At 43.0% G+C, this 60,948-nt stretch overlaps 5 protein-coding genes across 5 annotated transcripts; all 5 read right to left on the reverse strand.

Moving 5' to 3' along the window:
• Positions 1-14,431: 14,431 nt before the first annotated feature.
• LOC147320265 (olfactory receptor 52J3-like) lies at positions 14,432-15,421 on the reverse strand. Its single transcript, XM_086307426.1, has one exon. It carries the CDS (start codon positions 15,419-15,421, stop codon positions 14,432-14,434), a length of 990 nt encoding a protein of 329 aa, XP_086163552.1.
• A 5,698-nt stretch (positions 15,422-21,119) lies between these two features.
• LOC147320266 (olfactory receptor 2A12-like) lies at positions 21,120-22,109 on the reverse strand. Its single transcript, XM_086307427.1, has one exon. It carries the CDS (start codon positions 22,107-22,109, stop codon positions 21,120-21,122), a length of 990 nt encoding a protein of 329 aa, XP_086163553.1.
• An 8,272-nt stretch (positions 22,110-30,381) lies between these two features.
• On the reverse strand, positions 30,382-45,894 carry or6at1 (odorant receptor, family 6, subfamily AT, member 1). The gene is made up of 5 exons (XM_086307621.1): positions 45,611-45,894; positions 45,359-45,558; positions 35,319-35,503; positions 34,558-35,220; positions 30,382-30,546 (listed from the first exon to the last, which is right to left on the reverse strand). The coding sequence occupies exons 1-5, from the start codon at positions 45,892-45,894 to the stop codon at positions 30,382-30,384; spliced, it is 1,497 nt and encodes a 498-aa protein (XP_086163747.1).
• Positions 45,895-47,643: 1,749 nt separating this feature from the next.
• Positions 47,644-48,588, reverse strand: LOC147320268 (olfactory receptor 8G17-like). The gene has a single exon (XM_086307428.1). The coding sequence runs from the start codon at positions 48,586-48,588 to the stop codon at positions 47,644-47,646; it is 945 nt and encodes a 314-aa protein (XP_086163554.1).
• Positions 48,589-49,374: 786 nt separating this feature from the next.
• On the reverse strand, positions 49,375-53,602 carry LOC147320269 (olfactory receptor 52N4-like). The gene is made up of 2 exons (XM_086307622.1): positions 53,524-53,602; positions 49,375-50,204 (listed from the first exon to the last, which is right to left on the reverse strand). The coding sequence occupies exons 1-2, from the start codon at positions 53,600-53,602 to the stop codon at positions 49,375-49,377; spliced, it is 909 nt and encodes a 302-aa protein (XP_086163748.1).
• Between the last annotated feature and the right edge of the window lie 7,346 nt (positions 53,603-60,948).

A 60,948-nucleotide genomic window follows, 5' to 3' on the forward strand; every position in this document is an offset into this window, starting at 1 on the left:
CATCTCTTCAGCAAGTGAAACCGCTTTTAGCCGAATGGTGACCGTCGAAACACTTCTCCCGCTCGCTCTTTGCTCGATGATCCACCGCTCGAGTCTTTCCTCCAACTCGGGCCACCTCGCCTTATGTCCGCGGAAACTCAGCTGCGTTTTCTTGACCTGCCGGAGCTTGTTTTCCAGCTTCCTCCATTTGCGAACCATCGATTCGTTTATCTTAAATTCTCTCGCCGCTGCTCGATTTCCATGTTCCTCCGCGTAGCTGATGGCCTTCAGTTTAAACTGTGCTTCGTAAGCGTGTCTCTTTGCCATTTTCAGGGTTGTTAAAACAACGATGTCCTGCATAATGCACATACCTGTTCTTTTATACAGGTATGTGCGATTGTCCCGGTATATACGATCAACGCCCACACTTCACCCTTTAACGTTCTCATGGTGTTCTCTACTACGTCCTCCTTACAACACATAGGGCGCACTGCGCTATAGGGCGTGCCGCACTTTTTGAAGAAAATCTAAGCCTTTTAAGTGCGCCTTATGGTCGTGAAAATACGGTACGTTTTTCTGCCTTTCATGTTTTTTTTATTTCTCATATCCCGATTTCCTTTGTGTATTTTACTAAATACATACATCACAGCAGTTCACCTCAGACATCTGCATTCCCCTCAATATAATGCAGGTAAGGCCTCAGTCACACCAGACACCAGTTGGTGTCTGCCTGACAACCACCAGTCGCAAGTCGTAATGACTGTTTGTTCATTTTAGTTTAGTTTTTTTGTTTTTTTTACAATAAAAACAAAGGATCTTTAGCCCACTGACAGACATCCATAGGACTGAAAGGTCTGTGTGGCGCGGGTGTGGTCTCTGGCCCGCTGCAGGGGAGGGGTGGCATGGTGAGCTCCCGGGGCGGGGGGGAGGCGGGGCTGCACAGGTGTTTGGGACGAGTGACTGATTGTTTCTTTTCTTATGTTTCAGTGACAGTCGAGGAAGCGAACGGAGCGACTACTGAGCGGGAGTGTCTGTGTCCCGTGCGTTTAAGCTGAAACCACAGTTATAATAAAAGAAGTGTGTGTCACCATAACCACGGCGTGTGTGTGCGTGTGTTGGGGTCCGACGTCACAGTCTGACATCAGTTCTAATAAGGTCCTTCAGTGTTTTCTGATTCAGCTGACCTCATCTGAATTTGGAATTATGAAAACTACAAACTTTGAGAACAAAATGAGTAAATTTGATGATACTTTCAGTATTGTTGTGACAATCTGAGTTCAATGACACAACAGGGCAGTAATAAATGAATAGATGATAATTAAATGTTAAAAACAGCTTTTGTTTACTGACAGATCACGCCTGCTTCTGGATCCTTATGATTGTATTATTGTTGATTATTCCATTATTCTCCATCCCTTCCCTTCTATGTAGAGACCACAGGAAGTTAACAGCATTCATTGCTGGAGGAAGTTCAGGGATGCAAACTATGGGATGCAAATTAAAGCAGTCAGACAAAAAAATGTTCATAATTTTTACCCCCCTCCTTTGGGGTGGGGTGGCTGACTGACCACGGTCCCAGTCAGTTGATAGAGCAGGTTACCTACTAATTATAAGTTTGGTGGTTCCACCAAAAATGCAGGGCCTGGAGTTAAGTTCAGGGATGCGATCTATGGGATGCATATCTTTCTTTGGCTCTCGGAGGAGGCGGACGCACTTTTTCTCCTCTCCCTTATCTTCCCTGCTTATGTCCTTGTCTAGTCTTGTGGGGGTTTTTTTTGTATTTTCCCTGGAATATTCTCTCACAGTGTGTTCTCTAAAACCTAAAAGAGGAATTATGGATTGGATCAACTGGTCAATGGGTGCATTGTGTGCCGGGTGGCGGCCAGGAGCAGAGGCCCTGGCAGACTGACCCCCGGCTGCCAAGACTGGCAATAGGGACATGGAATGTCACCTCTCTGGTGGGGAAGGAGCCTGAGTTAGTGCGTGAGGTTGAGAGGTACCGGCTAGATATAGTCGGGCTCACCTCTACACATGGCTTGGGCTCTGGAACCAGTCTCCTGGAGAGGGGCTGGACTCTGTCTCAGTCTGGAGTTGCCCCTGGTGAGAGGCGGCGGGCTGGGGTGGGTATCCTAATATCCCCTCGGCTTGCTGCCGGTACGTTGGGGTTTTTCCCGGTGGACGAGAGGGTTTGTTCCCTGCGCCTTAGGGTCGGGGAACGGGTCCTGACTGTCATCTGCGCTTATGCGCCGAGTGGCAGTTCAGAGTACCCAGCCTTCTTAGAGTCCCTCGGGGGGGTGCTGGAAGGTGCTCCACCTGGAGACTCTGTTGTCCTGCTGGGAGACTTCAATGCTCACGTGGGTAACGACAGCGAGACCTGGAGGGGCGTGATTGGGAGGAACGGCCTCCCTGATCTGAACCCGAGCGGTGCTCTGTTATTGGACTTCTGTGCTAATCACAGTTTGGCCATAACGAACACCCTGTTCGAACATAAGAGTGTCCATAAGTGCACGTGGCACCAGGATGCTCTAGGCCGTAGGTCGATGATCGATTTTGTAATCGTATCAGCAGACCTGCGACCATATGTTCTGGACACTCGGGTAAAGAGAGGGGCTGAGCTGTCAACTGATCACCACCTGGTGGTGAGTTGGATCAGGTGGCGGGGGAAGACGCTGGACAGACCTGGTGCACCTAAACGCGTAGTGAGGGTGTGCTGGGAACGTCTAGCAGAGGCCCCAGTCCGCGAGATCTTTTTTTTTTTTTTTTTTTTTTTTTTTTTTTTTAAGTTAACATGTTCTTTATTTCTTTTTTTTTTTTTTTTTTGGCCTGTCCCGTTTGGCTCTTTTGCCATCAGAATTGTTGTCTAAAGGCAAAGAAAGTCCGCGAGATCTTCAACGCACACCTCCGGCAGAGCTTCAACAGCATTCCGAATGGACCATGTTCAGCGTCTCCATTGCCGAAGCTGCTGCATTGAGCTGCGGCCGCAAGGTGGTTGGTGCCTGCCGTGGTGGTAATCCCCGAACCAAATGGTGGACACCAGAGGTGAAGGGAGCCACCAGGCTGAAGAAGGAGTCCTATCGGGCTTGGTTAGCCTGTGGGACTCCGGAGGCAGCCGACAGGTATCGACAGGCCAAGCGGAATGCGGCTCGCGCAGTGGCTGAAGCAAAAACTCGGGTGTGGGAGGAGTTTGGAGAGGCCATGGAAAAAGCCTTTCGGGCTGCCTCGAAGAGATTCTGGCAAACCGTCAGACGTCTCAGGAGGGGAAAGCGGTGCTCTACCTGCACTGTGTATAGTGCTGGCGGAGCACTGCTGACGTCGACTGAGAAAATTGTCAGGCGGTGGAAGGAATACTTCGAGGACCTCCTTAATCCCACTGACACGTCTTCCGAGGAGGAAGCAGAGTCTGGGGATGAGGGGAATGACCCGCCAATTTCCGGGGGCGAGGTCACTGAGGCAGTTAAACAACTCCTTGGTGGCAGAGCCCCTGGTGTTGATGAGGTCCGCCCCGAGTTCCTGAAGGCTCTGGACGTTGTAGGGCTGTCCTGGTTGACACGCCTCTGCAATGTTGCGTGGAGATCAGGGGCAGTACCTGTGGACTGGCAGACTGGGGTGGTGGTCCCCATCTTCAAGAAAGGGGACCGGAGGGTGTGTTCCAACTACAGGGGGATCACACTCCTCAGCCTCCCTGGGAAAGTCTATGCCAGGGTGCTGGAAAGGAGAGTTCGTCCGTTAGTCGAACCTCGGATACAGGAGGAACAATGCGGTTTTCGTCCTGGTCGCGGAACACTGGACCAGCTCTTTATCCTCTCCAGGATACTTGAGGGTGCATGGGAGTTTGCCCAACCAGTCTACATGTGTTTTGTGGACTTGGAGAAGGCATTCGACCGTGTCCCTCGGGGTGTCCTGTGGGAGGTGTTGCGGGAATATGGGTGTCTGGCCCATTGCTACGGGCCATTCGATCCCTATACAACCGTTGCAAGAGCTTGGTTCGCATTGCCGGCAATAAGTCGGACTCGTTCCCGGTGGGTGATGGGCTCCGCCAGGGCTGCCCTTTGTCTCCGGTTCTGTTCATAATTTTTATGGACAGGATTTCTAGGCGCAGCCAAGTGGCGGAGGGCTTTCGCTTTGGTGGCCTCAGAATCTCATCTCTGAGTTTTGCAGATGATGTGGTTCTGTTGGCTTCATCGGGTGAGGGCCTCCAGCTCGCACTGGAGCGGTTCGCAGCCGAGTGTGAAGCAGCGGGAATGAGGATCAGCACCTCTAAATCTGAGGCCATGGTTCTCAGCCGGAAAAGGGTGGAGTGCCCACTCCGGGTCGGGGATGAGTTCCTGCCCCAAGTGGAGGAGTTCAAGTATCTCGGGGTCTTGTTCGCGAGTGATGGGAGAAGGGAGCCGGAGATCGACAGACGGATTGGGGCTGCAGCTGCAGTAATGCGGACGCTGCACCGGTCCGTCGTGGTGAAGAGGGAGCTGAGTGTAAAAGCGAAGCTCTCAATTTACTGGTCGATCTACGTCCCTACCCTCACCTATGGCCACGAGCTGTGGGTAGTGACCGAAAGAACGAGATCGCGGATACAAGCGGCAGAAATGAGCTTCCTCCGAAGGGTGGCTGGCCTCTCCCTTAGAGATAGGGTGAGAAGTTCGGCCATCCGGGAGGGGCTCAGAGTAGAGCAGCTGCTGCTCCACATCGGAAGGAGCCAGCTGAGGTGGTTCGGGCATCTGACAAGGATGCCCCCTGGGCGCCTCCTGGGTGAGGTGTTCCAAGCATGTCCCACCGGGAGGAGGCCCTGGGGCAGACCCAGGACACGCTGGAGAGATTATATCTCTCGGCTGGCCTGGGAACGCCTTGGTATTCCCCCGGATAAGCTGGAGGAGGTGGCTGGGGAGAGGGAGGTCTGGGCCTCTTTGCTTAGGCTGCTGCCCCCGCGACCCGGCCCCGGACAAAGCGGATGAAAATGGATGGATGGATGGATCAACTGGTCCCTAAATGCAATTGACACCCCTTTCTCAATGAGTAGTCTGGGCTTGGGTGAGCCTGAATGCTGAAGATATCTACCTATTCAGAACCATTGTAACAGGGTTCTGGCTGATCGGAGCTGGCTTGGCCTTGACTTATCGAAGAATTAAGAAAGAGGAATCGGCGAGTTGAATAATCAGAAATGGGCCCATCTTCCTGCAGGACCACCATCCGTCTTGGAGTTCCTGGGTGGGGTGCTGTGGGTGCGCTGCCTGGGGACTCCAATGTGGTCCCTCCAATCAAGGCAAAGCGTCTCACCTATAGACACATTTTAAGAGATGGAATTAGCATGTCTCATGTCTTAAATGTGTACACAAGTGCTTGTGTGTTTTAATCAACAGGCCGTTGTTATGTATTTAAATCACATCTGACAGCTATTACACTTTATAGTTACAAAGTGTACATAACCTTTATATACTTACCATTGCCTTATTTGCCTCTTGTGATTGAAGAGCTGCCTCTGCATTGTTTAGCTCCTCAATGTTGTGCAAGGGCAAATCCAGAGGCAGTACCCCAGCATCTACCGATTCATTGCAGCCAGTATTGCGGATGGCTCTGACCTCCTCATGGAGTTCGTTAACAGCTCTCGTCAGGTCTGACAGAAAAAGATAATTTTTTTTTAAGTAAGCTAAATTTAGCTGATCCGTGCAGGTAAATGAATTTACCCTGTCTAAAGAAATCAAAAGAAACACCCCGGGCTACTCAGTCACTAATTACTGTTACTGTACTTTTATCACAAGTATTATACTGTAAAAGCAACAGGCCGCACCCTGCTGCAGCTCCTGTGCAGAGCTGAGTATTAAATATGTGCAAACAACAGCATGTTTTCAGTTTCTTGCCACATCTGTAAAGACAGTAACATTTTTTTTAAAAGCTTGTGCTTCAGTAACTCCTCATTAATCAGGAACTATGGATTAAAGTACTGTAGTGTAGTGTAATACTGAAAAAATTGTAAGAGAAGAACTTCAGATCCTGAGTGTGTGAGGACAGAAGAATCAGCTTAATTTAAATTTTGAGGGATAAAATTTACATTTGAGTTTGATGGTTCTGTTCTCTTTGTGATTACAGGAGCTGCCCTCAGATTCAGACCTCAGCACCACCCAGTGACAGCAGACAGATCATCCAACATGTTCACATGTTAACTGCAAAATGAACTGATGAAAACAGTACAAAGGTTAAAGTACCACACGTGCTGTAGTGAAAGCTGCAGCTTTATTGATAAAGTTAAAGACAAAAAAACAAAAGGATTAATCACTCATGTAACTGTGTCACTATATATCAGCATTAACAGGACCTCAGTTTGGTGTTTCAGAGAGCTGCTGATCTCAGACCTGCACAGCTTCCGTTTTAAACACTTGATGTACTCAGCTGCATGAAGAGCACGTTTGAGTTTCTCTGACACAATTAAAAAAAACCTGATGAAGGTCAAAGGTCGTCACTTGTATGTTGAACTACAAACTTGTCATCTGGAATTCTTTCACAGTTTTTTGCAGATAGTGTTATTTACCATAAAGTAATTCAGAGTTATTCATACCAGAGTAACCAGAGAGGATCATATATTTTTAAATATATAACTTTCTACAGGACTGAATGTAATATCTTTATGTAAAAGTCATCTTTATGTATAACATTACACAAACCAAAAGTCTCCATCACAGTGTTCATGAAATCCTGGGTTTATCCATCTCCTGGGGCGGGCCAACAGAGGAGTTCAGAAGATTTCGCTGTGAGGGAGCTGGTGGTGAAGATCATGAGTCCTGCTTGATCAATGCGATGAGCTTCAGTGTTCCTGTTGTTTCTTAAACGATGCCTCTCTCAGTGGGTCAACAGAACATCTGGCACAGGACAGCTGTGATGAAAGAAAAGTTTCTCCAAACCTCTGGACCCAGGTAACCCAGCTTGGTCCTGATGGTCTCCCTCACTAGTTTCTCCCCAGGGTGAATGTAGCTGTTGATAAAATATGGATTCTATTATGAAATGAAAAGAACAAATTACACTACACTACTGAAATGTTCTGCTGATGTTTTTAAAGTTTCCACGTTACCAGGCTGTAGAGGGCTCTGAAGATTTAAACAGTTTTAGATCCATCACACTCACAGTCTTATGTTAAAATCTCAAAGGACAGCATTATATTTTTGATATTAACAGCAACGCTGGGCCTCTGTAAAGTGTGCAGCTGATCTCATCGCTGTCTAAGAATGGATAAAAAAAAAAACCTAAGAAGTGCTGAATCCTTCAATAACACAGACTATTAGAGTAACAGGTGTGTAGCATCGCTAACTAGCTAGCACAAAGCCTCCAACACAGTGTGTATGCTAGCGGCTAATCTAGCGAACGAATTAACAACAGAGTGATTTTAGAACTATAAGACGATAAGCTGTGTGTGTTTTTTATAACAGTGACATGGTTGTATTTACCTTAATTAAACGAGTCGTCAGTCACGATAAACCAGCAAAAAACCTCAAGTCGCTGGGCTACGTAAAAAGTGTAGAGGGGCGGGTTTGCGGTCACGTCCAGCGGGTGTGTGGGCGGGAGCGTTACACAGTCGCTCCACCTCAAGTCACTACTGCGCAGACTCTGGCTCCAAATTTGCAAGATGGCAGCCTCCACAAGTGGGATATTTTGGCTTCATTTTTGCACAATGGGAGGAGGCGGTGTCGCGTCGTCCATCTTTTATACAGTCATTGATTTAAACACAGAGTGTTGATCTTCCTTCAGCCCGAAGATCAAAGAATTGGGGTATATAACTCTGCCCTAAGTGAAAGAGCTGAAGTATCGTGGGGTCTTGCTCACAAGTGACGAGAGAAGGGAGCAGGAGATCGACAGACGGACCCTCACCTATGATCATGAGATGTGGGTAGTGGCCAAAAGAACAAGATCACGGATACAAGTGGTGGAAATGGGCTTCCTCCAAAGGGCAGCTGACTAACTCCAGACACGAGTGTGACGTTGCCTGGATTCCAGCTAGTGATGGGATTTCCATCTCTTTTTAGAGAACCGGCTCTTTCGGCTCGGCTCACTAAAAAGAGCAGGCTCTTTCAGCTCCCAACTCTTCAGGTTGTTTTGTTGCTTTAATTAATTTATTATTAACAACACTATAAAATTCTGCACAAAAAGAATTACTGGTATCGGATAAAACCTGAACGATACCCATCCCTACCCACGGCTCCCAATAAGGAGCCGGCTCGCATCGTTCACTTCAAAGAGTCGGCTCCAAGAGTCATTTCGTTCGCGACCGACACATCACTAATTCCAGCTGCTGCAGGTGGACAGGACGAGAGAGAGCAGTAAAAGGAAAGGAGGGGGTCTTGTAGTGTTTGTGAACGACAGATGGTGTAACCCTGGGTACATCACTGTGAAAGAACAACTATGCAACAGAGACATTGAGCTGTTGGCCATTAGCATGCATACATACTACCTCGCCTTGTCCCTGTGTACAAGCCCTTAGTGCGCAGGGAGCCACCAACCACCCACACAGTGCAGAGATCATCGGAGGAGAGTGAGGAGGCTCTTAGGGACTGTTTTGAGTCTACTGTGTGGGAGGTGATCTGTGACCACCACGGAGGGGACATCAACAGCCTTGTGCCCTGCATTACAGACTGTGTGGATAACGCCATACCCATTGTTTCTCCAATAGTAAACCGTGGATTACCCTAGAAATAAAAGCTGTCCTCAAGCAGAATCAGAATCAGAATCAGAATCAGAATACTTTATTGATCCCTGGGGGAAATTATTTTTTGTTACAGTGCTCCATTTTAAACCAACATTAAGACAAGACAGACAATACGTTAACTAAGAATAGTACAATATATACATATATATACATACATACATACATACATAAGTCACTTATAAATAAATATTTGGAAAAGAAACATGTGTAGTTGTAGCAGCAAACAGTGTGTTAAGTGGATGCGTTGTACAGGGAGATGGCCACAGGCAGGAATGATTTCCTGTGTCGTTCAGTGGTGCTTTTCGGTAATCTCAGTCTCTCACTGAACGAGCTCCTGTGACTGACCAACATGTCATGGAGTGGGTGGGAGGTGTTATCCAACATTGTCTTTATCTTGGACAGCATCCGCCTCTCCGACACCACCTTGAGGGAGTCCAGCTCCATCCCCACAACATTGCTGGCCTTACGGATCAGTTTATTAAGTCTGTTGGCATCTGCGACCCTCAGCCTGCTCCCCCAGCATGCAACAGCATAGAGGATCGCACTGGCCACAACAGACTCATAGAAAATCCTCAGCATTTTCTGGCAGATGTTGAAGGACCTCAGTCGCCTCAAAAAATAGAGACGACTCTGGCCCTTCCTGTAAAGTGCTGTGGTGTTTTTAGCCCAGTCCAGTTTATTGTCAATGTGTACTCCAAGGTATTTATAGTCCTCCACAATGTCAACACTGACCCCCTGGATTGAAACAGGGGTCAAGTGTTTCCTGGTCTTCCTGAAGTCCACGATCAGTTCCTTGGTCTTTGCCACGTTGAGCTGCAGATGATTCTGCTCACACCACGTGACAAAGGAGTCGACCACAGCCCGGTACTCTGTCTCATCATCCCTGCTGATGCATCCAACCACCGCAGAGTCATCAGAAAACTTCTGAAGATGGCAGGTCTCTGTGCAGTGGCTGAAGTCTGTGGTGTAGAGGGTGAAGAGGAAGGGGGAGAGGACAGTCCCCTGTGGTGCCCCTGTGTTGCTAATCACCTTGAGGAGGGCATTCAAATCTAGAGACAAGAAGGAGTTGAAAAAGGTGCAGAGGGCTGAGAGGACTGATAAGGAATGAGAAGGACAGCTACAGGCAGAAAATGGAGAACGAGCTTCAGCAGAACAATGTTAGCGAAGTCTGGAGAGGTCTTAGAACCATCTCGTGCCACAAAGACCAGAAGTCTCTGCCCGGGGGTGATGTAAGGTGAGCAAATTAACTGAATCATTTGATTCATCCAGGATGCAGTCTCCAACATTGGCTGCAGACTCACCCACCCCGACTGCTACTGTTCCACCCCTGACACCTCAGTCACTTTACACTTCCTCTGCTCACCCTGCTCACTACTCTCCACCAACAACAACAGCCTCCAATAGAGCTTTGGAATTGACATAACGGTGCAATGTATTGTAGGAGCGCAGCGCCATATTTGCAGACCACGAATCAAAACAAACTGTGTTGGAAGGAAGATTGCAACGAACCATGCTTAAAAGCAGCACAAAAGAAAAAGGATGGTATAGAGACAGATTGCATCCGGATGCAAAGAGACAGTACTTGCAAAAAAAAGAGTGCATCGGAAATGTGGTCCCGTATGAAATATGGCCATGGAGTAGAAATCCCGAGGACCTATTGCCATTGACTTACCCTGATATACAGGGTGGGCCATTTATAAACTTGTAAATAACTCATGAAAGAATAAAGTTACGTTGAAACCAAGCACACCATTGTTGTTCTTGTGACATTACCAATAAGTTTGATGTGTCACATGGCCCTCTTCCTATTGAAAAAACAAAAGTTGTATCCAAGATGGCCGACTTCTAAATGGCCACCATGGTCACCACCCATCTTGAGGAGTTTGCCCCTCACATATACTAATGTGCCACAAACAGGACTTTAATATCACCAACCATCCCCATGTTATTACGGTGTATCCATATAAATGACCCACCCTGTATTTTCATACCTTGTCTGTGGAGTCAGCACATTCATTGCAAACCTGTTTCGCAATTATAAATCTCTGGAGGTGCACATCAAATTCACCAATGGTTGGGTACAAGATTAGGCTATTTTTAAACCTCCAAGTCGTGAGTATGTCGCCATTCAAACAAAGGTAAGTCAGCTTGAGTAAAACGCATTTGATTTCCCCCCGAACATTCAGATTCATTAGTGCAAGGATAAATTCCTTCATGAGGGGGGAATTACAGTGAGAACATGTGGACTCTGTTAGAGGGATAACATAGTGAGTTCATTGTATTAATGTGACGTTGTCCTGAGGATTTTTATTATTCTCTATGGTTAAAGAAATTGCAATGATTTATTTATATTTACTATAAATAATCCAAACTATATATCTTGCTTCCATGTTTGTGCCCTGTGTCACTAAAAACACATTCTATTTTAGTTTTATATATTGATTAATGATAACTTTTGTTGATTGTTACATTTGTGATAAATGGATTTGAAAGTAGATAAAACAAAACTGTCGATCTTGGCTTTTGCTCCTCTCCATTGTTAGTGCTTTTTTGGCCTACAAAAATGACACCTCAACCAAAAATCCTGGCCACGCCCCCTCGCGATGTCACATTCCAAAGCCCTATACACATTCAACACAAGGCTGCAACCTGTCTCTCCTAACCACCCAGGTTAGGAGATGTTTCATTGAATACCACCTCTGTTCAAAGAAAATCCAGGTAAAAATTTTAAGGCAGCAACTGTGTTCAGACATGGATTTTAAATTTTGTGTTTGATAATTGTTTAGAAAAAAGTATTTAGATTTTTTACTTACCTCAAAGCACATTGTGCGCTGTCGATCTTCGTACTGCACAATAACATGTAATATTTAGTGTCTACTGTTATCTACTGTTAGCTAGTTCATTGTGATGGTGTTGTTTTTATTATGTTGGCCTTTGCTGTTTGTTTTCTCTTCTGGTTTTTTATCTCCATACAGGTGATCCAGGTGTTTTGTTTGTTTTTCTTTTTTTTTCTCCCCCCCTTTCTGACCATCTCTTCTCCCCTTTATTTTTCTTTCTCTCCCTCTCTTTCTTTCATTCTTTCTCCCTGTCCTATCCCCCAGTCATGTCTGTCCCGTCTTTAAAAAATGAAAATAAAATAAATACATAATTATAATAAAGGCCAATCAAATGGACCAATATAGCCATGATGATCCACTTAGTAAAGGAAATCCACTTGGCATCTTTCTTGACCTTCAGACAACAATTCTGATGGCTAAAGATCCAAACGGGATAGGAAAAAAAAAAGTCAAACAAAAAGAAAATGATAGTGTGGACGCGGAGCGTTTTTAGTTTTCAGATTTATCTGGATTAGCGTAAACTAGCCTTTGATAAATAGCAATTAATAGCAAATAAATACAGAGAAAGAAGAATGTGCATATTGTGCAAAAGAAGTCAACACATCTGGGATAAGTGGAGAGTATTACAACTGCTCATCCACTTTGTCACAACCCCCTCCCTGTAGGTCACGTGGTAGAGCAGGTTACCTACTATTTACATGTTTGTTTTTCAATTCCCATCTTCACCCATCTCCATGCCAAATATCCTTGTGAAAGATACTAAACCCAAGTTAATCTGAGATTCATCCATCAGAGTATGGATGCGTGTGAATGTTAGATACAAAGCACTTGTAAATATCAACACTTCACTGAGTTCTTTTGATTCCTCAGAGACATCCGAAGACAAAACACTGCTTAGTAGAATATTTAACACCTTATTACTTCTAGAAGGGAGATGCGTCCAGCATGGCATGGATCTCAAACTGGGGCCCTAACAGTTTTATTACAGAAGCTCGCTCATTCGAGTCTAAACAACAGTGTCTCAGTAACTTTTCACTAGAGATGGTCACTTTATAACACTTATTAATAAAAAAAGCATAACATTATTGAGGCACTGCAAGTTATTTAATCCCAACAACAGAAATATCATTGAAGAAAGCACTTGAATGAGGCAACTTGTGTAAAGCACTTTGAGTGCTCAAGTAGAGTAGGCAAGTGGTATTTAAGAATCAACCCATTTACCATTTATGAGGAGAGAGAGAAAAAATAGTAAAAATCTGCTAGACCACCTGCTGAAAAAAGGCAACAAACAATACAGCAGGGAAACCTCAGCAAACCAACATGTGCATAACTAACAGTAAATGATAAATAACAAATGTTACTGACAGATTAAATGTATAGTGAGGGTGCGCTGGGAATGCATCTCGGAGGCCTGGTACATGAGATCTTCAACTCACACCTCTGCCAGAGCTTCATATTCAGGATATTTGGCATGCAGAGTGGAGCAGACTGGGATCAAACCAACAACCCTCTGGTTAGTTGGTGCCCCGCTCTACTACCTGAGCTACAGCCTCCCATCGCTGTGCAGGTTTCCATCTTTAAGAAAGGGGACCAGAGGGCATGTTCCAACTATAGGGGGAATCACACTCCTCAGCCTCCCTGGGAAAGTTTATGCCAGAGTGCTGGAAGGGAGAGTCCGTCCATTAATCGAACCTTGGATACAGGAGGAACAATGAAGTTTTTGCCCTTATCATGGAAGACTGGATAAGCTCTTTATCCTCTCGATGATACCTGAGGGCGCAGTGGAGTTTGCCCAAACAGTCTACATGTGTTTTGTGGACTTGGAGAAGGCATTTGACCATGTCACTCTGAGTTTCCTGTGGGAGGTGCTTCAGGAGTATCGGGTGTCTGGACATGTGATCCTTATACAACAATTGGAAGAGCTTGGTCCGTATAGCCACCAATGAGTTGGACTTGTTTCCGGTGGGTGATGAGCTCTGCCAGGGCTGCCCTTTGTCATAGATTCTCAATAGATGCAACAAAGTGTGTCAAATTAATGACATGTTGGCTGCCAGTTCTGCTTCACCATGAACAGTAGTACCAGCAACAACTAGTAACCAAGTCTCACAGTCACAGGAGGCTTCTGCTAGTATCTGCTTTGGGGAAGGGAGGGAGAGATAGGAGAAGGTGAAATTCAATTGGTATGAAACTAGATGGAGGGAAATAATAAGCAGTGATGTGCAATACCACTGGTTTCTTTTTCCAGTCTAATAAAGTAAAATTCAGGCTGGTATTCTGTTGTTTTTGTGGTACAACAACAACAACAAAGAAACAGCTGGCACTTAACAGTGTACACTGCATTACTCTGTTTGTGTCAGGGGACACAATCCTACATGTGTGGACCAGTTTTTGGTGAAGAATGTTTTGGGGTTTAAAAGCCACATAGACCCGTTTTTTAGAGAAAATGTATCTCACCTATTCCAATGTTGGGATTTCCTTACCTGGGTGACTGAACATACATCAAGACATTTAACTTTTATGCTGAAGGCAAGCAGTCTTTGTGTCCAGTTTTCATCACACTCTTCAAAGTTTCACAAGAAAATAGTAAGTGTTTATGGAGAAGTTAGCATTTTCAATGCAAGGTTAGGATGAGAGGGTTAATGTGCTACAGATCAAACAAATTGCACGGAGGTATCGGGCGCAACACCACAAATGTCTTCATGGCAGCATCTCCCTGCAACCACTGGTTGTCAGGCAGACACCAACTGGTGTCTGGTGTGACTGAGGCCTTACCTGCATTATATTGAGGGGAATGCAGATGTCTGAGGTGAACTGCTGTGATGTATGTATTTAGTAAAATACACAAAGGAAATCGGGATATGAGAAATAAAACAATGAAAGGCAGAAAAACGTACTGTAAATATATTTATTTATTTATTGAGAATATGAATCATTTCCCGTCAGTCACAGTCACTGTATTCCTCGTGAACATGATGAACATTTTTTGTCGGACTGCTTTGATCTGCATCCCATAGATAACAGCATTCAGTGCTGGAGGAACCACATGGAACATCATGGAGGCTAACTTCCTTTGGTCTGTCAAATGTGGGAAGCGATGGAGGAGCACCATGACAATGCCTGACAAAAACATGATGACATACATAGTCAGGTGGGTGGTGTAGGTCTGGAGCGCCCGGCTGTTCAGTGTCTTGCTCTTGCTGCTCAGACACACCATGGCGATCCTCAGGTAGGTGATAGTGACGCTGCCAATGGAGGAGCCCAGCAGAAGGACAGTGTAGCCGAGACCGTAAATGTTATTGATGAGGATGTTTTCACAGGAGAGCTTAAACAAAGAGGCATTGTCACAGAAAGGGTTAAATATGATCCACCTGCAGCGTGACAGGCGAACGCTGAGGCCCACGAGGATTGTCACCATAATGAAGATTACTGCCCAGGCCAAGACCGACAGCTTCACCACCATCCAGTTGGTCATGATGGTGGCGTACTGCAGCGGGTTGCAGATTGCCACATAGCGATCAAAAGCCATGATCATGAGTATAGTGTGAGAAGAACCTGCATAAATGTGAACACAAAAGGCCTGAATGACACAGTCTACATAGTGGATGTACCGATCTGAGCTGGGAATAAAAATATCCCTCAGCATACGTGGAATGATTGTTGTGGCTCCAAATACATCATTAATGCTCATGTTACAGAAGAGCAGATACATGGGCTGGTGGAGGCTACTATCCAGCGTGATCAGGATCACCAGGACAATGTTGGAAAACATGATGAAGATGTAAATGAGGAGGAGGAGGGTAAAGGTGGGAATGGAGGCATCTGGGCTGACCTGTAAACCTTCTAAGAGCAGGATATCTGAAGTCTGGTTTTCCATAGTGCAGAAGGTTAATTTCAACCTGGAGAGAAGACAAAAAAACATGTTTATTTTCAAACTTTAAAGGGATTTTAAAGTGTTTGGAGTCATTTTTTGACCTTCAATCCACATATTAAACAAATATGTAAGACTGCTTTCTTCCACAAATATCTATCCGGTTGTTCAGTCTGACGTCACTAGCCGTGTCTGGGCCTAAACTCCGCTGCAGGTCCATATATCAAACGATCACTATGGCATTACTGAGAGTTGAAAAACTGTCTAAAGTCTTTCATCTTTAATAAAATGAGCAGCGTTCTGCTCTACCAGGTGTAACAATTGAGTTTAACATCCAGGCATCCATGAAAACGGAATTTATGACATTTAACGGAGTTAGAAGTTAGCAGGGAGTTAGCTCGCTAGCTTCTATCTAAATCAGGGGTGCTCAATACGTCGATCGCGATCGACCAGTCGATCGCAAAGGTAGTATTGGTAGATCGCATGGCATTAAAAAAATAGATGCCAGCCTATCATCCATCCCGTCACTTGATTGATACAGGGAAGCCAGTCAGATGACAGCAGATTTTTTCTGACGCTTAGGTCGCTGCGCATGCGCAAACAGCGGCGCGAAGTGTAGTAAAACTGACAAGCTAGTCAGCGAGTTAACTCCAATTTTTAGCTCTCGGTTTTTTCTCTTAAACCTGGCCGTCAGCAGCTACTGTCCGGACTATGCATCCCTGGCTGATTCAATTCAGTGCAAGTCATCAGAGTAAACTCAGGTAATGACAAAAAATTTACATAGTTAATTGTGTTGTGAAATATTGGATATTGCGGTTATGCATGTATATACATTGTAGATATAAAGAATCCTCAATATATTTATAAATAAGTATATGTTTTGGATTTTTGTAGTGGGTAGATCATTTTGACTTGGTCATTTTATAAGTAGCTCACATGCGGAAAAAGTGTGAGCACCCCTGATCTAAATACAATATAGCATGTCCTGACTGCAGGGTTTTGGAAACAAATTAAAACGTACAGCTCTGTTATCACTTCCAGCATAAATGAAGACAGAAAACTAAACAGCAGTGACGTTTGTAGGGTTACTGAAGTTGGGATAGCTGGTATATAATGATGTGCTACGTGACCGCTAGCGACACAGCTATGTTAGCATAATATAAACAAGCTAACTTTTTTTCCACTCGATAAAAGTTAACGTGAGTGTTCTCGGTGGTCAGGAACAAACGTAATCGCATGGCAGGATGCTGTAAAAGGACCAAACTTCAGCCAGGAGAACAACTGAGATAATCCATCCACAATACGAGGTTAGTCATTCATATACTGCTGCATGGGCTGGGCTGTAGTTACATCCTAAGGTTTTAAAAACTGAGCTTAAATAAATGATTAGCGGTAATAAAAGCCGAGGGAGGTCAACAGTGATCACTGACTGTTTTAGGAGCTTTTTGAGATCAAATAGAAGAAAATACAAAACATTAAACATGTTAACAACACAAAAGCCATATTAAACGCAGACTACTTTAGGCCCGGAAGTAGGATTTGTCACGTCATCACTTAACAATCGGATTAGAAACATTGTATCTGAGAGTGATTAAAAACTAGCTCATTATTACTTCTAGGCTGGACTACTGTAATTCATTAGCGTCATGCTCCTGGGCATGGAGACACAGTGTTTTGTGTTATCATTATTTGCATTCTGTCTCTCTACTTTTAAGATTAGGCTTAAAACATTCCTGTCACGATCCTGGGTCTTATGACCCAGTGTTTTGAGTTTAGTTTATTTGGATGTTTATATGATTAAGCTCATGAGTTTTTCTAGTTCTTTGTTATTAGATTCCCCTTGTGTCTTCCAACCCCTGTTAAGTCTCCCTTGCCCTTCATGTGTTTCAAGTCTGTTATGCTGTCAAGTTCATGTAGTCATGTTTGCATTTCATTATGTTTCCTATTTTATTTTCTAAGAAGTTCTGTGTTTTGTTTTACTCTTTCCCTGTGGCGTTGTTATGTCCACGTTGTGTCTACTGTGGCTTTCTGTCCCATGTTTCAGGTCCCTATGTTCTGTCTTCTCAGTTGCTGTTAAGTTTGCATGTCTAGCGTTCAGTCAGTGTGTTTCCTGTTTTACTTTGAAGGTCCATGTCTCATGTGAGTGATTCTAGTTTTGCTTCCCTTGTCTCGTCCAGCCTGATCACTCCCAGCTGTGCCCTCTGTGTATTTAAGCCCTGTGTTTCTCTTTGTCAGTGTCGTAATCTCCCTCATGTCTGTGTTTCCCTGTGTATTAGTTATCCATGTCCCAGTTTAGTTTAGTTTAGTTTAGTTTTTCATGTCATTCTGCAATAAAGCAGCTTCTTGAGTTTAATTTTGTTGTCGTGAGTTTTGCGTTTGGGTCCTTTTCCTGCCTCCACACAGCTGAAACATGACAATTCCTTTTGATAAAAAGGAATGTAATCATTACATGGGTCTTTTTTTTTTGTCTCCCACTTCTCACTCCCAACTGGTCACAGTGCGAAATGAGCTGAATATTCTCCACCAAGATGAGCACATCTTTTTAAATAAGGCCGTCTTGAAAAATGTAGCTTTTTGCTTTTTGTATTTAACCCAAAATGAAAATGAAAATGCATCACACAACACTGCAGCTCCAGCCAAAAAGAAAGGGATGAAGAAAAATGTAATTTAAATTTTACATTTCTGTTTAGGTAATAGAAATGTGAGATTCATCAGGGAAACACAATGACATTAGATACCACTGATAAACAACAGACCCAACTATTCTCTGTGGTTTCAAGGGATCTTCCAGAAATGGTAACCTGATGTTCCCCTGATGAGTCATCATCAGGTACAAACTTGATTTCAAAACTCGGTAAAAGAAACTATATTTTATTGCCACTGTTTATGCAAGATCACGAATAAATTAAAAAGTCTAATCGAAACTTTAAACATGTGATGCTTTTCCACTTCTTTTGTTTTTTTTACAAGCACAATTTCTAAAGCTTGTTGTAGCAGTAGGAAATGAACAAATGTTCCTCTGGTGATAGAATTAGAATTCCTGAATTGAAGTTTCCTCATGTTGAGTTTTAGTTTGTTCATTGAAATTTCATTCCAAGTGTTCTCTTTTTTTTTTCAGCAGTATAAAGATTATAACGTGCACAGCAAAGGAAATTAGATTTAAAGTGCTCAAATGGAAAAATTAATCCTTTTTACATCCACCAGATCCCCATTAACCTTTCAAGGGTTAGGGTGAGGTTTTGTTTTAGTTGCTTACTAACCAGACAGACTTTCAGACATTTTAAAAATTTTGGCTATTACTACTATCAGTAGATCACACACTGCAGTGTTAACCAAAATCAACTCCTAACTAATACCTCTGGGCAGGTCAACCACCTAAAATTGTTATTAATAAAAAACAAACAAACAAAAAAACAATCAGCCTAACACTCTAGTCTTTGTTTACCTGTTGTTTACTCCTAAAACCACATTTTCCTGATAGTTCGAACCACCAGCATTAAGATTTTAATCAACACTATATAAACTACATACATATATAAATCAGAGAGCAAAGAAAGGCCATCCAACAACGAATTAGTGACATGAAGTCTTAACTCCACCAAATGCAACACAAATAAAACCCAGCAAAGGCTACAGCCATTTTAGTCTATAGTAAGATCATGTGTGTGTTTGTGTCTCATACTCACCTCAGTTGATGTGAACCTCCTGATATCACACCTGAGGCTTGGCTGACACGTTTTTTATAATGTGAACATGTTCCCTGATGCTGATGGTTTGTCGCGTGAGTAAACAGTAAGACCTCCCCGGATGGCTGAACTCCTCACCCTATCTCTAAGGGAGATGCCAGCCACCCATTTCCGCCACTTGTATCCGTGATTCCATTCTTTCGGTCACTACCCACAGCTCATGAGCATAGGTGAGGGTAGGGGATGTAGATCGACCAGTAAATTGAGAGTGCCCCCTTTTACACTCAACTCTCTCTTCACTACAACAGACCAGTGCAGCCTCCGCATCACTGCAGCCACAGCACTTAGGCCACCCAAGTGAAAGCCTTCTGCCACTTAGCTATGCCTAGAAATTCTGTTCATAAAAATTACGAAGAGAATCTATGACAAAGGGCAGCCCTGGCAGAGCTCATCACCCACCGGGAACAAGTCCAACTCATTGGTGGCTATACGGACCAAGCTCTTACAATTCAATTCAATTTCAATTCAATTTTATTTATATAGCGCCAAATCACAACAAAAGTCGCCTCAAGGCTCTTCATAGATACAGAGAAAAACCCAACAATCATATGACCCCCTATGAGCAAGCACTTTGGCGACAGTGGGAAGGAAAAACTCCCTTTTAACAGGAAGAAACCTCCGGCAGAACCAGGCTCAGGGAGGGGCGGGGCCATCTGCTGTGATTGGTTGGGGTGAAAGAAGGAAGACAGGATAAAGACATGCTGTGGAAGAGAGACAGAGATTAATAACAGATATGATTCAATGCAGAGAGGTCTGTTAATACATAGTGAGTAAAGAAAAACTCAATGCATCATGGGAATCCTCCGGCAGCCTACGTCTATTGTAGCATAACTAAGGGAGGATTCAGGGTCACCTGGTCCAGCCCTAACTATATGCTTTAGCAAAAAGGAAAGTTTGAAGCCTAATCTTAAAAGTAGGAATAGTGTCTGTCTCCCGAATCCAAACTGGAAGCTGGTTCCACAGAAGAGGGGCCTGAAAACTGAAGGCTCTGCCTCCCATTCTACTTTTAAATACTCTAGGAACAACAAGTAGGCCTGCAGTGCGAGAGCGAAGTGCTCTAATAGGGTGATATGGTACTACAAGGTCATTAAGATAAGATGGAGCCTGATTATTTAAGACCTTGTATGTGAGGAGCAGGATTTTGAATTCAATTCTGGATTTAACAGGAAGCCAAAACAGGAGAAATATGTTCTCTCTTTCTAGTCCCTGTCAGGACTCTTGCTGCAGCATTTTGGATCAGCTGAAGGCTTTTCAGGGAGTTTTTAGGACTTCCTGATAATAATGAATTACAGTCGTCCAGCCTGGAAGTAATAAATGCATGAACTAGTTTTTCAGCGTCACTCTGAGACAGGATATTTCTAACTTTAGAGATGTTGCACAAATGGAAGAAAGCAGTCTTACATATTTGTTTAATATGTGCGTTGAAGGACATGTCCTGGTCAAAAATGACTCCAAGGTTCCTCACAGTGTTACTGGAGGCCAAGGTAATGCCATCCAGAGTAAGAATCTGGTTAGATACCATATTTCTAAGATTTTCAGGGTCGAGTACAATAACCTCAGTTTGATCTGAATTAAGAAGCAGAAAGTTAGCGGCCATCCAGGTCTTTATGTCTTTAAGACATTCCTGCAGTTTAACTAATTGGTGTGTGTTATCTGGCTTCATGGACAGATAGAGCTGGGTGTCATCAGCATAGCAGTGAAAATGTATGCTATGCCTTCTAATGATATGGCACTAGGGAAAGTTATGAAGGATCTTCTTATGGTGCAATGGAGAAGCTCTTGACACACACTTCACACTTGTCAGGCAGACACCAACTGGTGTCTGGTGTGACTGAGGCCTTACCTGCATTATATTGAGGGGAATGCAGATGTCTGAGGTGAACTGCTGTGATGTATGTATTTAGTAAAATACACAAAGGAAATCGGGATATGAGAAATAAAAAAAACATGAAAGGCAGAAAAACGTACTGTAAATATATTTATTTATTTATTGAGAATATGAATCATTTCCCGTCAGTCACAGTCACTGTATTCCTCGTGAACATGATGAACATTTTTTGTCGGACTGCTTTGATCTGCATCCCATAGATAACAGCATTCAGTGCTGGAGGAACCACATGGAACATCATGGAGGCTAACTTCCTTTGGTCTGTCAAATGTGGGAAGCGATGGAGGAGCACCATGACAATGCCTGACAAAAACATGATGACATACATAGTCAGGTGGGTGGTGTAGGTCTGGAGCGCCCGGCTGTTCAGTGTCTTGCTCTTGCTGCTCAGACACACCATGGCGATCCTCAGGTAGGTGATAGTGACGCTGCCAATGGAGGAGCCCAGCAGAAGGACAGTGTAGCCGAGACCGTAAATGTTATTGATGAGGATGTTTTCACAGGAGAGCTTAAACAAAGAGGCATTGTCACAGAAAGGGTTAAATATGATCCACCTGCAGCGTGACAGGCGAACGCTGAGGCCCACGAGGATTGTCACCATAATGAAGATTACTGCCCAGGCCAAGACCGACAGCTTCACCACCATCCAGTTGGTCATGATGGTGGCGTACTGCAGCGGGTTGCAGATTGCCACATAGCGATCAAAAGCCATGATCATGAGTATAGTGTGAGAAGAACCTGCATAAATGTGAACACAAAAGGCCTGAATGACACAGTCTACATAGTGGATGTACCGATCTGAGCTGGGAATAAAAATATCCCTCAGCATACGTGGAAAGATTGTTGTGGCTCCAAATACATCATTAATGCTCATGTTACAGAAGAGCAGATACATGGGCTGGTGGAGGCTACTATCCAGCGTGATCAGGATCACCAGGACAATGTTGGAAAACATGATGAAGCTATAGATGAGGAGGAGGAGGATGAAAGCAGGAATGGAGGCATCTGGGCTGACCTGTAAACCTTCTAAGAGCAGGATATCTGAAGTCTGGTTTTCCATAGTGCAGAAGGTTAATTTCAACCTGGAGAGAAGACAAAAAAACATGTTTATTTTCAAACTTTAAAGGGATTTTAAAGTGTCTTGAAAGATACTATTCTCTTGAAAAAAAAAAAACTGTGGTAGTATTTTAGCTACCACAGGTCTTTGGTCTGTGCCATACCTTTTTGGATTTAGACTGTTTTATTTAGTAATTCTTGATCTCTTTAAAATTCTATTGGTTTCACAACATTCTCTTGGTAGTTTTGATTGACCAACCCTCATTAGTTTCCCCTGAGCTTAATCTGCCACACATCCCAAATCATATGATCAGTTTCCTCAGTTTGTTTAAACCTCTCACTGGCTTTATTCGGATCTTTTCAATTGTTGTGCTGGCTTTTTTTCTTCCACATTTGCATTTTCCCATCTGTTTTGTCGGTGGAGAGTGTAGAAATTGCCACTTTGTGACATTTTTTCAGTGCGTTTGTGAGGCCTGCTTGAATTAAAGATTTGGGATAGGGATTTTATTTCTGTTCCTTGGTGATGCATTATACAGTGGGGCAAAAAAGTATTTAGTCAGCCACCGATTGTGCAAGTTCCCCCACCTAAAATGATGACAGAGGTCAGTAATTTGCACCAGAGGTACACTTCAACTGTGAGAGACAGAATGTGAAGAAAAAAAAATCCATGAATCCACATGGTAGGATTTGTAAAGAATTTATTCGTAAATCAGGGTGGAAAATAAGTATTTGGTCAATAACAAAAATACAACTCAATACTTTGTAACATAACCTTTGTTGGCAATAACAGAGGTCAAACGTTTACTATAGGTCTTTACCAGGTTTGCACACACAGTAGCTGGTATTTTGGCCCATTCCTCCATGCAGATCTTCTCGAGAGCAGTGATGTTTTGGGGCTGTCGCCGAGCAACACGGACTTTCAACTCCCGCCACAGATTTTCTATGGGGTTGAGGTCTGGAGACTGGCTAGGCCACTCCAGGACTTTCAAATGCTTCTTACGGAGCCACTCCTTTGTTGCCCGGGCGGTGTGTTTTGGATCATTGTCATGTTGGAAGACCCAGCCTCGTTTCATCTTCAAAGTTCTCACTGATGGAAGGAGGTTTTGGCTCAAAATCTCACGATACATGGCCCCATTCATTCTGTCCTTAACACGGATCAGTCGTCCTGTCCCCTTGGCAGAAAAACAGCCCCATAGCATGATGTTTCCACCCCCATGCTTCACAGTAGGTATGGTGTTCTTGGGATGCAACTCAGTATTCTTCTTCCTCCAAACACGACGAGTTGAGTTTATACCAAAAAGTTCTACTTTGGTTTCATCTGACCACATGACATTCTCCCAATCCTCTGCTGTATCATCCATGTGCTCTCTGGCAAACTTCAGACGGGCCTGGACATGCACTGGCTTCAGCAGCGGAACACGTCTGGCACTGTGGGATTTGATTCCCTGCCGTTGTAGTGTGTTACTGATGGTGACCTTTGTTACTTTGGTCCCAGCTCTCTGCAGGTCATTCACCAGGTCCCCCCGTGTGGTTCTGGGATCTTTGCTCACCGTTCTCATGATCATTTTGACCCCACGGGATGAGATCTTGCGTGGAGCCCCAGATCGAGGGAGATTATCAGTGGTCTTGTATGTCTTCCATTTTCTGATGATTGCTCCCACAGTTGATTTTTTCACACCAAGCTGCTTGCCTATTGTAGATTCACTCTTCCCAGTCTGGTCCAGACAAAAAAGGTATTGTGAGGGACGTCAATGTCCGGGTATGCTCAAGTTACAGCGGTTCTGGGGCTAAGTCCTTACGTAGCATTAACATTGTGCCGTGAGTTGGTCGCAAGCAGCACTATTGTTTATTGTTGGTCTGCATGGAAGACTGTTAATGCTTGCATATGGTTAAGAGAAGCTGGTTATAAATACTATTGTTACTGCTTAAGCTCAAATGCAGATTAATCATTTAATTATTATAATTATTATAAATAATACTCAAGTACAAATTGTGCTACGAAGCTTATGCACTGCATTGATGTGGTAAAAAAAATGTTTGGGATTGTTCACAATATTCTCAGATGTATGATAGCAAACATAATTTGTATTTTGGTTTTTTGGTTTGTATTTAAATGTTTTTCACCTATAGCTGACTATGGCCGAAAAGAAGATTAAAGAAAGAAGGAAAACAAAAGATCTGCCTGATCATTGTATAAAATCCAGTTGTGGTAGATGCATCAATCCCTTTCAAGCGGGGAAGCTGCACAAACTTAAAGAGCTTCACACATAATAAAACAAACCACAACCACAACCTAGATAGTGCATCAGGTGATGATTAGGTAACAGCTCATGCTTACTCTTTTCCATTTCTTATGTCGCATTTCACTGAATTCAGTTAGTTGTAATATGCAACTTCACTGCTAAATCCCACACTGTTCCTTTGACCTATGCATGTGGAACAAAAGTTGTTTTTTTTTTTTTTTTTAAATCCCAAAAGGTTGAACAGGTTGAATCTGTTCATCTGGTTTTTCTGTTTCTGCCATGAAGTTTAAATTTCTTTTTGTAGTAAGTGCAGTTCCCTTCAATTTCTATTATTTTCTGAACTGGTGAACTGTCTATGTAAATTTAACTCAGTGGCGGAACTGAACTTTATTCATATATTATTTTTATCTTGCTTGTACTACAACAAATGAGGACATTAATTATACAATATTTGTAACATGTATTGACTTACACAAAAAAATCTGTTTACTTGTTACAGGCAATACGTGTGCAGATGTTGATTACTGCTCTTCTTCCACCTGTAGAAACTGTCATACAGCCACTTCAACAAATGGCTTTGTCTGAGAGGTGCTGGCATCTCAGCTGGCACTCTGCGGGTTCCTAGTTGGTTTCTCTAACTTATTCTGTCCACATTGTTCACACTAGCATAGCAGGTTAGAAGCAGTCCGTGCATCAGTGCTGCTAAAAAGTTGACCCAGTTCCATCTTTCATCTGTTCAAAGAATCTTTTAAGACGTGTGCAGACTCATTCAGATGTTGTCTGGCCTTCCTCTTCTTTAGTGTAAAAATTGGTTTGCAGCTTGTTGTAAACTCCCTTTATTTCCATTTATGACGGCACATCTTGATTGTAGCTTTGATTGTAGCAACCTCGTCAAAAGTGTTTTTGATTTGGTTAAATGTTATGTCATATTTTTCCCCTTAACCATGGAAATAATTCTGCTACTCTGCATTTCATTTGTCTTCTGTGATCTTTCAGGTCATTTGGTGCTGTTGATTCAACCAGTACATTAATTATTTCTAACATTGTACCCATTTGTTGATTTGGGCAGTCATGACTTTTTTGCTTTCTCTCTGATTTATTTTGCTATTTGGCCTCAGCATTCGCTTGTCTCGCTGTAGACGCACCATCAGCAACCCGTTCTGCGACAACGCCTCCCTGTTCAAGCTCTCATGTGAAAATGTTCTATGGCCTCGGCTCCACCATGGCCAAAATGGCCTGCTCACTGTGGAGTGTGACGATCACCTACCTGAGGATCTCCATGGTGTGTTTGAGTAGGAAAAACCAGGCTCTGAACAGTAAAGCCCTGCAAACCTGTGCACACCTGGCTGTGTACATCATTCTGCTTCTGTCAGGAAACATCATCATCATTCTGCATCGGTTTGAGAACCTTTCAGACCATAGGAAGCTGGCATCCATCTTGTTCCACGTGGTACCACCTTCTTTAAACGCCATTATTTACGGACATCAGATCAAAGCCGTTAGAGAAAAAAATCACTGTCTATACTATTTTTACAAGGAAAAAATGACTTCCTTCTCCTGCAGGGCAATTTCATTTTTAGCTATAAGAAACTGATCTTTTAACTGTGTTTAACAGGCTTTGAGTTATAATTTAATATAGGAAACTGACTGTTATTTTTACACATCTCATTCAGTTGAACTTTGTTGAAATTTGTGATCTTATTATGCAACGGCAATATTGTATGCGTTTAATTGCATGTTGTTACTTTGACACTTGTATTCTTAAGAATTTTAGCTTTAATCTTTTTCAATATGTACATTTTTCCTAACACCTTTTTAAACTACCATGCTGAAATCTCATGTGCTCCTTAGAAACATGTTTTAACCTCTGTCAGGTTACTGATGTCGGGTGAAAATAATCTGATAACCATAAACTTTCCAGCAATCCATTATTTCTTTAACTTTTGACTTTCACAGCACCACACATCCATTTCTCATCCATTCAGAATGGATGAATGGAAGTTCTCTCTTTCCTTATAAGAGAAATGTAAAAACGTTTGGTTTCTTGAAAGCACCCTCAAATCACCAGTGAAACCTTTTCAAATTAATTTACCCAAAAACATATTATCACTTAATGTCAGGTTAACTACTGCTACTTTTGGTAAACAAGGCAAAACACAATACATCATCTGTTTTCTGTATGGTAAAGTTTACTTTAGAAATCATTATTAATCATAGATTAAATATATTACTAAGCAAACAAGAGTCTTATGTAAAGAAACAATTCTTGTGTCATCTGTAACAGAGTTACTGGTGAACTAAGCTTCTTTTTTGTCTTTGTTTATGCTAACATGTCCAAATACTTTGGAAACTGATCAGACATTTTCCTTGTCAGAGGTACTTTATGGGGACAAATTGTGGATTAGTTGTGATAAAATTGCAGAGTGTGGTAACACCTCTTAATACCAAATGAATATCCTACAGTGGGTCAAGTAGATGTATATCAGGTGTCGGCAACCCTGGGAACGTGTACCATAGCTGGCATGCAAAGTAGCTCGCATAGACACATTAGTTGTGCTGCTTCTTAATGACGGTATCTTAGCTAACAGCCCAACAACCAGATTCAACTTGTAATTGGCTAAAAATAACTTAGCCTACAGTCCACAGCTGTGCGTGTTCATGGAGCTTGCATTTTCACCTGCTGGACGTCACTACCTGACAAGTTTAACTGTCTACAGAACGTTGCAGAGGCCTTATTGACAGTATTTGGCTCTACATATCTGTGTGAGCAGATTTTCTCTCACATGAGTCCTCAGGCAGCCTCTTAATGCTGGACACTCGGAGACCAGAGATCACAGTAACATGTGTGTCTCTGTATTAACAAACATCCCATGGCCCAGTTTATTTTTCTTATCACTGTTGTGAGGAGGCCATAAATAGCATTTGTATTTTCTGTTGTTCAGTTCATTTGCTGTTATGGATAAAAAGTCTTTTTTTTTTTTTCAAAGTAGCTGATAACTATTCGCTGATAGCTGCCAACATCTGAACAAATATAATTCTGTAAAGTTGATCTATATAGTGTGTAACTGTTACTATAGAGCGTCATTAAATTTATTGCTAATGTAATCATATGGCACATTGACTTCTGAGGAAATTTTGGATGGCACTCATCATAAGAAAGGTTGCCGACCCCTGGTGTATATCGATAAAGTGAGCATCACTTCAGCTTGTTTGTCATTATTCATTATTGTGTTATCTGGCCACTATTTGAGTGCATGATCTTTAAAAGTCTTCATTTTTGTATTGTTCAATGAGGCCATAATAGTGCTTTAAAGTGTAGGGAAGATATTAAATTCAGTTCTTTGTATTCTTTTAACGGCAAAGAAAGACTAGGCTCAAAGTGGTCAAAGCTCAAAAAATGATCTTTATTTTACATTGCTGGGAACGGAGACTGAGCACAGAGTCATCAGCTCAAGTCTGAAGCAGCAGCAGGCAGTCTGGTTATTTATATACTTCCTCTAGACTTCACGAACACTTTAAGTTTCGATTAAACACTCTACTTAGTTTCACTTTCTGTCTACCACGCTTCCTGTTCTCTGCACAAAGCGTGCAGTCTTCTGTCAGTACTCTGTGACTTTTGGCACACATTCTAACTCACAGGGGCGTTTTCCTACTCTATAAACCAATATAAACAGAAAATAAGCACTAACAATATATATTTATTTCATAACAAAGATAAGAGAGAAAAATGAAACATTTACAAGGGTCTAAAAAAATCCCCAGCTCCAAAAGTATCAAATTTACTGTGGTTTATGTTTTTCAATTTTTTTTTTCCAGTGCCAGTGAGACACTTTTGATGAAAGCCTAAAGGTGACATTTCAGTAGCATATTTTCATATTTAGGTTCTTAGAAATTTCTAGAGCATTCAATTCAATTTTATTTATACAGCGCCAAATCACAACAACAGTCGCCTCAAGGTGCTTTATATTGTACAGTGGATAGATATAATATAATAGATACAGAGAAAAACCCAACAATCATATGACCCCCTATGAGCAAACACTTTGACGACAGTGGGAAGGAAAAACTCCCTTTTAACAGGAAGAAACCTCCAGCAGAACCAGGCTCAGGGAGGGGCGGGGCCATCTGCTGTGATTGGTTGGGGTGAGAGAAGGAAGACAGGATAAAGACATGCTGTGGAAGAGAGACAGAGGTTAATAACAGATATGATTCAATGCAGAGAGGTCTGTTAACACATAGCGAGTGAGAAAGGTGACCAAAGAAGAAATACTCAGTGCATCATGGGAATCCCCCAGCAGTTTTATCTGTATCATGATTTTACTGGAAAGCACTTTGGTGTACTTCGGTCTTTAAAAATGTGCTATATAAATAAATTTTGATTGATTGATTGATTGGTCTACACCTACTGCAGCATAACTAAGGGAGGATTCAGGGTCACCTGGTCCAGCCCTAACTATATGCTTTAGCAAAAAGGAAAGTTTGAAGCCTAATCTTGAAAGTAGAGATAGTGTCTGTCTCCTGAATCCAAACTGGAAGCTGGTTCCACAGAAGAGGGGCCTGAAAACTGAAGGCTCTGCCTCCCATTCTACTTTTAAATACTCTAGGAACAACAAGTAGGCCTGCAGTGTGAGAGTGAAGTGCTGATCGCAGTGAACTAAATTGTGTTTTCTTAGTGCTGTCAATTTAAGTGCATAATCCTATGGAAACCATGAATGAGCACGTTTATGCACATTTTGGTGTGTTAGAGCACTGCACGGCTTCAATTCAGGAGACTGGCTTCTATGTATTTTTAATAAATTAATTCTAAGTTTATGAAATTGCATCAGTTTTTTGTAAAAAAAAAGAAAAAGAAAGAAAAAGAAAAAACAAACAGCCAACTGTAAGTTTAACTGAAGTTAGTGTCACACTAGTTCCCTCAACAAAGGCCACCGAGCTTCTACCAGATTTTCAGATTCTTGCAAAAAGAAGTTCTGTGCAAAATTAATATTAATGATACTTGGGCATTTTGTCAATCACAAATTTCTTAATAATCCATCCATCCATCTTCTTCTGCTTCTCCGGGACCGGGTCACGGGGGCAGCAGCCCAAGCAGAGAAGCCCAGACCTCCCTCTCCCCAGCCACCTCCTCCAGCTTATCCGGGGGAACACCAAGGCATTCCCAGGCCAGCTGAGAGATATAATCTCTCCAGCGTGTCCTGGGTCTGCCCCAGGGCCTCCTCCCGGTGGGACATGCTTGGAAAACCTCACCCAGAAGGCATCCTTGTCAGATGCCTGAACCTCCTCAGCTGGCTCCTTTCGATGTGGAGGAGCAGCTGCTCTACTCTGAGCCCCTCCCGAATGGCCGAACTTCTCAACCTATCTCAAAGGGAGAGGCCAGCCACCCTTTGGAGGAAGCCCATTTCCGCCACTTGTATTCGCGATCTCATTCTTTCGGTCACTACCCACAGCTCGTGGACCATAGGTGAGGGTAGGGACGTAGATCGACCGGTAAATTGAGAGCTTCGCTTTTACACTCAGCTCCCTCTTCACCACAACAGACCGGTACGTCTGTCAATCTCCAGCTCCCTTCTCCCGTCACTCGTGAACAAGACCCCGAGATACTTAAACTCCTCCACTTGGGTCAGGAACTGCTTAACAAATTCTCTGTAATAATTATAATAATTATATATGAATTATTATTTAACTGTAAAATAGTCATAAGAACACTTGGGTGTAAGCCAATCACTTCATGAATGACCCAGATAACTCGTGTAGTCTCTGTTAACCACTATTTAACAATATAACAGCTTCAAGATTCACAGCTTACTGCTGTACTGTCTGGTGTAGCTGAAGAGAAATGTAAAAACGTTTAAAGGTTTTGTTAACATTGACTTTATTTCAAACATTAAAAGAAAGTGACAGAGACAAGGGAACCAAAATGACAAAATGTTAACTAATTAATGCAGTACTTTATCAGTAGATTTTATATATGAGCTCATCAGTACATAAACAATTGGACAACTATTATTAATATTGGCACAATCAACCATGTAATTAAAAGATCACCATTTCTAGAAATGATTTGTGTCAGACACTTCTTCAGGACAAAGTGCTGATTTTCTTGGTGGGTAACACAGCAGCAGGTCTGAACCTGCTCAAAGTTCTTCTGATAGACTCTCGCAGCTCTTTGTTCCTCAGACTGTAGATCATCGGGTTCAGGAAGGGAGTCAGAGCAGAGTACAGCACAGACACAATGATCCGCACCTGAAACAGAGTCAGATGTAATGCTTAATTCATCTGTTTATATACTCGAGGATGACATTGCTGGTCCATCTGGTCCTTTAGCATGAATGGTTTTTTACCCAGGAGTCATGCTGCATGGCCCTTGGTAAAAACTGGCATGGCTTTTTTTTCCCTGGGATTTAAACCAGAAACATTATGAAAGTATCCAGCTCTGTGGTGGAAGTCATATCAACATGTTATCACAGTAATGATGCAAGTACTTTTTGGTTTGTCGTGGTTTATTGTATCCACAAGGTGATTTAACATATCACCTGGTTGTCAAGAGTGTTGGGGAGTAACAGAATACATGTACCGGCGTTATGTATTTAAAATACAAAATATGAGTAACTGTATTCTGTTACAGTTACCATTTAAATAGGTGGTAATCAGAATACAGTTACTTTGCTGAAATAAATAGAATACACAGCAATCGTTTCTGGCTTCATATATTAGGCTATCCCCTCTCTATGCCTTCTCCAATTTTGGTGATTAAACGCACTTGGCGCAGGTGCATGTAGTCATATATCGCATGGCTATGAGCAGCCGGCCTGAGTTTGAGTACAATTCGCAGCAGGCCCTTTTTTCTTCTTCTTTTTAACAATTTCCATCTGGTATTAATAAAGTTTACCTGATTCTGATTGCTGGAAACCCAAACAAAACACATAATAAGAGGCTGTAATGTAAATGTACTGTTAATGTTGGTGGCATCAGCTTTTGGGCTGACCCAGAGCCAGCCCAACAGCCAGCAGTGCACGGGCAGGAATGCATTTCTTGGAAATTCCAACACAACCTCATAAGAAGAATGGGATGGGCGAAACTTCAGTATCTTTGATGTACTATTGCTGTGTGATATTTATTACTTTTAATGAAGGATACTCCATACCGAGCTAACATTGTTAGCTGGCGTTAGCTGAGGGTAGTTTGCAGATTGTTAGGCCTTTTCTAAATCCTCATGTACAGTGGCTTGCAAAAGTATTGGGCCCCTTGAACTTTTCCACATTTTGTCACATTACAGCCACAAACATGAATCAGTTTTATTGGAATTCCAGGTGAAAGACCAACACAAAGTGGTGCACACGTGAGAAGTGGAAACAAAATCATACATGATTCCAAACATTTTTTACAAATAAATAACTGCAAAGTGGGGTGTGCGTAATTATTCAGCCCCCTGAGTCAATACTTTGTAGAACCACCTTTTGCTGCAGTTCCAGCTGCCAGTCTTTTAGGGTCTGTCTCTACCAGCTGTGCACATCTACAGACTGAAATCTTTGCCCATTCTTCTTTACAAAACAGCTCCAGCTCAGTCAGATTAGTGTTTGTGAACAGCAGTTTTCAGATCTTGCCACAGATTCTGGATTGGATTTAGATCTGGACTTTGACTGGGCCAGTCTAACACATGGATATGTTTTGTTTTAAACCGTTCCATTGTTTCCTGGCTTTATGTTCAGGGTCGTTGTCCTGCTGGAAGGTGAACCTCCACCCCAGTCTCAAGTCTTTTGCAGACTCCAAGAGGTTTTCTTCCAAGACTGCCCTGTATTTGGCTTCATCCATCTTCCCATCAACTCTGACCAGCTTCCCTGTCCCTGCTGAAGAGAAGCCCCCCCAGAGCATGATGCTGCCACCACCATATCTGACAGTGGGGATGGTGTGTTCAGAGTGATGTGCAGTGTTAGTTTTCCTCCACACATAGCGTTTTGCATTTTGGTCTCATCTGACCAGAGCAGCTTCTTCCACATGTTTGCTGTGTCCCCCACATGGCTTGTGGCAAACTGCAAACAGGACTTCTTATGGTTTTCTGTTAACAATGGCTTTCTTCTTGCCGCTCTTCCATAAAGGCCAACTTTGTGCAGTGCACGACTAATAGTTGTCCTGTGGACAGATTCCCCACCTGAGCTGTAGATCTCTGCAGCTCGTCCAGAGTCACCATGGGCCTCTTGGCTGCATTTCTGATCAGCGCTCTCCTTGTTCGGCCTGAGTTTAGGTGGACGGCCTTGTCTTGGTAGGTTTACAGTTGTGCCATACTCCTTCCATTTCTGAATGATGGCTTGAACAGCGCTCCGTGGGATGTTCAAGGCTTGGGAAATCTTTTTGTAGCCTAAGCCTGCTTTAAATTTCTCAGTAACTTTATCCCTGACCTGTCTGCTGTGTTCTTTGGACTTCATGGTGTTGCTGCTCCCAATATTCTCTTAGACAACCTCTGAGGCCGTCACAGAGCAGCTGTATTTGTACTGACATTAGATTACATGCAGGTGCACTCTATTTAGTCATTAGCACTCATCAGGCAACGTCTATGTGCAACTGACTGCACTCAGACCAAAGGGGGTGAATAATTACCACACCCCACTTTGCAGTTATTTATTTGTAACAAATGTTTGGAATCATGTATGATTTTCGTTCCTCTTCTCACGTGTGCACCACTTTGTGTTGGTCTTTCACCTGGAAGTCCAATAACATTGATTCATGTTTGTGGCTGTAATGTGACAAAAAAAGTTCAAGGGGGGCGAATACTTTTGCAAGCCACTGTACACGAGTCCGTACTCGCATTTTCGCGTGTCCGGACTTCGTAAGTTCACACAGGAGTCCAGACTTCCTGAGAACGCAGTGCGATCGTTCCACAATTAGAACGGCAGTGTACTTGATGACATCACAGCTTTTTACTGCCATCCCCTCTTAATTTAGCTGTGATTGATATTTGCAATGGAAATTACACATGACATAAATTATACATGATGTAGCAGATTTCTTTAAGAAAAAAATTATAATTTGAACTAATTTTAATTGAACAAATATTTAAAATATTATCTTTTTGAGCAGCCTTCAGGATCTCCACATATTAACATGGTGGTTTTAGACTGATGGATAGCATTAACAACTTGCTAGCTGCAAATAATCATGTGCAGTTCCACATGATTATTAACAGATAAAAAGAAAACATATTACTGATCCAGAAATATGTCTGTGAAGGTTCTCAGTTATCCAGGTCATCATAGTCAGAACTCAAGAAGCTTCTCAGATGAGAAGCTTTCCAAGCTTCTTAGACTGATACAGAAACAGTCTCCTATACACAATCACTGCAAAAAGTGCAGCCTTACCTAATGTCCATTTTATATTAAGATTATATTAAGATTTAATGATCTAGTTGGCATTGTAATGGCGAGTAGCCTTCAGTAATAGTAATACATCTGTAATATATCTGTAGTGGAATATACTTTAAAAGTAACTTTCCCAACACTGGCTGTTAACTCTCTGGGCTCAGCCCTAAATGAAAACACAAGTGAAACAAATGTACCTTATTTTGAGGCAATATGTCTGTGTAGGTTCTCAGTCATCCAGGTCGTGGTAGGATGACCTAGATGACTTCAAGCTTCTCAACTGAAGAAGCTTCTCAAATGAAAGGGGAATTGCCTTCAAGAAAGTTAAAGAAGTCCAGCTTTCTTTCCAAGCTCTTTAGACTTACTTTGAGCAATGTCACCAAACTCTTAATGTTACTGTTAATGTTGTTTCTTCTGACACTTTAAAACCGTTTGACGTATAGTAATGTGCAAAAGTGTTAAACCACATTTCTTTATGTTTTCCTTTAAAGTCGTCTTAACCAATAGTTCTCCAGGATTTCTGAAGGTCTTTCAAATTCCTTCTTTAGCCACTGGCTTCTTTTTTGCTCATCTCACGCTCTTATTCACACCTAGGCCAACAAGTACCCTAACCCACTCAGGGGAGTTTACATGAAATCTTGTCCATGAGAGTCCTGGTTCTGCTGAAGAAGAAAAGGTGGAGAATAAATGTGGTTATAGCAAATATTGACAGCTCATTAGAAATGTCCAAATGCTGTTTTTGTCATTGATACTGTATTTCCATTTTGGTCTGTTTGTTTCAGTAAATCTCTGCACGTATTTCTTGTTTTCCTACCAAAAATATAAATAAATAGAGGTGGCTCAAGACCTTTACAGAGTACTGCACTGAGACATTACAGAGAAAGCAAAGCAAAGTTTTTACCTCTGATGAAAAGTTTCCCACTCGGTAGGAAATGTATACAAATGAGGCTGCTGCATAAGAGATGGACACCACAGTCAGGTGGGCAGAACATGTTCTGAGCGCCTTCAGCCTCTGAGCAACAACCATCCTGGATATGGAAAAACCAATCAAGATGTAGGAGGAGAGTATGAAGACACCTGTGGTCACCAGCGACACCATTGCAAATAAGAGAGACACAATGTTATCCAAAGAGGTGTCACTGCACACAAGCCGCCTTACAGAAGATGGGTCGCACCAGGCATGTTTCACCACATTTGGGCCACAGTAAGGCCTCTCAAAGGCAATCACAGTAACAGGAAGAGTGCAAATTGCACCGAATCCCCAGGCTCCTGCAACAAGTAGCAGTCGGACAGGCCTGGTCATGATGCTGTTGTATTGCAGAGGGTTGCAGATCGCCACGTAGCGATCGTATGCCATGACTGTGAGAATGGCACGGCCTGTAACAGATAACTGAATGAAGAAGTACATCTGGAGTAAGCAGCCCAGGACAGAGATGGTTAAGATATCTGTCAGTAAGCCAGATAGCATGTTGGGGATGGTGGTTGTGGTGTAGACCATGTCCACAAAGGAGAGGTTGCAGAGGAAGAAGTACAGTGGAGAGTTGAGCTTTGGATCCGTCAGTGCCTGCAGCAGGAAAGACATAGATGGTAATCGTCACATCCTCACCTCATCCTCAACTCTTTATTAGACTACGACAATATTGATTAAACTGTTCTCTCTACCACATAGATGATGATGCTGTTTCCTCCCAGGACCATGATGTAAATCAGCAACAGGATGGAAAAAAGTATTATCTTTTTCTCATCGAGGCTTGTGAGGCCCTGGATGATAAAGAACGTGACACCACCGAGTCCCAAGGTCTCATTAACAGAACTAGATCTGTGATTGGTTGACAAAGTTGGGAAATCTGAAGGAAAAAAAGAGCTCATCAGTGTTCATCAGAGGGGTCCAAGTCCAAAAAGGTGCATTGTTTGTGCTGCTGATATGATGTATATATGATGCCAGCTGTGATGCACCCACTGGCCAGTAAAGTTCCACTAAGCATTTTTTCTATTGTCCTCAAGTTTTTTGAAAGACGTGCCATGCTTATATGATAGCAACATGCCAATTATAAAGTAACAATGCCCCAAATCACACTGTGTTTTATTCTGTTTTTCTGTGGGACCATTAACAGGGTGATCATCATGTTGAATTTATAAGACTTAAAACTATGGTGTAAGACCAAAACTCATCAAGTATGTATAAAGCTCATAAAATAACTTAATGTTAAGGTTGTTTCCTACAGACTTCAAAACTAGATTTTCCATCCAGAGGAGCGGTCTTCTGCTGACGTGGTAAAAAAAAAAAATGAAAGTGTCAGGCACTTCTGCTTTGGCTTTCCTTTTCAGAATCAGAAACTACGACCATCTTTTACACGGATATTTATATATTAAATTTATATTTAGGCAGACAATATGTTAAAAAGCCACTTTTTTTTCTCTTGGCATAACATTAAATCTAGAAGATGGACCCACCACAGTATAGTTTGTACTACTAGTATGTCTGTGACAGACATGAGAGATTGCCATTCCCACATTACATAAATTTTTAGTCCCACTAACCTCTGGCAGGAAGCTGCAGTCCATCAGTACCAGTTTTTTTCCCCATGCAGCTGGACTATTTCACAAACTTAATAAAGCATAAAAGCCCCGAACCTCAAAATCTCTCTTTTTCTTAGTGGAGAGAGTGATATGTTATGTGTGATATTGGTATAAATATTCGGTTTTTCATAGCTAAATATTCATATTTTTTTTTATTTTTAAGCGACTGTTTGTAACATGATAGCAAGACAAATTCCTTTTTTATGCAAAAAGAAACAATAATTGTAATTCTGATTCTGTTTACTGCTGAGATGCTTTAAAATCATTCACAGTGAAGTTTTTCAGACTGGCCAAAATGTTCAAAATTCATCTACTCATATAAAAAACATGTTTCCAAAAATAAAGAAACAAGGTTCAAGCCATTTTCAGCGATGATCCCAATACTTGCCCAAGGAATTTGTCCTTGCCTTCTTCAGAGGCAAACAAAAAGTACTTTTTAGTCCTGGTCTGGATTACCAAGATTTCTTATCTTATGAATACAGCTATGGTTAGATGATGACTTAAACCTAGGAGAGTTTGAGCCATGTTTAGCAAAAGCATTATCATTGTGGTCTTAATTACATTTTACACAGTACTTCAAAATCAGTATACTCACAGACATTATATTATTCAGTACACAACTGCACCAGGACATTAGGCGAAGGGGCCCTCTGCGTTTCTTGGTGTTTCTCTGTGTCATCCCCACCTCTCATGCCATGTGTTCCCGTGCCTTTTGTCTCCTCGTGGTTTCAGGTATCACAGTGTTTAGCGTTTTGTTTTTCAGTTTGAGTTTGCATGACGTTGGTTTTCCCATTCTAGGTTTTGGTAGCTCCCCAATCATTATTTCCTGTTTTTGTCACTGTGCAGACACTGTAAATAAAACGCTCACTCGAATCACAGCCTTCGCCTGCATTTAGGTCCTTCCTTCACAAACACCACACGACTGTTGTAGCAGCCGTGACGAGTAGGAAATAGTCAAAAATGAATTATCATAAATTTGTAAGTAATGCATTTTGGCAGGGAATGCATTTTGTGTCAAAAGCACATATTTTTGCAGAAAAAGCAGGGAGGTTTTACCACCAGCTGTGACAAGGTTTATAATTTTACTGAGATCACTTTTTCAAAACCTAACCAAGAGGTTTCAAATGACGAACCTTAATCAAATGACATACATGCAATTTAATGGATAAAAAAAATCATACAAGTGATTTGTGGAAAACTGACATGTAACTCAAAGTTCAACATCTGCCATGAAAACAAATACACTCTTTGTTAATTGTTAATCTAGAATTTATCTAACTTTTTTAATAAACAAATAGAGTGGACTGAAGAAAAATTGTGCTCAAGGACACAACATACTGTTGTGAAATGTGGGCCAGCAATGGGAATCAGTAGATTAGTAGTCATGAGTATATCATGAACTGCTATGAGATCAGGCTGGGTTTTTTGTGAGAACGTCAAGATTTGTGGTATTTTGAGCTGTATTAAAATGATTCCTGTAAAAATAAGTTACTTGTGATCACAATGACAAGCATACCTAAACAATCACTTAACCTCCTTGAAAGTAACCACCATTTCTATTGTAAAAATCTAATTTAATCTAAAATCTAATGGTATCAGAATTATTAAATAACTTAAGCTAACAACTTACTCAAAATTGAGTCACATGAACTCCTTATAGCAAAGTAAATGAGTACCACCTATTTTAAAGTTAAATTTACTTTAAGAACCCTAAATTTTAAAATAAATGAACCCAAATAAACATCAGTGTGACTGGACTAAAACTTCAGTATGACTGTACCAAAAACCAAATTGTACTTTTGCTGTATTACTGTACCCCATAAGCAGGTACTATAACTTCAAATAATACTGTAGGTTTGGTTAAAACAATAGATTTAATCAAATAATGACATTAGTTAAAAGAAACACCACAAACACTAATAATGCAGTTGTTATATATATTTTTGAGTTGTCTGTTATTTGATCTCTTGGATTCCAACTATGGTTGTTATTTAAAGAAAAAGAAAATGTGTTATTAACATTGTGGTTAGGGTCCAGAACTGTAAAAGCACCAACAGCAATAACAGAATCAGTTTTAAATAATTTTTACCAAAAAAACCCCCAAAAACACTTCATCACCTTTAACAAGTGTTTCTGTTTTATATAAATGGCAGATTATGAAGTTTTGACTGGACATCAGTAGTTAGTTGGTGGAAAAGTAAAGACAGTAAAGTAAAGGTACAGACCTCTGGGACTTTGGAGTGGAATATCGAATGTCCACAGCTCCATCTCTTCTCACCAGACAGACGGATGAACCTCCCAACAGGTGACCAGGTAAGAAAAAATTAGCTCGATAAACGACAATGACAAGTGAAGAAAAATTTGATGTGTGCATGAAAACATTAAAAGGCTGCAGAACACAAATGAAACCCCTCCAGATTTAAAGGTTGCTTTACAAAATATGTGAGAAGGTATCACTGGCTTGTCTAAGCAGGACTGAAGTCCTCTGCTCCACATTCTGCCTTTTCTAGAAAAAACAACTATCTAATGAGTGACCAGAAAACTTTAATTAGGCTGAGTTACATCAGAGCATCAGAATTAAAAATGTAACACACAAGAACACAAAGAATACCAAAGGGACTTGTTTTAGGTACCTTTGTGGGTTTAAATGCAAAAAGCACAGAAACATAATTATCCCTGTAGCCATGGTAACAAAAACCTGCTTCAAAACACTTGCTTAACCTTCTCATTATACAAACTGTTGCTTTAAGTGTGTGTGTGTTTATTCTCAATTTGTAGGGCAATGACTTTTTACATTTTTTCTTCACCTCAGCTCAAGGCTGAAATGGCCCCCTGTACTAGATTGCCAGAGCAATCAAAGCTGACCAAAAGTCTAATTCCATGGGTTCAACGACCTCCAGAGCTGCTCTAGTTGGCCTGCCAGTGTCTGTCCCACAGGCTAAACAAGGCTGTTAAGACTCCCCACCTGAGATTACCAACATGACAGGCATTAACAACCTTACAGCCACAGCTCTGTCCACACTAACACCCCCCCCCCCCCAACCCCAAAAAAAACAAACAACAAAAACAAAACATTCTTCTCTGCTTATCTCGGAGGCTAGAGGGGCTCGAGCCTTTCCCAGCTGTCATAGGGTGAGAGGACTATGGCAGAGGTGGGACAGACAGCTATATGCACTAACATTCACAGTTCATACTTATTGGCAATTTAGAATCATCAAGTAACCTCACATGTCTTTGGACTGTGGGAGGAAGTCAGAGTACCTGGAGAGAACCCACGCAAACACAATTATGCTAACACCACACAGAAAGGCCCTGGCCAGTTAGTGGATCTTAGGACTTAGGACATTCTTGCAGCGAGGAAACAGTGCTTGCCACCGAGCTGTCGTTCTATACTTAAAAAAAAAAAGTAGGAAAGCTATGGTTACAAGGTTTGATTTAAAAAATTTCTTTACACTTTTGTTAACAACAACAATGTTGATATTTGTAAATTAAAACATTTACATTTATTTATTTATTTGAGTCCAAGCAACTAACCATTTTTGCTGGATTATGTCACATCATTTTAACAGGAATTAATTTAGCAACTGTTAAGTTGTTGAATTTCATACAAATCGTAAATGATTTGATTACATATACCATAGAAACATCAAATTATTTTGTTCAAATTATAAGTAAGACTCATGTAAATGCAATAACCAGCCAATTTCACTTTTTTGAGTGCAGTAGCTTCAAAAAGTTACAAATGCCGCCTCTGCCAAATGCTTTCAGTCACCCTGACGATACGTTATGCTAGACCTGTAAATCTAGGCTATGCTAGGCTGGCATCTTATCTTAATGACCTTGTAGTACCATATCACTTCACTCTCACACTGCAGGCCAACTTGTTGTAAAGAGTATTTAAAAGTAGAATGGGAGGCACAGCCTTCAGTTTTCAGGCCCCTCTTCTGTGGAACCAGCTTCCAGTTTGGATTCGGGAGACAGACACAATCTCTACTTTCAAGATTAGGCTTAGAGGTTTGGGGTCTTCACAAACCCCTGTTCTCTGCTGGCCATCGGGGCGGGGGGGCTGGGAGGTGTTGGCTGTCCGATTGGGATCTGGGATGTTGGGCCTCCCTGCTGCTGCGGAGCCTGGGGCGGTCCGCTTGCCTCTACCCCGTGGGAAAGGGTAACATCTCCTCGGCCTAGTTGCCGCTTCCCCCTCCAGGGGTGAGGGTACCTGGACCCGGGGTATAGAGTTTGTTTGGGGAGTGTGATTGTGTGTACAGTGTCCATGTATGTCTATCCCTACGTTGAGTGAGTGCTGAGTGTAAAAGTAAGTGTAAAGTGAGCTTGTTAGTCCCCATAGGGAAATAGTTCCTCTGCATTTAACCCATTCACCCAGTGAAGCAGTGGGCAGCCACCAGTGCAGCGCCCGGGGAGCAATGTGAAGGGACGGTACCTTGCTCAGGGGTACCTCAGGGTAGCCGTTCAATGGAGTCGAACCCCCGACCTTCCGATCATGGGGCCACCACTCTACCTACTGAGCTATCCCTGCCCCCAGTGTTTGTATATGTGTGCATGAGGGTGGGAATGCATGTGTGTGTCTGTGTGTGCCTGTTTGTCTGTGTCTATATGTCAGGTCGGGTCTTAGACTCCACCTCTCTGGGAACTCCCAGGCCCTCCAAGGCCTATCTCCCCTCACCACACTCCCTGCCGGTGACTGATGCCCTCAGGGGTCGGTGCATTGGTGGTTCTTGGTGTCCGGGGCTGGGCGCTCAGGTATGTACCGGCTCACTCCCGGTGGCTACTTGGCGCCTGTTGCTCGGTCAGGCCTCCTCCGGGGTGCAGGGGGCCCTCGGGCCTCCGGCCTCTGGGCCTGCGGCTCGGTTCACTCTGGCACAGCTGGCTGCCGGCAGAGCCGGCGGGCACGCCAGTGCAGCCCCCTCTGGCTTCTGCTCGGTGGCTACTGGGTGACGCCTCGTCTGGGGATCCTCAGCCAGGAGGGTGGCCAGGAGGGTGGCACGGATGCCCCTCCGGTGGTCCTCCTTGGGCTCTTGCACTCTGGGGCCTCTGGACGTCTGGGGCCTGGATCTCCTCCATGCCTGCTTCATGCCCTGGGGGACGGGGCTATGGCTCGCTACATCCTCTTGCAGACCATTACATGTGGAAACCATTTGAATACAAGCGTGCTGATCCACACAGGTATGCACGCGGGTGTTCACTGCTCGTAGACTTAAATTACACCTTTCTTGGCTGCTACTTCAAAGCACATTGTGCGCTGTCTGTCCTGCGTGCTGCACAACAACATTGAATATTTAGTATTTACTGCTGTTTACACTTAGCTAGATTAATGCGATGGTGTTGTGTTTAGTATGTTGCTTTGTTTTTTTTTTGCTTGTTTTCTCTTCTTCTTCTCTCAACAGGTGATCCAGGAGATTTTTTTTCCTTTCTCACTGTCCCTCTCCCCTTCTGTTTTTCTTTTCCTTCCTCTTTCTTTCTCCCTTTCCTATCCCTCACTCATGTCTGTCCCGTCTGTAACATCTGAAAATAAAATATAATAAATAATAAAAACAAAGGTCGATCAAATGGACCAATACGGCAACGCCACGATGATCCATTTGGCAAAATAAATCCATTGGGTCTCCTTGTTGGTCTTCAGACAACAATTCTGATGGCTAAAGAACCAAATGTATGGAAGCCCGTTTCCGCCACTAAATAAAAACAAAACAGCTAGTATCCATAACTCGAAATTTCGAGTTATTTTCTCAAAATTTCAACTTAATAACTCAAAATTTAAAGTTACTTTTCTCAGTTAGCTCTGCCAATCAAAAATATACGTGAATGAGGTCGCTTTCTTGTTACCCGGAAGCATATGGTGCAGAGGAACGCGCACTCAAAAACGGATCGCAACAAATTGGCGCTTTCGCGAGTACGTTTGCTGATAGTAACACCGTGTGATTCAGCTAATAACACAGGGATTTCATCATTTGTGAAGCCAGGCTGAAAACACTCAGCAATCTGTGCATTCACGACTGGATGTAATACCGGTAGCTTAGCTGTAGCATTTGTAGCTGAGGGCTTCAACTTCTGGGTAACGAGGAAATGACGTCAATCATGTAGATTACTGATTGGCAGCGCTAACTCGAAATTTTGAGTTACTTTTCTCAAAATTTTGAGTTAATAAATCGAAATTTCGAGAAAATAACTCGGAATTTTGAGTTATGGATCCTTTTTTTTTTTTTTAGTGGCGGAAACGGGCTTCCATACAAATGGGACAGGCCAAAAAGACTGAACCCTTTGGCTACTAAATTTGGGTTATTGATGTCTGGATTAAGAAATCTGGGTTAATTGGTTGTAAGTGGGTCATTGTTGGGAAATGCTAAATGTTAAAGTGGGAAAAGCAAAATGAAAATAAAAAGAAAACGGGGTTTCAAATGGGAAGTTCATAATAATTAAAAGTTTTTGTCTGGGTGATGTGGAAGAAAGCTCGAGGAGTTGAAGAGATTTAACATGATAACTAAAATTATTTCATTTCTTAACACAGGTTTGCAAGCCCGGAGCAAGTTTACTTGAGAGGAGAATTGCTGAGGTTTTCTGAGAAATAATATGACTAACCTTTTTCTTTTAATTTCCTAGATGTGGTGAAGCAATTTCATTCTGTTTGACACATAAAATGTGTCAAAGGGGGAATTTTAGGTTTAATTTGAAAGAATGGATTGCATGATCAGGGTATGACTTTTTAGTGTGCTTGATAACTTAGCTACGGTAAAACTTACGCATAAATCATTGTTTTCATGTTTAAGCTTAAATGATTAAAAATAAAATGAATCCCATTTAGAAGATAAAATGCTTGTGTTCATGAGAAGCTGAGTACCACACTGAAGGGGAAACTGTGGGACAGCAAGCTGAATGAAACATGCTTCTGTGAAAGAAGGGAAGATGCTTAAGATTGAAAATGTTTGATTTCTTTTTGATTTCTTCTACTAAAATAAGCGGTTATAATTATTTTCATACACACATGACAATAATGAAGGACTTAGAGTGCAGAGCGGTAAATGCAAACACGCTTACACACATTATAATAATTAGACTAATCCTGTAGATCAGAGAGTCCCAAACATGATATTCTGAGCCAACTTTAAATAGCTAAAAGAACAAGGAATGAATAAATTAGCTTATTGAGGCTTCGCAGAGCAGTGTTTGCCTTTTCTGTCCTTTACAGAAGGAGCAGATTCCAGAACCACAGCAAAAGCACGAAGGGGTTGGCGAGAATCCAGGAAGCACCAGACCGAACGGATCTGGCTAACAAAGGGGGACACAGTGATCTAAAAGAAGCATAGATCCCAGAGAATCGCCCGTCCCAGAAGATTAGTTGTTTAAATTGTAAAGAAGGTCGAAAGCTCGTTAGACAGAGGTTATGGTGTGAGCACAAAAGTAATCAAAAGTTATGGGAGGATTAGCTTTAGTAATAGTTTGCATGATTTTTATGTTATGTCAATTGACCAAACACAGTGCTCATGCCTGATATAGTCTAGCCGTTAAAGGGGGAGTTTAGAGAACTAAAAGTTGTGTGCTGAGAAACTAGGAGTGCTTTGTAAAGAGGAAACGGGTTAACTCTAAAGAGACTGTTCCCATAGATTTACAAAAGTAATCTAGGACCTTTTACTAGGAAAAAGCTAATTATATCTGTTTGGATTTTACAGTGAGCAGTGAGGGAAGTCAGAAGCGGGATTAAACTATGATGCGGGGTGAAAATGGGGACAGCTCACAGCCAGGCGTAGACACGAGGTGCTGTCTTAGTGCTTGACTTATTTGTTTGATTTTTTGTTGTGGATAGAAGTAATTATGCCACAATATTACATGAACATTGAAGAACACAATTGGAAGAATGCATGACATTTATGTTGGGGTAATGGAAAGGGTTTATTTTGTCTATTATGGTTTCTCTCGCTACAGTTTAGCAATTATTGTAAGTTGTTGTTGCTGTGTGCCGTGTATTAGCGTGTTGGCAGTGCGTCTCATCAACAAGGCAGCGGACCCAGGGTCAGAAGGCCAGGGGCCATGATCCCGCTGAGGCAAAATGAGGAGGAAGATACCCTGGACAGGTTAATGAGGGAGTCAGTTAATTAGGTTAACTCATAAACTTATATGAGTTAAGTCTCTCTCTGTACTCAGAGACCAGTTTATACCATCAAAAATCTGTTTTCTGTATTATTTGCTTGCTTATTATGCACCAGTCTACCGGTGTATAAAAATGACCTCCGACAAGAAAGCCTAATTTCCGCTGTTCAATACTGAAGAAGTTTCAGCTTTTACAAATTCTGCCAAAATGCAAAATGCTTATCTCTGTCTCTAAAAATAAGTTTGTAACTCTGCTTTACTTTAGCAGCATCAGGTAATGTTTATCTGTTGATTCATGGTTTTCTTCTGTTTTTGTTCTACTGCAGAATATTTTTAAGGTGGTTATCTGCTATAAAAGAACAGGGCAGAAAAATCTCCTTCATGTTTTATCCTCAGTTAATTTGACACAAAGGCATCTGCTGTTATGCTTTCACCTCTGATGAAGTCTCACAAGTGTCAGCTTTGTTTTCATAGATAGATATAAAAATATGGATTTGTACTGATAAATGAAGATAATTATAATCTTTCTGACTGTCTGAGTCAAAACGGGATCAAATCGAATCAAATCACCAGGTTGGGGCCTTGATAACCCTCTTGTCATGTTTACGCTGTGTGGCATAAAAACACAGTAGTCCAAATCCAAGAAGTTCAGGGGACTGACCTGGAGGTCAGCAGCACTGGTGTTCAACACACAGTTCAGGAGGCAAACCAAGGAGCCAACGGCTGTGACAGAGATGGAGCAGTTCTGGGGACTGACCTCATGAAAAGCGGCAGCGGCAACACAATTCAGGAGGCCGCTCATGGAAGCGAAGATCCTTGGTCAACAGATCTAGAGGGCAATGGTGGTGATGAAGGCTTTGGAACCAGAAGAGGGAGATGAAGGAATCAAAGGGCTTTGGTAGGCTTGGATGGTAACTGTCGTCGGTGCGGCTTGGTGGATGGATGTAGACGTGCAGGTTGCGCTGGAAGTGGATGTGACTGAACGCTCTTGGGTGGCTTGGCAGATGGCCGGTGTGCAGTACCAGACAAGGCAGGACAAGATGAGGCAGGCCAGATGCCGTGTAGCAGTTGCAGGTGGTTGAGCAGGTAGTTGCGGGATGGACTCTGCAGAGCGTCTGACGGGAACAGGTGGCTGAGCCTCCAGCAGGAACAGACGGTTGTGTGGGAGCTCTCCCGAGTCTCCAGCAGAGACAGACAGCCTGGAGTGACCCTGACCTCAGTTCTGACAACATCCAAAATGGAATTATCATCTTCCACAATGCAGGGAGACTTACATCTTTATATCTTTATTCTTTTTCTGGCAGTCTGTTGCAGATTTTCTGCGGTGCTTGGGATCACTACTGTGTTTGGGACCCAGTTTGATCCAAGCTTGAGCTGTGGTAAAGATCGCCTCACATTTGACTCTAGAAATGTTTGGTATACAGAAAAGTTCATGATGAACTCGCCAATCACAAGGTGCCCGGGTCCTGTTGTTAGGAGGTGGTGGGTAGGTGTATAGTTGTTTTTGGGTTTTGTTTCCCTTTTTGGCATAGGTAGGCGAGGCGGGGCTTGATGGCATTCCGGCACACCTGCGGCGCATTGGACGTCATCAGTGAGCGCTTTTATGGAGCTGAGTCACGGACGTCTGGTGTCGGAGTATTGTCGCTGTCACAAGTGGTAATGTGTTGGTGCCAGCTGAATCTGTTGATCCCACGCTATTGAGCTGCATGTTTTTTAGGATCCATCTTCTGCCTGCTTCTCCTTTGTTCTAGCCTGTCCCGCTGCCTGCTCGCCTGCCTAGTTTTCTTTGTGTTGGCTTCTTTGGATCCGTGACGGAGAGTTACTTCATACCAGTCTGTGACCACCGCTACAGCTGTAGTTCTGTGTTTCAAGTAAACTCTCCAACTCTCCCCGTCCACTTTAGTTTAACTCTCGGCTATTGACGTTACTCGGTAAACTTTGTTTGTCCCTCGTTTTCAGGTAGCTCCGGTGCATCATCTGCCCACCCGCATACCTCGGCTCCGTCTCATCTCTTCAGCTCTGCTCTCCTTGCACATTTTTACCTGTCACTGTATATAGCCCCTTCCCTTGTAAATATTTCCCCATCATTGTATATAAATCTGCATCACTACTATCTTGTGCCCGTATGTGTTTCTGCCACTAAATCCATCCGTGTAAGTTCTAACACCTGTGGCTGCAAAGCAAGTGCAAACGATTGATCATCCCTCCACTACCATGCTGACAGTTGGTGTGAGGCATTTGTGCTGATATGTAGGATTTGGTTTTACTTAAACAAGGCAAATAAATCCAATTCGCTATGTGTACTAAATACAAAAAATATTTATACTATGTGAAAAAGTATTCACAGTAAATTGTAAAGAAACGACTTTTCCCCCCTAGATAATTTTATACACTTACACTGTATTCCCAGTAAAAAAATATGTGAAATACAAGGAAGGAAAAAAGCCGCAACTACAGGATGGGCCATTTATATGGATACACCGTAATAACATGGGAATGGTTGGTGATATTAGTTACGTTGAAACCAAGCACACCATTGTTTTTCTTGTGACATTACCAATAAGTTTGATGTGTCACATGGCCCTCTTCCCATTTAAAAATCAAAAGTTGTATCCAAGATGGTCGACTTCTAAATGGCCACCATGGTCACCGCCCATCTTGAGGAGTTTGCCCCCTCACATATACTAATGTGCCACAAACAGGACTTTAATATCACCAACCATTCCCATTTTATTACGGTGTATCCATATAAATGGCCCACCCTTTACTGTTGTGTTTGGTAAGAAAACATACTATCACCAGGCTCAAAACTCTATTATAAATTGCATTGAAAATGTGGACTGTCATGGCTTTAATTGGAGAAGCAGATTTTTGTATGTCAGCCACTCATATAACAGAAGCCTTCATTATTAACAAACAGTGCTAAAAGGCTATCATTGAAAATGATAAAGACAACAGGAAACATGTAAAAGCAGGTGGAGGCTGTAGCTTAGGTCAAATTTTTACAAGTCATCTTATTCTCATCTGTACTTTTAATATCAGTAATGTATTGTAATAACACCATGTCAGTGACACTGGGTTTTTGTTACACACTTTAATACTCTCTAGGTCTAGGTTTGCTCAATGTTACTTTCTTTTTTTTTTCCAATAAATTAACTAAATATTTGACAAAAATCATGTTGAAAAAAAAGGAACCACAAGGGTTTGCCTTTGAAAATAGTGTTGCATTTCTACAGTGCTGGTAATAAATTATTCTTAATTATCTTGTGTCATCCTGCACGATTAATAATGCATGTGCAAATAAAACTTATTTTAATGGCCCAGTTTTCTTCTGTAGTAACTTTGCAAATAATTTTTGCATCTCTTTGGACTGTACACCATAAATAATGGGGTTGAGGCTTCCAGGGATGATGTGAAACAAAATGGAACAAAGTTTTCTGTAATCTGAGTACTGTGGAAAGCGATGCAACATAATGACAATCATTCCGCTCAACAGCATAATCAAGTAAACAACCAGGTGGGTGCTGCAGGTCTTCAATGCTTTACTGTTCAAAGACTTGTTCTTACTGGTTAGACAGACAATTGTTATACTAGCATATGTGAGAACAATGCTGCCTATAGAACCTGTAAACAGGACCACAGTGAAGGTGAGCCCATAGACATTATTAATGAACACATTTTCACAGGAAAGCTTAAAAAGAGAGGCATTGTCACAGTAAGGGTTTGTAATCAAAGTCCTGCATCGACTCAGTCGTACAGTCAGTCCAAGCAGAATCCCGACCAAAACAAAGGCCACTCCCCAGGCAAAAACCGTCAGCTTGATCACCATTTTGTTGGTCATTATGGAAGCATATCGCAGAGGATTACAAATGGCCACATATCTGTCAAAGGCCATAATCATGAGCACAGTGTGACTCGTGGTACCAAACATATGTGTGGTAAAAGCTTGCACCACACATTCATAATAACTGATAAAGCGTTCAGATGGAGGCTTCAATATGTCTATCAACAATCGAGGTACCATGATAGAGTTTCCAAGAATATCATTAAAAGGCAGGTTGCAAAAAAGCATATACATAGGCTGGTGAAGGTTCTTGTCCATGAAAACTAAAACAACAATCCCTCCATTTGCTACTATTATAAACAGGTAGAAGAACAGCAGGAGAAGAAACAAAGCATATGTGGACTCTACTGAAATATTCAACCCTTCCAGCTGGAGTGTGAGGATGTTGTAGGTGTAGTTCTCCATCATCATGAAAGAACAAAATGGTAAGTAAGCCAATCAAGTTTGTGGTAGGAAAAACGTGTTTTGATTTCAGTTTTAAATGAGAGGTATCTACTCTGTCTTTTGTCTATTGTCTGCGCTTTCTTGTTCCTGGTAGTTCACAACTGGCAATGCCTACACAGAATGCGCTCTGCTGCAGTGTTATATGGGCATTATCTCAACCATGCAAACACTTAGCTTAAGCAATGTATGATGTCATACAATGAAGACAACAACAACTGTCAACAATCTGGGGAATAAAATTTGTGGGCAATGAAGTAATGTTTGTCTGCTCAAGCTTCACTTCTCACTGGTAGCACTTAGGCTACGTTCACACTGCAGGCAAAAGCGCATCAAATCCATTTTTTTTACCCTCTGTGACACATATCCCATCATGGTGTGACAGTGTGAACGGCACAAATCCGATATTTTCAAATCTGACCTGGGTCACTTTCGTATGTGGTGCTGAATCGATACATATCTGATGTTTTAGAAAGCGACTGCTGTTTGATGGTCACGTCGCATTAAATCCGTCTTTTACGTCACTGACAGAAGACAGACGCCAATTATCAGCGCCGGAGAAGAAATCGCGAACGCTTCCTGTCCATCCAGTGTAGATGTCAGTGAAACTGTTGGGAAGACAACGTTGGAGAAACGTGAACATTTTATTTGTTCTGTATAATCTGCAGATTCTGACATATGATATATAATATGTCACTTTAAACTGTTCAAATAACCCTGAAAATTGTCTTTAATATAATGGCAAAACCTTCTTTAACTTAACTTTTGATACAAATTTTTTTTTATCTCTTTGGATTGCATACCATAAATGATGGGATTGAGGCTTCCAGGGATGATGTGATACAGGACAGCCACAATTTTTCTGCTCCCTGAGTACTCAGGAAAGCGATGCAGAGTGATTATGGACATACCACTGAACAAAAAAATCAGATATACAACCAGGTGAGTGCTGCAGGTCTTCAAGGCTTTATTGTTCAAGGACTTGTTCTTAGTGGTTAGACACACCACAGTAATCTTAGTATAGGTAAGAACCATGCTACCGATAGAACCTGTGAACAAAAGCACAGTGAAAGTGAGGCCATAGACATTGTTAATGAACACATCCTCACAGGACAGGTTAAACAGTGCAGCATTGTCACAATAGGGGCTTTTGATCAGAGTTCTGCATCGGCCCGGTCTCAAGGTCAGACCAAGCAGAATCCCAACCAAAACAAAGGCCACCCCCCAGGCAGAAACTGTCAGCTTCATCAACATCTTATTTGTCATTACTGCAGCATAACGCAGAGGATTACAGATGGCTACATATCTGTCAAAGGCCATTATCATAAGCACTGTGTGAGCTGTGGTACTAAACATTTGTGTGGTGAAAGCTTGGACCACACATTCATAATAACTGATGAGGCGCTCGGACATGTCTACAAGCAAACGAGGGATCATGATAGAGTTTCCAAATAAATCATTAATGGACAGATTACAAAAAAGGATATACATGGGCTGGTGAAGACTCTTGTCAACAAAAACCAAAACAGCAATGCCCACATTTGCAACAATTAGAAACAAGTAGGAGAAAAAAGAAAAAGAAACATAGCATATGTGGCTTCCTGTGGGACATTTAAACCCTCCAGCTGTATTGTGAAGATGTTGTTTGTATTTTGCATGGACCTGAAAGAACAAGACAATTTCAAAGGCATTTCAAAAGCAATCCAGTAACTATCTAAAACATTAAATAAAGCTTTCACGCATGACATTCCCACATCTGTAAACAAGAGCTTATATCACAAAAAAAGACAGAGATCAGAATCAGAATCAGAATCAGAATACTTTATTGATCCCTGGGGGAAATTATTTTTTGTTACAGTGCTCCATTTTAAACCAACATTAAGACAAGACAGACAATACACTAACTAAGAATAGTACAATATATACATATATATACATACATACATACATAAGTCACTTATAAATAAATATTTGGAAAAGAAACATGTGTAGTTGTAGCAGCAAACAGTGTGTTAAGTGGATGCGTTGTACAGGGAGATGGCCACAGGCAGGAATGATTTCCTGTGTCGTTCAGTGGTGCATCATGGGTAATCTCAGTCTCTCACTGAACGAGCTCCTGTGACTGACCAACATGTCATGGAGTGGGTGGGAGGTGTTATCCAACATTGTCTTTATCTTGGACAGCATCCGCCTCTCCGACACCACCTTGAGGGAGTCCAGCTCCATCCCCACAACATTGCTGGCCTTACGGATCAGTTTATTAAGTCTGTTGGCATCTGCGACCCTCAGCGTGCTCCCCCAGCATGCAACAGCATAGAGGATCGCACTGGCCACCACAGACTCATAGAAAATCCTCAGCATTTTCTGGCAGATGTTGAAGGACCTCAGTCGCCTCAAAAAATAGAGACGACTCTGGCCCTTCCTGTAAAGTGCTGTGGTGTTTTTAGCCCAGTCCAGTTTATTGTCAATGTGTACTCCAAGGTATTTATAGTCCTCCACAATGTCAACACTGACCCCCTGGATTGAAACAGGGGTCAAGTGTTTCCTGGTCTTCCTGAAGTCCACGATCAGTTCCTTGGTCTTTGCCACGTTGAGCTGCAGATGATTCTGCTCACACCACGTGACAAAGGAGTCGACCACAGCCCGGTACTCTGTCTCATCATCCCTGCTGATGCATCCAACCACCGCAGAGTCATCAGAAAACTTCTGAAGATGGCAGGTCTCTGTGCAGTGGCTGAAGTCTGTGGTGTAGAGGGTGAAGAGGAAGGGGGAGAGGACAGTCCCCTGTGGTGCCCCTGTGTTGCTAATCACCTTGTCAGACACACACTGTGGGAGACGTACATATTGTGGTCTTCCTGTCAGGTAATCAACAATCCAGGACACCAGAGAAGCATCCACCTGCATCGCTGCTAACTTATCACCCAGGAGGGTCGGCCTGATGGTGTTGAAAGCACTGGAAAAGTCAAAAAACATGACCCTCACAGTGCTCGCCGGCTGGTCCAGATGGGTGTAGACACGATTGAGCAGGTAGATGATGGCGTCCTCTGTTCCAAGACGAGGCTGATAAGCGAACTGAAGGGGATCCAGATGTGGTCTTACTATGGGTCGCAGCTGGTCCAGGATGAGCCTTTCCAGGGTCTTCATGATGTGGGAGGTCAGTGCCACGGGCCTGTAATCCTGGGGGCCACTGGGACGAGGCGTCTTTGGTACAGGGACGAGGCATGATGTCTTCCACATCACCGGGACCCTCTGCAGACTCAGACTCAGCATAAACAGTTTATGAAAGACTCCACACAGCTGGGGGGCACAGGCCTTGAGGACAAGGGGACTCACTCCGTCTGGTCCAGCAGACTTGCCTGAGTGAAGTCTCCTCATTTGCATCTCAACCTGGTATTGAGTGAAGGTGATGGGTGGGGGAGGGGTGTCAGGAATCTCACAGGAGGCAACATGTGAAGAGAGAGGCTGGCACAGTGGTGTGGCTCTGGATTCCAGGCTGACTGCAGGTGAGGTTGTGGGGGTGGGAGCAGACACTGTGGTGTCGAATCTATTGAAAAACAGATTCAACTCGTCGGCTCTATTCTCACCTCCCTCAGCTCCCCTGCTGTTGGTTGGCCTGAATCCAGTGATGGTCTTCATGCCCTTCCACACCTCTCTCATGCTGTTCTGCTGGAGTTTCCACTCCAGCTTCCTCCTGTAATTGTCCTTAGCCTCTCTGATCTTGTCCTTTAGTAACACCTGGATCTTCCTCACCTCCTCTTTGTTGCCCCCTCTGAAAGCCCTCTTCTTGTTGTTGAGGAGGGCTTTGATGTCCTTAGTCACCCACGGCTTGTTATTTGGGTAACAATGAACAGTCTGAGCTGGAACAATGGAGTCGGTGCAGAAAGTTATGTAGTCTGTGATACACTCAGTAAGCCCATTGATGTCCTCGGCGTGAGGCTCACAGAGTGTTTCCCAGTCGGTCACCTCGAAACAGCCCTGTAGTTCCGCTATTGCCTCCTCTGACCACCTCCTAACAGTCCTGGTGGTCACAGGTTCCCTCCTCACAATTGGCACATAGCGGGGGGTGAGGTGAATCAGGTTATGATCTGACCTACCAAGTGGGGGGAGGGAGGAGGAGCTGTATGCATCCTTGACGTTAGCATACAGTAAGTCTAAAGTTTTCTCTCCCCTGGTGGGACAGTCCACATATTGTTGGAATGTTGGTAGTGTATTGTCCAGTGATACATGGTTGAAGTCACCCGAGATCACAATAAAGGCACTCGGGTGCTGAGTCTGTAGCCGAGCTATGGCAGAGTGGATAGTGTCACATGCAGCTGTGGGGTTAGCAGAGGGGGGAACATAAACAGCCACCAAGATGACGTGAGAGAATTCCCTGGGTAAATAATACGGCCTGAGTCCAACAGCACACAGTTCAGTGTCCGGGCAACAAATCCTTTCTTTGATTGTTATGTTGGCAGGGTTACACCACCGGTTGTTAACTAAAACAGCAAGCCCACCTCCTTTACGCTTACTGCTAGCGATGCTGTCCCTGTCCGCCCGAACAGTGTGGAAGCCTTCCACGGAAGCATTCTCATCGGGAATGACCTGGTGCAGCCATGATTCGGTGAAACACATCAGGCTACACTCTCGGTATTCCCTCTGACTCCGTACCAGTGCTGAGAGCTCGTCGATTTTACTTGCCAACGATCGCACATTTCCCATCACGATAGACGGCAGACACGGTTTAAACCTCCTCCTCGCTTCGAGCCTCCGCTGTCTCACCGTCACCTTTTTTCTTCTCTTCTGTCCTTGACCTCTGCATCCCCGATGTGTTTTCCTCCAAATTTCAGCTGGTACTTCTGCGGGCACTTCTGCGGGCCTGGCCAGCGAGCCGGCCGGCATCAGGGCGATCAGCTGATCTCTAGATCAGATACTTGTTAGTCCTGACAATCCTCAACTCCTGAAGTTGAAGTGTTGGACTGTTGTACATATAGTTCTCCATCTTGTCTGAAGTAAAAGCAGAAGGAGGGAAAAAGATTAACTAAAATTGAAATGTAATAAATTAAACATCAAATATTAGCAGTGAGGCAAACTTTTTTCAAAAGTCACACATTGTAAAATATTAATCTAGTATCCACCAGCAAATGGAGGACAAACACTATGATAAATATTTGTTCAAGGGAGAAAAATAAACTGAAAAGGACCCACAGAATAATGTTTTCTGAATGATCATACAAGATAATTTGTTATCATCTGAAGGCAAGAAGCAAACTGTTAATGATCACCTGAAATGCATCAGTTCATGTGCTTCTTGTTTCTCTGCACAGCTTTATCTTGTGCAGTGGTTGGACATGGGTGTCCACTGGGAAACTTTAATCCACCTCAGGATTAATGGTAAATAGTCATCAACACTCTATAAAAAAAATTAGGGGGAGAAAGCATATTTCATATACTTTGTATTGAAAAAACAAGATGGTGCCAGTGTGCACAGCAGGCCGTCCTCGTCTCTGTTTCCGATCTTTCTTTTTTGATTGTTGTGTATTATTCGTCCTTGTTTTGGTAATATTCCTCTCTGATGTCAATGCCCATGCTGGAACTTAAGAGATGCTACTTTGCTTCATATATACCCGTCCACTGGTGCACTGCCTCTACCTTCCCTGCCTAAGAGGCACTATAGAAAGCGAAGCAAACTGTTAGGATGCCTGGGTCGTTGACCCAGGACTTTTGAGTTTATTATATTATTTGATTTATTAATACTTTATTTATCCAGGTAAAAAAAAATCTCATTGAGATTAAAAATCTTATTTCCAAGAGAGACCTGGCATCATGGCAACAAAAGTCACATACCACATAGGTATATAACATTTAAAACAAATACAATATCCCATACCAACATGTGTAAAATATACAATAACAGATCAAATTAAGAGTACATTAAAAACAATCACACTGAGTAAAAGAGCTGTTCTCTTGTTCCTTTAAGACAGACTTAAACTCTCCCAAGGTAACCAATTCTGATAATTTCAGTTCCTTCTGCAGATTATTCCAGGAAGCAGGGGCAGCGTATTTAAAAGCCCTTTTCCCCAATTCTGTTCTGATTTTTGGGACAATCAATTGTATGATTTTGTTCGAATGAAGGCTGTATTGGTTGTGGTTTTTACACATATAAACACATAAATAAGATGGAATCAGCCCAAGGAGAGATTTATAGATAAAGATCAACCAATGGGAGAGTCTGCGAATATGCAAAGATGGACATTTAGCAGCAGCATACAAAGAACAATGATGTACATGATTTCCATAGCCAGTAATAAAATGTAAAGCACAATGGTACACAGTATCCAACCTCTTTAGGTAGTGGGCAGGTGCATTCATAAAAAGCAGGTCACCATAATCCAATAAAATAAAACAATTCCCCAACAGCTCGTATCAGAACAAATGACCAGACCAGACATCCTCCAGCTTCTGTCACCTGAGGGGCACCAGACAGGGATGCCCACTCTCCCCTTCACTTTTTGCAATTTTTATCGAACCTCTAGCAGCAGCATTTAGACAGGCTACAACAATTAAGGGCATAAAATGTAAGAGCATAGAACATAAAATCAGTCTCTATGCGGATGATGTGTTGCTTTTTCTGCAAAACACACAAACCAACCTCTCTGAGGTAATTACTCTAATAAACTGGTTTTCAAGAGTTTCAGATTATTCAATTAACTGGCCAAAATCTACAGTTCTCCCCATTAACTGCTCCTTCCATAATTCTTCCTCTGCCCCACTGCAATCCGGAAATATTAAATATTTAGGTATTAATGTCTCTCCTAAGCTTTCAGACTTAACTAAATTAAACCACATCCCACTTCTAAAGAAAGTAGAAGGCGATCTGACTAGATGGAAATCTTTACCCATATCACTCATGGGAAGGGTCGCCACTATAAAAATGATGATCTTGCCAAAAATAAATTACTTATTTTTGATGATCCCTAACAAACCATCACAAGATTGGTTCAGATCTCTGGATTCATATATTTCCAAATTCCTTTGGAAAGATAAACCCCCGCGTATCAGCTTAAAAACGCTACAAAGAACCAAGGATAGAGGAGGATTAGACCTGCCTAATTTTCACCAATACTTCTTAGCCAACAGGCTTCAGTTCATCTCAGAATGGTTAAAACATACCTTCTTAGTTGAGCCCTGGCTAGATGTTGAACAGGCACTATGCAAGGATCTAGAGATTTCAGACCTACCATTTATTAGCTCAAACATCAAAAGACATGAATGCTTTAAAAGTATCAACATCAGCTTCTCTCTGACAGCATGGTGGGAGTTTCTAAAAATAACGGAGTCTTCATTAATCCCATGCAAACGTACACCTATCTGGAATAACCCTGACATATTACAAAACAATAATATGATTAATTTTCCAGAATGGAGTTGTAAAGGAATTAAATACTTAGAACATATATTAGAGGGAACAGAATTTATTCCATTTGACAGACTAGTTGCACAATATGGGATCAACAAGAAAAGATTTTTAGAATATCAACAAATTAAATCCATAGTAAAAAAGAAATTTAACCTCAGTCAAGTTGAATTACAAACACCACCAAGTGCGGCACATTTCCTTACTCTTAAATCCCCCAAATTATTATCTAAAATATACAGAACACTTTCTAAATTAGATGAATCAATATCCCTTCCTATTGCAAAGTGGGAAGCAGATTTATCAGTCAGCTTAAACCAAAACTTCTGGTCTCAGGTATGCTTAAAAACCTTTAAATTGATTAAAAATCCCAGTCTGCAATTAATACAATACAAAATACTACATAGAGTGCACTATACAGGTCATCGGATGTTCAAGATGGGCTTTACATCTTCCAACAACTGCTCACACTGTCAAGGCAATACACCAGACAGGCGACTAGAGGATCATCAGGGGGTCCTTTTGTCCCTCTGTGGGGGGTCACTCCCACTAGGTTTATATCTGGGACTCTCCACCATTTGACCTTAGAACTGAAGAAGCTTCTCGGATGAGAGGTGAAACGTCTTCAAGCAACTTAAAGAAGTCCAGACGCTTTTCTTTGCAAGCTCCTTTGAATACACCAGACAATTATATCCACGCTCTTTGGTTCTGTCCACCAGTTCAGAAGTTTTGGCGCGAGATATGTGAAGACTTATCAAAGTGTCTGAAATGTAACATTCCAACTTCCCCCTTAGTGTGTTTTTTGGGCAGCTTAGATAATGTCACTTCAGAAAAGAATATCGCCCATATGGTTTTCACTGCCCTATGCATAGCCAAGAAAACAGTCCTCATGAACTGGAAAAATAAAAACAATCTTAATTCTAACCGATATAGAAATTATCTATTAGATTACATTAGTCTTGATACAGCCTCTGCCACCACATCAGATCAATTGCTCTGGGCTCCTTTGATCAGCTCCATCACCTAGTGGGGGTGGGGGGTCATAGTTTGGTCCCGCCTTCACTGTTGTGACTGGTGTGGGGGTAGGGACAGGCTTAGGGCGTCGGGGGGTTCCCCGGAGGCATCTTCCTTGGGGGGCTCAACCCGGGGTAGCGGTCATGTCCGGGTGGGGGCTCTTTTGGCTCTTGGGTGACTGTTTCCTCGTGGCTGCGTGCAGCGGGGCTAGGGGAGGGTCTGTGCTGACGGACGTGGGTTACTGACCTGGTAGCCTGGCTGCCCCTGGGTGGGTCCGGGATGGGCGTGAGGTTCTGGGGGCGCTCCGTCTCTGGGCTGGGGCCCCGGCCCCTGGTTTGTGTGTTGCCGGGGTTGTGGGCGGGTGGGTGCATGGGGGCCCATCCCTGGCGCAGGGTGCCGCCGGTGCGTCGAGCCGCCTGGGGGGCTCTTCAACTGGTGGGGGAGATGGTCACATCTTGCAGGAGCTTTCCTCTCCTCAGGAGCTCTCTCTGCAGGAGGGGGAGATACAGGAGAGGTGGAGGAAGATCTCAGCCTGGGCGTCTATTGTCTCATGTAGTCTGGAAGATGAATGGATGGTGGGGTGGGTGCAGTTTTCTCTGTGGTGGGGTTGGGTGGACTGTCCCGGGCTCTGTGGGGCCGGGGGGCGCTGCTGCGCTGGGCCCCGGTCTGGATGGGCCTGGGCCCCCTTTCCCTGGCGGGTCGCGGAGTATGGGAGTGCCTACTGGGGTCAGCGTGGGAGCTGACCCCAGGGAGGGGTCACCTGCCCCTCCCTTCCTTCCCTCCCCATCTCCAGCTGCCTCCCTCTTCCCGCTCCACCACAACCACCCACACATGCAGGGCCTTGGAGTAGGGGTATGTCACCAGGGTGCAGAGGAGGCTACCCCCCCCTCTGTCCCCTTCTGGCTGCCTCTGCCTCAATTTTATCCCACAACTTAGACATTCACATTACTCACACTCTCATTACGCATACATATAGGATCTTGGGGGTGGGCACGATACACGGAGTCCAAATTACCATCAGGGTGTACACTTCACCCCTGGCGTCGTTGCCCACCTCTCAATTTTGAATACACGTAGACATTGAGGGCTATCAGGAGGGACTATGCGCTTACCTGCTGCTCTCTGGCAGGTAGCTCCATGCCCTCCTGGGTTTTAATTGCACCTTAGAACACACATGCATCAACACTACAATGAGCGGGTGGAGGGAGGTTTGGAGTCTTCTCTCACCCCCGTTCTCTGCGGCCTGCTGGAGCGGGGCGGGCTAAGAGGAGTTGGCCGTCCGACTGCGGTCTGGAGTGTGGGGCCTCCCTGCTGCTGCGGTGTCGGGGCGGTCTGCCTCTCCCCACCGCAGGGAAAAGGGTAACACCACCTGGGTCTGGGTGCAGTTCCCCCCTCCAGGGGCAAGGGTACCTAGACCCGGTTCGTAGAGTACGCCTGGGGAGTGTGATCGTGTGAACAGCGTCTCTTTATGTCTGTCTCCACGTTGGTTGAGTGTGGAGTAAGTGCATATGAGAGCATGAGGGTGGGAATGGATGTTTGTATCTGTGTGTGCCTGTATGTCTGTGTCTATATGTCAGGTTGGGTATCAGACGCCACCTCTCTGGGGACATCTCAGGCCCTCCAAGGTTTGGAGGCCTATCTCCACCCACCACCACTTCCCCTGCCAGTGGCGGACTCCCTCAGGTGTCGGTGCGTTGGTGGTTCTTTGTGTCTGGGGGTGGGCGTCCGGGTACACACCGGCTCACTCCCTGGCGGCCGCTTATCGGGGCCTGGAGCCTGGGGCTCGCTCGGGCCACTTCGGCGGTGGGGTGCCCCCGGCCTCTCGGCCTGGGGCTCGGTCACTCAGGCACAGCTGGCTGCCGGCGGAGCTCACGGGCGCGTCACTGCAACTCCCCCTGGCTTCTGCTCCGCGGCTGCTGAGTGAACCCTCATCTGGGACTCTCCTCAGCTCTTACTGGGACAGTGGCGCGGCTGCCCCTCTGTTGGTCTTCCTTGGTCTCTTGTGTTCTGGGGGCCTCTGGATGTCTGGAGTTTTGATCTCCTCCATACCTGCTTCATGCCCTGGAGGATGGGGCTGTGGCTCCCCACACTCCCTAGCAGATCGTTACATGGAGAAACCTTTGGAATGCAAGCATGCTGATCCACACAGGTATGCACACAGGTGTACACACGGGTATTCACAGACGCGGACTACAGCTTTCTTGGCTGATGCCTCAAAGCACATTGTGCGCTGTCTATCTTGCGTGCTGCACAATATCGTTTATTATTTAGTATCTAGTGATATCTTCTGCTAGCTAGTTTATTGTGATGGTGCCGTTTTTTTTATTATGTTGCTCTTTGTTGTTTGCTTTCTCTTCTGTTTTTTTTCTCCATACAGGTGACCCAGGAGTTTTTGGTTTTTTTTCCTTTCTTCCCCCCCTTCTCACCGTCTCTTCTCCCCTTTGGTCTTCTTTCTCTCCCTCTCTTTCTTTCATTCTTTCTCCCTGTCCTATCCCCCAGTCATGTCTGTCCCGTTTGTAGCAACTGAAAATAAAATACATTCATAATTATAATAAAGGTCAATCAAATGGACCAATATGGCAAGGCCATGATGATCCATCCATCCATCCATCCATCCATTCGCTTCCGCTTATCCTTTTCAGGGTCGCGGGGGGCGCTGGAGCCTATCCCAGCTGTCATAGGGCGAGAGGCGGGGTACACCCTGGACAGGTCGCCAGTCTGTCGCAGGGCCAACACACAGGGACAGACAACCATTCGCACTCACATTCATTCGCACAGTCACACCTAGTGACAATTTGGATTATCCAATTAACCTATCCCCACAAGCTGCATGTCTTTGGACGGTGGGAGGAAGCCGGAGTACCCGGAGGGAACCCACACAAACACGGGGAGAACATGCAAACTCCACACAGAAAGACCCCGGCCTGATGTTGGAATGTTGGCAGCACGGTGGCACGGTGGTTAGCACTGTTGCCGCACAGCAAGAAGGTCCTGAGTTCAATTCCAACATCAGGCCATGATGATCCACTTGGTAAAATAAATCCGCTTGGCATCTTTCTTGGCCTTAAGACAACAATTCTGATGGCTAAAGATCCAAACGGGACACAAAAAAAAAAAAAAAAATCCAATAAAGGTAAAAAGGTTGCACGAATCAAATGTTTTCTTACTTGGAGGGAGAAACAGGATTGGTTTCTAAAAAAGTAACCTAGTTTTAGTTTTAACTTCGACACAAGCCTTTGAATGTGAGTCTTAAATGACAAATTCTGATCTATAATGATCCCTAGATACTTGTAAGATGTGACCATTTCAATTTCAGATCCTTGAATTGTTTTAATCTTAGGAGACATAGCTAACAACTCTTTGCCATTTGAGAATAACATTAACTTGGATTTCTCTGGATTTAACACCAACTTAAGTTGAGTTAAATGGGACTGAACGACATCAAAGGCAGACTGCAGAAATTGCAGGGTTTGTGCTACTGAAGGGGATGAACAATAGATAATTGTATCATCTGCATAAAGATGAAATGCTGCATTTGACAAATTATCACAAAGGTTGTTTATGTAAAGAGAAAATAGCAATGGTCCTAATACGGAGCCCTGTGGAACTCCTTTGGATACTGGGAGAAAAGAGGAAGAAGACCCAGCAGCACGGACACACTGTTTTCTTCTGACAAGTAATTTGAAAACCAACTTACATCATTTACAGATAGACCAATATTGTTTAGTCTATTTAATAAAATAGCATGGTCAACTGTATCAAAAGCCTTTGACAAGTCAAGAAAAAGAGCAGCACAGTATTTTTTGCAGTCCATTGAATCAACAATGTCATTAACTACTTTAATAGCAGCAGTTATTGTGCTGTGTTGTTTTCTGAATCCTGACTGATGTTGGGAAAGAACTGAATTTTTGTCC

The sequence above is a fragment of the Aulonocara sp. 'chitande type north' Nkhata Bay genome, linkage group LG10, assembly GCF_057382095.1.
Source record: "Aulonocara sp. 'chitande type north' Nkhata Bay isolate Kocher_YH1m ecotype deep benthic linkage group LG10, A_spYH_male_GT1.1, whole genome shotgun sequence".
In the NCBI taxonomy this organism is placed as follows: domain Eukaryota; kingdom Metazoa; phylum Chordata; class Actinopteri; order Cichliformes; family Cichlidae; genus Aulonocara; species Aulonocara sp. 'chitande type north' Nkhata Bay.

Bases quoted from the DNA above. Each gene is read 5' to 3' on its own strand.
- LOC147320265 (XM_086307426.1), bottom strand. From the start codon at position 15,421: ATGTTTTTTTGTCTTCTCTCCAGGTTGAAATTAACCTTCTGCACTATG.
- LOC147320266 (XM_086307427.1), bottom strand. From the start codon at position 22,109: ATGTTTTTTTGTCTTCTCTCCAGGTTGAAATTAACCTTCTGCACTATG.
- or6at1 (XM_086307621.1), bottom strand. From the start codon at position 45,894: ATGCCATCAAGCCCCGCCTCGCCTACCTATGCCAAAAAGGGAAACAAA. The intron at 35,221-35,318 runs GTAGAGAGAACA...TTCCTGCTGCAG, and splicing joins ACAGCATCATCATCTATGTG to GCACTGACGGATCCAAAGCT. The intron at 30,547-34,557 runs GTAAAAACTTTG...ACTCTGTTTCAG, and splicing joins TGGGAAACTTTTCATCAGAG to GTGCGGATCATTGTGTCTGT.
- LOC147320268 (XM_086307428.1), bottom strand. From the start codon at position 48,588: ATGATGGAGAACTACACCTACAACATCCTCACACTCCAGCTGGAAGGG.
- LOC147320269 (XM_086307622.1), bottom strand. From the start codon at position 53,602: ATGGAGAACTATATGTACAACAGTCCAACACTTCAACTTCAGGAGTTG. The intron at 50,205-53,523 runs AGAGATCAGCTG...ACATATGCTATG, and splicing joins GACTAACAAGTATCTGATCT to TTTCTTTTTCTTTTTTCTCC.